Genomic DNA, 72089 nt, shown 5'->3' with positions numbered 1-72089 from the left:
GTTAAATAAAGGTGAAATATAAAATAAAATAAAAATTAAACTGTGTGTGACAAAGCACTGGGAACTGAATAGCAGCATTAAACTGTGTGTGATAAAGCACTGGGAACTGAATAGCAGCATTAAACTGTGTGTGATAAAGCATTGGGAACTGAATAGCAGCATTAAACTGTGTGTGATAAAGCATTGGGAACTGAATAGCAGCATTAAACTGTGTGTGATAAAGCATTGGGGAACTGAATAGCAGCATTAAACTGTGTGTGATAAAGCATTGGGAACTGAATAGCAGCATTAAACTGTGTGTGATAAAGCATTGGGAACTGAATAGCAGCATTAAACTGTGTGTGATAAAGCATTGGGGAACTGAATAGCAGCATTAAACTGTGTGTGATAAAGCATTGGGGAACTGAATAGCAGCATTAAACTGTGTGTGATAAAGCATTGGGAACTGAATAGCAGCATTAAACTGTGTGTGATAAAGCATTGGGAACTGAATAGCAGCATTAAACTGTGTGTGATAAAGCATTGGGAACTGAATAGCAGCATTAAACTGTGTGTGATAAAGCATTGGGAACTGAATAGCAGCATTAAACTGTGTGTGATAAAGCATTGGGAACTGAATAGCAGCATTAAACTGTGTGTGATAAAGCATTGGGAACTGAATAGCAGCATTAAACTGTGTGTGATAAAGCATTGGGAACTGAATAGCAGCATTAAACTGTGTGTGATAAAGCATTGGGAACTGAATAGCAGCATTAAACTGTGTGTGATAAAGCATTGGGAACTGAATAGCAGCATTAAACTGTGTGTGATAAAGCATTGGGAACTGAATAGCAGCATTAAACTGTGTGTGATAAAGCATTGGGAACTGAATAGCAGCATTAAACTGTGTGTGATAAAGCATTGGGAACTGAATAGCAGCATTAAACTGTGTGTGATAAAGCATTGGGAACTGAATAGCAGCATTAAACTGTGTGTGATAAAGCATTGGGAACTGAATAGCAGCATTAAACTGTGTGTGATAAAGCATTGGGAACTGAATAGCAGCATTAAACTGTGTGTGATAAAGCATTGGGAACTGAATAGCAGCATTAAACTGTGTGTGATAAAGCATTGGGAACTGAATAGCAGCATTAAACTGTGTGTGATAAAGCATTGGGGAACTGAATAGCAGCATTAAACTGTGTGTGATAAAGCATTGGGGAACTGAATAGCAGCATTAAACTGTGTGTGATAAAGCATTGGGGAACTGAATAGCAGCATTAAACTGTGTGAGCTTTCCTTTTTTTCCCTCTGACATGACTGTTGACTCACACAGATAGAGAAAGGCAACGATAATGCTGAGACAGACAGGTCAAACTGGTCGAAAGACATATCTCAATGAGTGGGTGGCTGAAGAAAGGAGAGATGAGAGCAGAGTAGTGTGACCTTACACACACTCACCGCCAGGGAGACGTTCATGGAGGAGAGCTCCTCGGCCTTCTTCTCCAGGGAGTTGACCCAGACTTTGCGTTTCTGTCGGCAGCGTGAGGCGGCTGCCCGGTTCCGCTCCAGGAAACGCTGTCGTCTATCGTCCGGGTCGTTCCCCACCGCACGCCGCCGCCGTCCACCGGTAGGCTGAGCCGGAGACACCTGGAGGGGAGAGGGAGATGGAGAGAGGGGGGTAGAGCCATAGAGTGAGGGTTTGAGTCATAGCAGCAGGCAGACATGGGTTGAGACTGAGGGGAGTGGGCTAGACAGATTGAGCTCAACACTGGAAGTCTCAGAACAAGACTGAAAAATATATATATATTTTAGTGCCTAAAATTATAATTTTACATTTTACTGATGTCAATGAACCACGAGTCATGAAGATCCAAGTCAAGAGGGTTTTGATAATTGTCTATTATGGCCACAAAAGTAAGTTTCCATGTGTACTCTTTACAATTAACATGTGTGTGTGTGTGTGTGTATACTCATTTCGCCTAAGTGGAAATCTTTTCAACCTCACCTGTCCATCTCCTTATTTGAATTCCATTATGTCACTGTCACTTGTCCACTCAAACTTAACATTGTTGTCATCTATCACCCACCAGGTGCCCTTAGAGAGTTCCTCAATGAGCTTGACCCCTTGATAAGCTAGTTTCCTGACGATGGCTCACCACTCATCATTCTGGGCAACTTCAATCTCTCGACGTCTGCCTTTGATTAATTTCTTTCCAACTCTTTCTTTCCCCTCTTTGTCTAATTTGACCTCACCAGTCCCACTCACATGGCAGGCATTACGCTCATCTTCCCTCTCCAGGTCTCTGATCACTACTTTGCTTCCTTTTCGGTCTCCCTTCCCTCCAACCCTACCCACTTAGCCCCTACACAGATGGTCACGTGTCGTTGCAATCTTCGCTCTCTCTCCCCCACTACTCTCTTCTCTTCTATCCCATCATCTCTTCCTTCTGATAAATCCTTCTCCCTGCTGTTTCCTGATTCTGCCTCTTCGACCCTACTCTCCTCCCTTTCCACATCCTATGACTCGCACTGTCCCCTTTCCTCCCGGTCGGCTCGGCCCTCCCCTCCGGCGCCGTGGCTGAGTGGCTCATTGTGAGCTTACAGAACAGGGCTAGGACCCTGTTTTCCACCTTAATCCTCCACCCGTTCCCTCCTCCCTCTCTGCGGGCGACTTTGTCAACCACTTCGAAAAGAAGGTTGACGACATCCTCTCCTCATTCACTCAGCCTATTGAGTCCCCTGATCCCACTTACACAGAACTACCCTACGCTTTGACCTCTTTCTCCAGATGAAATCCTGAGACTAGTGAGATCCGGCTGCCTGACAACCTGCCCGCTCGACTCCATCCCTTCTCCAGACCATCAACACATCCCTGACCACTGGTTGTTTCCCCTCTGACTTTAAAATGGTCAGAGTCGCTCCCCTCCTCAAGAAACCAACATTCGACCTCTCTGATGTCAAAAAGTACAGACCGGTATCCCTTCTTTCTTTTCTTTCCAAAACACTTGACCGTGCAGTCTTCACTATCTCTCTCAGAACGAACTTCTTGACCCTAACCAGTCAGACTTCAAAACGGGTCACTCAACCGAGACTGCTCTCTTCTGTGTCACGGAGGCTCTACGCACTGCCAAAGCTGACTCACTCTCCTAGATCTATACGCTGTCATCGACACCGTGAACCATCAGATTCTCCTCTACACCCTCTCAGATTGCAAAGAAACTTGGCGTGACCCTGGACAACAAATCCTGAGACAAATCGTTCTCTGCAAAAACAAATGCAGAGACTCGCTCCTGCAGGTTCATGCACTGCAACATCCGTAGAGTACAACCCTACCTCACACAGGATGTGACGCAGGTCCTAATCCAGGCACTTGTCATCTCCCGTCTGGACTACTGCAACTCACTGTTGGTTGGGCTCCCCGCTTGTGCCATGAAATCCCTGCGATTTATCCAGAACGCCGCAAGATCTCCCATGTCACCCTGCTCCTCCGCACACTCCACTGGCTTCCAGTCGAAGCGCACATCCATTACAAGACCATGGTACATGCCTACAAAGCAGCAAAAGGAACTGCCATTCTCTCTCTACCTTCAGACTATGCTCAAACCCGAAATCCCAACCGGAGTACTACCAAGTTCTGCATCTCGTCTCTTGGCCCTCCAACCCCTACGGGAGGGAATCTCCCGCTCAGTCCAGTTCTTCTCTGTCCTGGCTTCCCACAGAGTCTCTGTCCATCTTCCCAAAACATCTGAAACCACTCCCCCCCCCTCCCACCACTGACTTTGCTGATAGCTACTTAAGAAACGTGGTTGTTCCACCTGGCTATCTTAAGATGAATGCACTCTAAGTTGCTCTGGATAAGAGCGTCTGCTAAATTACTAAAATGGCTGTGCAGGGGAGGGTCCATGTCTCTATGTTGTCCTACCTGTGGCTGTGCGGGGGAGGGTGCGTCTGGGTGCTGCACCAATAGCTGGCTCTGCTCCATTCTCTGGGGGTGGATGGGGCTGCCGGCCACACCCCCCATCTGACCCCCTAAACTCTGCTGTGCTAGTGCTGCCTTCAGCCTCTACAGGAGACAGGACAACCAGGGCCATGTTAACATTAACCCCACACACAACACTATACACACAGAGAGACACAACCACACACACACCTGTCCAGTCATGTTATCACTCCTAATGTACCTGCTTAAACACATCTGATTATGTATCTGATCTTTTCCTATACTAGCACTCCAAATGTTCATCAAAACTATTATTGGACTGCAATCTGTCATGTGATGAATATAGAGAGTGGGAGGGAACAAACGCTATTGGAGAGAAGAGAGAGAGAGAAGGAAAGGTGAACCGGAAAAAGGCAGAGCGAGACAGAGAAAAGCAAGATCGAAAGCGAGAGACAGAGATGTCGAGTGAGAAAGAGCAAGAAAGCCAGAGCGACAGAAATAGAGAGAGACAGAAATAGAGAGAGAGCTCTCACCATCTTGGCCTCAGAGTGTGTGGTGTACGTGGAGTGGGAGCCGCTGCTGCCGCCTCCCAGAGGAGGACCAGGGATGCCGGGAATGTTGGGCACCATGTGCATGGGCCGGGCCAGCTGGAGACAACACACACGCACTTTAACCACCTAGCTAGGTCGGAGCTCAGGCTGACAAAGTGAGATACTACCTCAATGTCAGTCTTTTCAAAGTGCTCCATATATGCTTCTATGTGAATCAATACACATTATAGACAACTAGTGCAAGCATACAATTTCATTATTTAAAATAAAAACTGGATCAACCTAGACTTTCTGACAGAGATGTTTACTACTCCCTTAGCGAAGGTCAGCTTCCGCGTCAATCAGAATTGGCAACAACCACCGTTCACAAACCAGACAAGGACAGACAGATGGGTGAAGGCTGGGCACTTACAGAAATGACAGAGGGTATCTGCATAGGACCAGGCAGGAGCCCATTGGTAAGGTGCATCATCACGGGGTAGTGGCCAGTGGGAGAGCTACAGAAAGAAAAAAGAAAAAAAAAAAGGTATTGGGTTACTGGTGGAAGAAAAAAAATCGATTTAAAAAGCTTCATCTTGCCCTGTGATAGGGTAGGTGGAATTGACATCATATTGGACACACCTATCCAATCCTTTCAGATGTACAGAAGTGGCCTAGGGGGTAGGTATAGAGTTAGAGATCTATTCTTTGTATCTGTCTCTTAATGGCGACTATGACAGCACGGGTAGATCCATTGAAGCCATCTCCATTATGAAGTAGTCCATTTTATTTTTGTGTTTGAAAAAAGCAGAAAGCTTATAATGATGATTTACCGACACCTGCAGTGCTGGAGTCCTGAACCAAATCCTGTGTGTCATTAATATATTGTGGCCATGGCGGTGATACTGCTTAAAGCCATTTACAAACCAGGTAACCCAATTTGAAGGAGAAGCCAATACTCTGATCATTGGCTAATCCCACCCAACCCATAGGAATGCCCACAAAAGCTGACTACTTTAATATGGTGGAAGCCCCCAATGGTAATGCAAAAACAGGTCAAATCCAACTACTTCTCTCGTAACTACATTGCCTTCAGAAATGATTCACATCCCTTGACTTTTCCCACATTTTGTTGTGTTATAGCCTGAATTTAAAATGGATTAAAATGTACATTTTTTTGTCATGGGCCTACACACAATGCCACATAATGTCAAAGTGGAATTATGTTTTAAGAAATTTTTACAAATTGATTAAAAATGAAAAGATGAAATGTCCTCTTTGATATGGCAAGCCTAAATAAGATCAGGTGTAAAAATGTGCTTTACAAGTCACATAATAAGTTGCATGGACTCACTGTGTGTACAATAATACTGTTTAACATTATTTTTGAATGACTACCTCATCTCTGTACCCACACATACAGATAATTGCAAGGTCCCTCAGTCGAGCAGTGAGGTTTTCCAATGCCTCGCAAAGAAGGGCACCTATTGGTAGATGGGTAAAAATAAATAAAAAAGCAGACGTTGAACATCCCTTTTAGCATGGTGAAGTGATTAATTACACTTTGGATGGTGTACACCCAGTCACTACAAAGATACAGACGTCATTCCTAACTCAGTTTAGGGCTGTCTCCGACTCCAAAAAAAATATAAAGTCGGGGACAGAGTCGTCTGTTCTTTCGACTAATCTAAATAAACATATTTTTCCATATATAGACACATCCTATGTGTTTTAATCAAATCAACTACATGCACTGAGCTTGTCAGATGCTTTAAGCACACTGTTTGGTTAAATAATTAAGACACACAAATTACTAGAGGGAGTCCGACCGCAATTGATTTGATTGTGCCGGGCCTGGCTCAGACTTGCTGTGCTGTGTTGAGAAAAAAAGGACAGTGAGTGACTGTGTGACTAGCACCTATTGTCTCTCTCTCTCCTCCCTGCTGCAGCGATCACCACAGAACATCAATGTGCATCGCACTGTCCGTGTTGCTGAAGCTGCAACATAATTACAGCCATTTCTGACTTAAAAGTTGTTACCTAAATCCCTAATTTGTTTAGGAGAAAAACACTCCCTATTCCCTCAACACTTGCTCTCTTTACGTGACATGCATCGCATGCACTGACCTTAAATCACATCAATAAATTGGTCATAAACTCTGGACACCGTAACATGTGACAGCAAAATGGATGCAGAGGACGTGACAAACTGGAAATGGGAGAATGTTTACTGGTTGCTCAGGAGGTAAAGGGGAAGATAGTTGTGGAAAATACTGCAGATCAAGAAAAATAAAAGGAGCAAGCGCTGTGTGCATATTATGTTGCCATACAGGTGCTGTTAGATTACAATATCATTGTTCTGACCGTTTGGAACAATGTAAACGTTAAATCAATTTTAAGCGTACTAGAGAGTCTTGTGATGCTTTTTTTTTGTAAAGCCTTTATTAACAACGAACACTCACAGTCACATTCATTCGTGAATACATTTTCCGAATTGGAGCGGTTTAGTCCTATTTATTGTTTATGCTAATTATTCAACGGCCACTTTATTTTAAAACAAATGCTTGATTGCATTTCAAATCATGAATGACTCGTATGCTGTGTGATGACATGAACAAATAAATGATAGATTGATACAGTAGCCTATATAAGTATTGAAATATAGGCCTACGGTGTTAAGACTAAACAGGATGTGCTCTTAGGCCTACAGCTCGATGGTGGTTATACAAGGCTGCTTTACCCTGCCTACTAAAGATAATGACATGACTTACTTTTATAATAAATGATGATGATAATAATAGGAAGGAGATCAAGGAAAAAGGAGGGTTATTATTATTAGAAATAAAAAAAATCCTGACAATTTGGAACAGTGGAAACAATAAATAAATTATACCGGAGAGGCTGGTCTAACGAAGAAAAGTGTAAAGCCTTGATTACAGCAAAGCAAAGACTAAAAACAGTCAAACTTGTGAAATTGTTTATCCAACATGTGGTTGCGTGAGGGTTGATGCTCACGGTATCAGTAGGCTATAAAACAAACAGTTAAAAAGGTTACAGAAGCAGGAACTGTCATTTCAGTAGATATAAACAGCAAAAATAGAAAATTCCCTTTTCAGGACCCTGTCTTTCAAAGATCATTCGTAAAAATCGAAATAACTTCACAGATCTTCATTATAAAGGGTTTAAACACTGTTTCCCATAAAATGTTCAATGAACCATGAACAATTAATGAACATGCACCTGTGGAACGGTCGTGAAGACACTGACTGCTTACAGACGGTAGGCAATTAAGGTCACAGTTATGAAAACTTAGGACACTAAAGAGGCCTTTCTACTGACTCTGAAAAACACCAAAGGAAAGATGCCCAGAGTCCCTGCTCATCTGTGTGAACGTGCCTTAGGCATGCTGCAAGGAGGCATGAGGACTGCAGACGTGGCCAGGGCAATAAATTGCAATGTCCGTACTGTGAGACGCCTAAGACAGCGCTACAGGGAGACAGGACGGACAGCTGATCATCCTCGCTGTGGCAGACCACGTGTAACAACACCTGCACAGGATCGGTACATCCGAACATCACACCTGCGGGACAGGTACAGGATGGCAACAACAACTGTCCGAGTTACACCAGGAATGCACAATCCCTCCATCTGTGCTCAGACTGTCCGCGATAGGCTGAGAGAGGCTGGACTGAGGGCTTTTAGGCCTGTTGTAAGACAGGTCCTCACCAGACATCACCGGCAACAACGTCGCCTATGAGCACAAACCCACCGTCGCTGGACCAGACAGGACTGGCAAAAAGTGCTCTTCAGTGACGAGTCGCGGTTTTGTCTCACCAGGGGTGATGGTCGGAGTCACGTTTATCGTCGAAGGAATGAGCGTTACACCGAGGCCTGTACTCTCGAGCGGGATCGATTTGGAGGTGGAGAGTCCGTCATGGTCTGGGGCGGTGTGTCACAGCATCATCGGACTGAGCTTGTTGTCATTGCAGGCAATCTCAACGCTGTGCGTTACAGGGAAGACATCCTCCTGCCTCATGTGGTACCCTTCCTGCAGGCTCATCCTGACATGACTCTCCAGCATGACAATGCCACCAGCCATACTGCTCATTCTGTGCATGATTTACTGCAAGACAGGAATGTCAGTGTTCTGCCATGGCCAGCGAAGAGCCTGTATCTCAATCCCATTGAGCACGTCTGGGACCTGTTGGATCAGAGGGTGAGAGCTAGGGCCATTCCCCCCCAGAAATGTCCGGGAACTTGCAGGTGCCTTGGTGGAAGAGTAGGGTAACATCTCACAGCAAGAACTGGCAAATCTGGTGCAGTCCATGAGGAGGAGATGCACTGCAGTACTTAATGCAGCTGGTGGCCACACCAGATACTGACTGTTACATTATTCCATTTCTGTTAGTCACATGTCTGTGTAACTTGTTCAGTTTATGTCTCAATTGTTTATTTTTTTGTTTATTTTTTTGCTGAGTTTATATAGTTGATTTATAAAGCCAGGCACATTTAACAGTTAGGCTATTGATTATAGACCTAATTAAGTTGGGGTTTCCGCTCTCCTCACTTTTCTTAGACAATTAAGGTAAGGACTGTTTTCTCATCTCCTAACTCCGCTGCTGCCTCCGCCGCATTGTTCTCAACACCAATATGCTGTTTAACTTTGCTGTTATGCACATAGCAACATGGTCTAGGAAATGGCACCAATTCAAAAGCGCACTTAAGTGCTTCATAACAACGACAGCCATGCTTGCAGCTTTACAGCAAATAAAATGGCTTGTCTCTAGCCTAAGAGGTTGTAAAAAGGATTGATGTAGGATTCAGCATATAAAAGCCATCTTTAACTAGAGCTCCAGGCCCCACGGAGGACAGCCTGGGTCCAGATCTGAGCAGTCTTCAAATCTAGAACCAGGCTTGTGCAGGTTCAGTCACTCACCCCAGCAGGGTGCGGTTGGAGGGTGGGGTGGGTGTGATGACGGAGGTGGGTGAAGGCATGGTGGGCTGCAGGGCGTCAAAGCCTAAGTGGAGGGGCAGAGAGCCTGGTCTGGGACGCATAGGGAGGGCACCGTGCCTCATGATGGTGGGGGCAGAACTCAGCACTGATCTCGGGGGAGTGTCCTGAGAGAAGACAGGAGAGATTCTTAGTTCAACAACAGATGTTTAGTAGTGTTAGGTTCAACATTTTCAGAGTAAATAACGGACACTACAGAAGCTTAACCAAGTTTAATTCTTCCCAAAGGGTTATTACAGCTGTATTCAGACAAAAAGAAAATTCTCAACATCACAGGTATATAAATATATACAGTATATCCCACTTTAGACACTCTTCCTCTCCAATCCTTACATCTTATGGTTCCACAGGAAGAGGGTAAAATGATAATAAACCATTATAACTCCCTTCAGTGGATCTGACCTGACCTCCTGACCTCAACCCCTCCTTCGCCTAATCCACAGATGTCCATCTGCTTCCCCTATAGCAATCCTGTGATCTCCTCCCGTCCACACAGCACATTCCACAGCCACTCTGTCTTTCTACAGATCTCACTCCTTTATATACTCTGCTCTGATCTATCATGTCTTTAATATCTCAATGTTCAAAGTTTAGAATCCAACAGTAGAAGGTAAATATTAGGTTTAATACAGCCTCTTTCCCAATGCATTGTGGATTGTTTCTTGATAGCTCATAGACATAGTAAAGATCCTGTCAGACGCTCCCCATCAACAAACCACAGTGCCCATCCATCCTGGTCTCGCACACCTACCGTTCCTCTGGCCCTCCTCGGTCCTCTACCTTTGGGTGTGACTTTAGGGACATGACTGGCATGTCAACCCATAACTCTAATCCTAACCAGAACCAACTCTGTAATTCAACATGGGTTTGCTGGTCAGTCATGTCCCCTAAGTTTTGACCCCTACTTCTCCTCGTCTCACCATGGCATCCCTGCTGCTGTCTGACATGCTGGAGAAGGAATCAGGACTTCCTGGCGGGGAAGAGTCAACCTCCACAGGCTTTTCCTCCTTCACCCTCATGGCTTCTGCTGACGGTGTCTGCAGGCTCATGTGTAGGGCCACCTCTCTGTGGGGGGCAGGCAGCTGGAGGGGAGGGGAGGGAGACTGAGACACTATAAAGCACAGCAGAGATAGGATGGGGCTATGTGACCGACTGGATTTCGCTCCTGGTCTTCTGTGTGCAACACCACTGTGTTGTGAACAAAAGCCTAGACCTACTGCCATTCTTTAGGTCTCAGATACAGAACCTAAATCAGGCAAACAAGGTCTGTGGAACCACCTCAGTTCTACAATATGATAATATTATGCCATTTAGTAGAAGCTTTATCCAAAGCAGTCTTGTGTGCATACATTTTACATATGGGTGGTCCCGGGAATCAAACCCACTATCCTGGCGTTGGAAACGCCATGCTCTACCAACTAAGCTACAGGAGGACCAAGTGATTTCTACTCACAGGGTTCTTGGCCCGCTTGTCGTCATCCTCCTGGGCCTTCCTGAACTCCTCAGCGAAGGAGCTAGCCAGCTCGTTGAACAGCCCCACCTCCTCACAGTTCTTCAGGAAGCGAGTGGGAGTAGGGGTCTGGTCTGGAACAGGAGGAAGAGAAAGAGAGAGAAATGTCTATTTTAGAAAATATCACCTTTTCTCAAAGTCCTTTGATTAATGTTTTATTCCGACACTTTGGCATAGAGATTTAAACATCAAATTAATCAAATATTCAACTAATCTCAGCAAAAAAGAAACATCCTCTCACTGTCAATTTTCAGCAAACTTAACATGTGTAAATATTTGTATGAACATAACAAGATTCAACAACTGAGACATAAACTGAACAAGTTCAACAGACATGTGACTAACAGAAATTGAATAATGTGTCCCTGAACAAAGGGGGGGGGTCAAAACCAAAAGTAACAGTCAGTATCTGGTGTGGCCACCAGCTGCATTAAGTATGGCATTGCATCTCCTCGTCATGGACTACACCAGATTTGCCAGTTCTTGCTGTGAGATGGTATCCCACTCTTCCACCAAGGCACCTGCAAGTTCCCGGACAATTCTGGGGGGGGGAATGGCCCTAGCCCTCACCCTCCGATCCAACAGGTCCCAGACATGTTCAATGGGATTGAGATCCAGGCTCTTCGCTGGCCATGGCAGAACACTGACATTCCTGTCTTGCAGGAAATCACGCACAGAACTAGCAGTATGGCTGGTGGCATTGTCATGCTGGAGGGTCATGTCAGGATGAGCCTGCAGGAAGGGTACCACATGAGGGAGGAGGATGTCTTCCCTGTAAAGCACAGCGTTGAGATTGCCTGCAATGACAACAAGCTCAGTTCGATGATGCTGTTACACACCGCCCCAGACCGTGACGGACTCGCCACCTCCAAATCGATCCCGCTCCAGAGTACAGGCCTCGGTGTAACGCTCATTCCTTCGACGATAAAAGCGACTCCGACCATCACCCCTGGTGAGACAAAACCGCAACTCGTCAGTGAAGAGCACTTTTTGCCAGTTCTGTCTGGTCCAGCGACGGTGGGTTTGTGCCCATAGGCGACGTTGTTGACGGTGATGTCTGGTGAGGACCTTCCTTACAACAGGCCTAAAAGCCCTCAGTCAAGCCTCTCTCAGCCTATTGCGGACAGTCTGAGCACTGATGGAGGGATTGTGCGTTCATGGTGTAACTCGTACAGTTGTTGTTGCCATCCTGTACCTGTCCCGTAGGTGTGATGTTCGGATGTGCCGATCCTGTGCAGGTGTTGTTACACGTGGTCTGCCACAGCGAGGATGATTAGCTGTCCGTCCTGTCTCCCTGTAGCGCTGTCTCTGGCAACATCTGCAGTCCTCATGCCTCCTTGCAGCATGCCTAAGGCACGTTCACACAGATGAGCAGGGACCCTGGGCATCTTTCTTTTGGTGTTTTTCAGAGTCAGTAGAAAGGCCTCTTTAGTGTCCTAAGTTTTCATAACTGTGACCTTAATTACCTACCGTCTGTAAGCTGTTAGTGTCTTAACGACCGTTCCACAGGTGCATGTACATTAATTGTTTATGGTTAATTGAACAAGCATGGGAAACAGTGTTTTATCCCTTTACAATGAAGATCTGTGAAGTTATTTCGATTTTTACGAATGATCTTTGAAAGACAGGGTCCTGAAGTTTACTAATAGGTCAACCACTAAAGGTCTTCAGAGAAGTCAAACTTATTAACAGGTGTGGACATCAGTGATCCTATATCTGGCTAAAATGTTCTGGTAATCACGACTGACATGTGGGTACTCAACAACTGACAAAAGTAACAAATTAAAGAGGTGCCAGAACAGAGTAATGAAGTGAAATATTTTAGACTCACTAGGAGAACCAGTACCTTGGATAATGACAGAGTCTGTCCTGGCAGGGCCAAACTTTAGACTCATCTCATGCTTGTGTTTGTGTACAGCCAGGTGGTCCTCGTTGGTAAACCTCTGGAGAGAGGGAGAGAGGGTGGGAGGGAGATGGGGGGGAATTTCACACACACACACGTTAGGGCCAGAAAGCACCTTAACCTCAATAGCAGATATCACAGAATCCAATACATTTGACTGGCTATCGTATGGATAACACATACTGTATAATTTTGGGTTGCACAACAAAGAATATCCATGACATACAATACACTAGGATTTGTGTAATGCAGCCCTTCGTAGACTCTTTTAGCCGTAAGCGACACAGGCCAAAATGTCTAGGAAATGGCATTATCGACCGAACGCTACACACAAAGTGGCACAAAATGCTGGATGGTGACAGTGTGTGAAAACACATTGAGCCAACAGCTTGCCATGCTCATAGTCAGGAAGTGGCAGGCTAGGGAAGTGGCAAGCTAGGGTTAGGGAAGTGGCAGGCTAGGGTTAGGGAAGTGGCAGGCTAGGGTTAGGGAAGTGGCAGGCTAGGGTTAGGGAAGTGGCAGGTTAGGGTTAGGGAGGGGGCAGGCTAGGGCTAGGGAGGTGGCAGGTTAGGGTTAGGGAAGTGGCAGGTTAGGGCTAGGGAAGTGGCAGGTTAGGGCTAGGGAAGTGGCAGGTTAGGGCTAGGGAAGTGGCAGGTTAGGGAGGTGGCAGGCTAGGGTTAGGGGAGGCTAGGGTTAGGGAGGTGGCAGGCTAGGGTTAGGGAGGGGGCAGGCTAGGGTTAGGGAGGGGGCAGGCTAGGGTTAGGGAGGTGGCAGGTTAGGGAGGTGGCAGGCTAGGGTTAGGGAGGGGGCAGGCTAGGGTTAGGGAGGTGGCAGGCTAGGGTTAGGGAGGTGGCAGGCTAGGGTTAGGGAGGGGGCAGGCTAGGGTTAGGGAGGTGGCAGGCTAGGGTTAGGGAGGTGGCAGGTTAGGGCTAGGGAAGTGGCAGGTTAGGGTTAGGGAGGTGGCAGGCTAGGGAGGTGGCAGGCTAGGGTTAGGGAAGTGGCAGGTTAGGGTTAGGGAGGTGGCAGGCTAGGGTTAGGGAAGTGGCAGGCTAGGGTTAGGGAAGTGGCAGGTTAGGGTTAGGGAGGTGGCAGGTTAGGGTTAGGGAAGTGGCAGGTTAGGGTTAGGGAAGTGGCAGGCTAGGGTTAGGGAAGTGGCAGGCTAGGGTTAGGGAAGTGGCAGGCTAGGGTTAGGGAGGTGGCAGGCTAGGGTTAGGGAGGGGGCAGGCTAGGGTTAGGGAGGGGGCAGGCTAGGGTTAGGGAGGGGGCAGGCTAGGGTTAGGGAGGGGGCAGGCTAGGGCTAGGGAAGTGGCAGGCTAGGGTTAGGGAGGGGGCAGGCTAGGGTTAGGGAGGGGGCAGGCTAGGGCTAGGGAAGTGGCAGGCTAGGGTTAGGGAGGGGGCAGGCTAGGGTTAGGGAGGGGGCAGGCTAGGGTTAGGGAGGGGGCAGGCTAGGGCTAGGGAAGTGGCAGGCTAGGGTTAGGGAAGTGGCAGGCTAGGGTTAGGGAGGTGGCAGGCTAGGGTTAGGGAGGGGGCAGGCTAGGGTTAGGGAGGGGGCAGGCTAGGGTTAGGGAGGGGGCAGGCTAGGGTTAGGGAGGGGGCAGGCTAGGGTTAGGGAGGTGGCAGGTTAGGGAGGTGGCAGGCTAGGGCTAGGGAAGTGGCAGGTTAGGGAGGTGGCAGGCTAGGGTTAGGGAGGGGGTAGGCTAGGGTTAGGGAGGTGGCAGGCTAGGGTTAGGGAGGTGGCAGGCTAGGGTTAGGGAGGTGGCAGGTTAGGGCTAGGGAGGTGGCAGGTTAGGGTTAGGGAGGTGGCAGGCTAGGGCTAGGGTAGTGGCAGGCTAGGGTTAGGGAAGTGGCAGGCTAGGGTTAGGGAGGTGGCAGGCTAGGGTTAGGGAAGTGGCAGGCTAGGGAGGCCTCATCTAGGGCTATGGTTAGGGAGGTGGCAGGCTAGTGCTATGGATGTGGCAGGCTAGGGCTAGGGAGGTGGCAGGCTAGGGAGGCCTCATCTAGGGCATGGAGGTGGCAGGTCAGGGCTATCATTTGTAAGACGTATGGCCAACTGAACAAGTAGCCTAGCGCACAAGTATGTGTTTATCGAAGAGATTCGTCCTTCTCTGCTTGCAACACATCTGCAGAAGCATGTCAACCAACCACGCACACCAAGCTGTTACACAATAGTCTTCCTCTGTCAGTCTTTCAGCCAAGCATACCAAGGTGCTACAATAGTCTTCCTCTGTTTGTTCTCTTCCCTTTTGGAGTTGCTTTAATTTAGTTTTAGTTTACAGAAGTAGATTAAAAAAAAAAAAAAAACTTTCATTGTATCCTGATGAATACAACCCAAATGGTGCCCTATTCTATATTTAGTGCACTACTTTTCCTCTGGTCAAAAGTAGTGCCGTTGCACTATATAGGGTGCGATTTAGGATCCTTCATCTTCTTCTGCATGAAGTCTTGAGTGAGTGAGTGAGTGAGTGAGTGAGTGAGTGAGTGAGTGAGTGAGTGAGTGAGTGAGTGAGTGAGTGAGTGAGTGAGTGAGTGAGAGAGAGACAGCAGAGAGACAGCAGAGAGACAGCAGAGAGACAGCAGAGAGACAGCAGAGAGACAGCAGAGAGACAGCAGAGAGACAGAACCAAGTGAAAACACTGTCAGGAGCATATTTGTAGCCAGTACCAGCTAGCGGCAGTATCACCAATACACGTCTCACAGGCTGATAGTCATCTTTCCTATGACCAAGATGACTGGGTCGGGCTAGGGGAAACCATATCAAATGAATCTCCCTTATTGTACACATCTACTAGAGGTCTTCACGAATCAACCTGTACCCGACTATCCGAGTCCCGATCCGGGACCCGAGGAAGTCCGGATCCAGAATTCTAAATACTGTCACGGGTCTGGAGAATATGTTACTTTAATGGACCTGTCAGGAAGGGCCCGTACAGATCCCAACGTGACTCCTGCAGTAGAGAGAGAAATTGTATAATATATGCTGCTACTCTTCCTTTTCACCAGAGTGGAGTCTGTAGCTTGTAGTTGTTGTTGGCCAATCATAAGTTATAGTAGAGCCTCCACATGAGATATCTAATCAGTAGTAGATGGAATTAAAAGATGAAGGAGAGGGGGCATCCCGGGTGGTGCAGTGGTCTAAGGCACTGCATCGCAGTGCTACCAGAGATTCTGCGTTCGAGCCCAGGCTCTGTCGCAACCGGCCGCGACCGGGAGGCCCATGGGGCGGCGCACAATTGGCCCAGCGTCGTCCGGGTTAGGGAGGGTTTGGCCGGCAGGGATATCATTGTCTCATCACGCACTAGCGACTCCTGTGGCGGGCCGGGCGCAGTGCACGCTGACCAGGTCGCTAGGTGTACAGCGTTTCCTCCGACACATTGGTGCGGCTGGCTTCCGGGTTGGATGTGCGTTGTGTCAAGAAGCAGTGCGGCTTGGGATGTGTTTCGGAGGACGCATGGCTCTCGACCTTCGCCTCTCCCGAGTCCGTACGGGAGTTGCAGCGATGAGACAAGACAGTAACTACTACCAATTAGATACCACGAAATTGGGGAGAAAAAGTGGTAAAATAATAAATGAAAAAAAGATAAAGGAGATGGGTAGGCTACAACAACCAACAGGTAGGCTGCTACTTAATATTCTGAATGCGCTTTCTAAGGAACGGGTCTAGTTGTCCTCGGGTCTGTTCAGAACGGGTCTAGTTGTCCTCGGGTCTGTTCAGAACGGGTCTAGTTGTCCTCGGGTCTGTTCAGAACGGGACAGTGGGAAAGACTGTCCACAGTAAAACACGTGGTAAAGCCTGCCGGTACAATGCATTATGATGCTGTTATAAGCGTGTTTAAACCTTTTTAATGTTTCCTAATGAGGCTTATAAGTCATGTCATCCGTAGCCAAAAAGGGAAGAAGCAGAGATATCCCTATGAGCAAAATATATTGAAAAGGAAGTTGAAAAGACATTTAACTCGTCTTTACTGGGATTGTACTGTAATGTAAATGTACTGTAATGTAATGTAACATTGTACCAGGCTTTAAAACAGCTAATCCATCCTAACACCTTTGGACAGAGTACAGCAATAGACATTTAGTGCCAAGCTGAGTCACTATAGATCTCTAACCTCTTCGGTCTGCAGGCTGGAGAAGTGAGACAGAAACAGGTTGAAAAATATGTAATCTGTGCTGCCTGCTGCCTGTGACTCACTGGCTGGCTGGCTGGTTGGCTGGCTGGGAGACAACACCTGGCCAGCATTGTATCACAACACCGCTCGGCTAGAGGTATTTCTCAGTGATCAGTGTATTGTCCATCTGGGCTCTCATAGAGAAACAGAAACTTCAGCTAGCCATCACTATATATCAGTGTGTGTGTGTGTGTGTGTGTGTGGCCTGAATGGCAGTGTGTTGTGTGTGTGTGTGTGTGTGTGTCCTGAATGGCAGTGTGTTGTCCATGTGGGCTCTTACAAAGAAAACGACTTGCATTAGATACAGCCGCATTGTTTCACAACAGCGCTAGCTGGCACTATCAGACAGTGTGATCAGTGTTTGCTGCCTGGTTGAACGGCAGTGTGTGTAGTGTTATCGTCCATGTGTGCGCTCAATAACAGAAGTGGAACAGAGCTAGTGTGATCACAGATGTGTTTGTACTCTCTTGCCAACTCAGTGTCACAGCAAACATGATTGTTTCTGTTCTCCTGCCAACTCCTTGTGAAACTGACTGACAATAGAAACATGTTGTCCATGTGGACACTGTCAGTGGCAGCAGAGCTAAATGAATGTCTCCTCTCTACCGATGTTCCACTCCACTGCAATGGGAAATGTCCTTATTTCAGAATGAGTACAGTGTTTCTCCTAGGATTTCTTTCAGCAGCGGTGGCAAAACTAGCGCAGGGGAGGGGGGCCCTCCTCTCAGCTGCAGAGACAATTTTGCGGTTTTAAAGCTAATTTCCTGCATTTCTATCAATTTTGCCATGGGGCTGAGAGTAAAGTAACTGTCCAGTGAAAATCGGACTTTTAAAAAGTTGATATTCCGTTAACTCATTCCTATATAATGTTGACGACTTGTCCTGTGCGCTTATTTGTGGCCAAAGCATAAATTGGAAGGTGGTGGTGGTGGTGGGGGGGGGGGGGGGGAATCAAACTTGTATCTTCAAAAATACTTGCTATTTCCTCATTAAGTATGATGTCATACTCCTGAGGATGATCTGGCCAATCGACGGTCTACTTGTATTAAGATTTTAAATTACCGGTATACGCCCACACATTCTATTGTTGGGTTACGCCGACACCAGACAAGCTGAATTAAGCTTCTGAATACTTTTTTGAAAGGAAAACTATTTCACTCATATTCCAAGTAATTATAGGTCATATTTCATAGGAATCTGGAAACACTGGACAGTTACTTTAAAGCTAATTTCCTGCAATTCTACACATTTTGCCATGGCTTATGCCGTGTTCTTATGCCATCTGAGTGACTCAAACATTATAACAAAATCAATGGGGGACCCATGTCATGACATTTTGGGAATTTTAGATTCTCCCTGACTGTCTATTTTCTTTCTGGTGGTTGTTAGTTGTCAAAAAATATATACAAATCCATTATCTTTTCTACATACTTTATATCTGGTTTTCGTCGTTTAACTTTACACTGAAAATGTTTTACCATCCCAAATTATTATTCATGAATATAGGGGAAACACTGAAGTTCAGTAACACCAACACCATCTGTTTCAACTTTCCAGTCAACGGAGGACTCAGACTCAAAATAGAGAGTTATTCCAGTCAACGGAGGACTCGGACTCAAAATAGAGAGTTATTCCAGTCAACGGAGGACTCGGACTCAAAATAGAGAGTTATTCCAGTCAACGGAGGACTCGGACTCAAAATAGAGAGTTATTCCAGTCAACGGAGGACTCGGACTCAAAATAGAGAGTTATTCCAGTCAACGGAGGACTCGGACTCAAAATAGAGAGTTATTCCAGTCAACGGAGGACTCGGACTCAAAATAGAGAGTTATTCCAATCAACTGCCAGACAGCAAAATACACAAACAAGTACAGTACAACCGCAAAACACACAGACTGAAATCAACTGAAATACAAACTAAATGAGGATATTCACTAGACTATAGAAATTCCACTGATCAACTGCCACAAACAGTAAAACATACAGCACACAGGTAAAACCAAACTCAGAAACAGACACTCAACACACCTGAAACCCAAGACAAGGTAGATGGCTTACCTGTCCACAGCCGGGAGCGCTGCACACGAAAGGCCGGTCGTCCCCCATCTTTGCAAATAGCTTGCAATGTAACTGTGGGGGAGGAAAAGAAGAGAACATTGTTGTCATTTATTTTATTTCCTCAATCGGTTCTGTTGGTCATCCAGTAGGCTAGTCCAGAAAACAACAAAGCAGAGATACTGCTGTTCTGCTGGTAGGCTAGCTGTAGTCAGAGCAGCCAGGATGTTCTGCTGATAGGCTAGCTGTAGTCAGAGCAGCCAGGATGTTCTGCCGGTAGGCTAGCTGTAGTCAGAGCAGCCAGGATGTTCTGCCGGTAGGCTAGCTGTAGTCAGAGCAGCCAGGATGTTCTGCCGGTAGGCTAGCTGTAGTCGGAGCAGCCAGGATGTTCTGCCGGTAGGCTAGCTGTAGTCGGAGCAGCCAGGATGTTCTGCTGATAGGCTAGCTATAGTCAGAGCAGCCAGGATGTTCTGCTGGTAGGCTAGCTGTAGTCAGAGCAGCCAGGATGTTCTGCTGGTAGGCTAGCTGTAGTCAGAGCAGCCAGGATGTTCTGCTGGTAGGCTAGCTATAGTCGGAGCAGCCAGGATGTTCTGCTGGTAGGCTAGCTGTAGTCAGAGCAGCCAGGATGTTCTGCTGGTAGGCTAGCTATAGTCGGAGCAGCCAGGATGTTCTGCTGGTAGGCTAGCTGTAGTCAGAGCAGCCAGGATGTTCTGCTGGTAGGCTAGCTATAGTCGGAGCAGCCAGGATGTTCTGCTGGTAGGCTAGCTGTAGTCAGAGCAGCCAGGATGTTCTGCTGGTAGGCTAGCTATAGTCAGAGCAGCCAGGATGTTCTGCTGGTAGGCTAGCTGTAGTCAGAGCAGCCAGGATGTTCCGCTGGTAGGCTAGCTATAGTCAGGGCAGCCAGGATGTTCTGCTGGTAGGCTAGCTGTAGTCAGGGCAGCCAGGATGTTCTGCTGGTAGGCTAGCTGTGGTCAGGGCAGCCAGGATGTTCTGCTGGTAGGCTAGCTATAGTCAGAGCAGCCAGGATGTTCTGCTGGTAGGCTAGCTATAGTCAGAGCGGCCAGGATGTTCTGCCGGTAGGCTAGCTGTAGTCGGAGCAGCCAGGATGTTCTGCCGGTAGGCTAGCTGTAATCGGAGCAGCCAGGATGTTCTGCCGGTAGGCTAGCTGTAGTCGGAGCAGCCAGGATGTTCTGCCGGTAGGCTAGCTGTAGTCAGAGCAGCCAGGATGTTCTGCCGGTAGGCTAGCTGTAGTCGGAGCAGCCAGGATGTTCTGCCGGTAGGCTAGCTGTAGTCAGAGCAGCCAGGATGTTCTGCCGGTAGGCTAGCTGTAGTCAGAGCAGCCAGGATGTTCTGCCGGTAGGCTAGCTGTAGTCAGGGCAGCCAGGATGTTCTGCCGGTAGGCTAGCTATAGTCAGAGCAGCCAGGATGTTCTGCCGGTAGGCTAGCTGTAGTCGGAGCAGCCAGGATGTTCTGCTGGTAGGCTAGCTGTAGTATATACAGATGATGTCGGAAGTTTAGCCAAATACATTTAAACTCAGTTTTTCACATTTCCTTACATTTAGTCCTAGTAAAAATTCCCTGTCTTAGGTCAGTTAGGATGACCACTTTATTTTAAGAATGTGTAATGTCAGAGTAATAGTAGAGAGAATGATTTATTTCAGCTTGTATTTCTTTCATCACATTCCCAGTGGGTCAGCAGTTTACACACACTCAATTAGTATTTGGTAGCATTGCCCTTAAATTGTTTAACTTGGGTCAAACATTTTGGTAGCCTTCCACAAGCTTCCTACAATAAGTTGAAGATTGGCCCATTCCTCCTGACAAAGCTGGTGTAACTGAGTCAGGTTTGTAGGCCTCCTTGCTTGCACACGCTATTTCAGTTCTGCCCACTAATTTTCTATGGGATTGAGGTCAGGGCTTTGTGATGGCCAATCCAATACCTTGACTTTCTTGTCCTTAAGCCATTTTGCCACAACTTTGGAAGTATGTTTGGGGTCATTGTCCATTTGGAACACCCATTTGCGACCAAGCTTTAACTTCCTGACTGATGTCTTGAGATGTTGCTTCAATATATCAACATAATTGTCCTTCCTCACGATGCCATCTATTTTGTGAAGTGCACCAGTCCCTCCTGCAGCAAAGCACCCCCACAACATGATGCAGCCTCCCCCCTTTTTCTCGAAACATAACGATGGTCATTATGGCCAAACAGTTCTAATTTTGTTTCATCAGACCAGAGAACATTTCTCCAAAGAGTACGATCTTTGTCCCCATGTACAGTTGCAAACTGTAGTCTGGCTTTTTTATGGCGGTTTTGGAGCAGTGGCTTCTTTCTTGTTGAGTTGGCCTTTCAGGTTATGTTGATATAGGACTCTTTTTACTGTGGATATAGATACTTTTGTACCTGTTTCCTCCAGCATCTTCACAAGGTCCTTTGCTGTTGTTCTGGGATTGATTTGCACTTTTCGCACCAAAGTAGGTTCATATCTAGGAGACAGAACGTGTCTCCTTCCTGAGCAGTATGATGGCTGCGTGGTCCCATGGTGTTTATACTTGCGTACTATTGTTTGTACAGATGAACGTGGTACCTTCAGGCGTTTGGAAATTGCTCCCAAGGATGAACCACACTTCTGGAGGTCTACAATTTCTTCTGATTTTCCCATGATGTCAACAAAAAAAAAAAGAGGCACTGAGTTTGAAGTTAGGCCTTAAGTTAGGCCAGGTACACCTCCAATTGACTCAAATGATCTCCAATTGACTCAAATTATGTCAAATAGCCTATCAGAAGCTTCTAAAGCCATGACAATTTTCTGGAATTGTCCAAGCTGTTTAACCTCTTTGGGCTAGGGGGCAGTATTTTGACGTCCGGATGAAAAGCATGCCCAAAGTAAACTGCCTGTTACTCAAGCCTAGAAGCTAGGATATGCATATAATTGGTAGATTTGGATAGAAAACACACTCTAAAGTTTCTAAAACTGTTAAAATAATGTCTGTGAGTATAACAGAACTGATATGGCAGGCAAAACCCCGAGGACAAACCATCCAAAAAAAAGAAATGTTCAGCCTACCACTGTTTCCAAAGGCTATCATGTTTATTATGAGGCCAAAACCTCCAAGATTGTAATTGCTAGGGCTTCCACTAGATGTCACGTCTTTACAAAAAGAGTTTCAGGCTTGTTTTTGGAAAAATTTGCTAGAATTTGTAGTTTTTCCTAAGTGGCCTACATTTTGGCTGTAGTGTTTATGCGAGTGGATGAGAGCGCGTTCTTTGTTATTTATCTCCGGTAAAGACAATAACGATTCTCCGTCTTAAATTGTATTGTTTATTTACGTATTAGGGGACCTGCGGTTTGATTATAAACGTTGTTTGACTTGTTTGGAGAAGTTTATTGGTAACGTTTGGGATTCATTTTGTATGCATTTTGAAGGAGGGAAACCGGTGGATTATTGAATGAAGCACGCCAGCTAAACTGAGTTATGGATATAAAGAAGGAATTTATCGAACAAAGGGACCATTTGTGATGTAGCTGGGACCTTTAAGTGCCAACAGAAGAAGATGTTCAAAAGGTAAGGCATTTATTATATTGCTATTTCTGACTTGTGGCGCACCTGCCTGGTTGAAAAATGTTTTTCATGCTTTTGTATGAGGGGCGCTGTCCTCAGATAATCGCATGGTGTGCTTTCGTCGTAAAGCCTTTTTGAAATCTGACACAGCGGCTGGATTAACAAGAAATGAAGCTTTATTTTGATGTATGACACCTGTATTTTCCATGAAAGTTAAATATTTATATTTCTGTAATTTGAATTCCTCGCTCTGCAATTTCACCGGATGTTGTCAAATCTATCCCGTTAACGGGATTTGATCCATAAGAGGTTTTAACACATTGTCTCCAGTCTCTGTACCCTTATAGCACCTTAATTAAACACTATTAACACACCGTCTCCGTCCTTTTATTGCACCTTTTATTACAAGCTCTTAAAGGCACAGTCAACTTAGTGTATGTAAACTTCTGACCCACTGGAATTTGTGATACAGTGAATTATAAGTGAAATAATCTGTCTGTAAACAATTGTTGGAAAAATGACTTGTGTCATGCACAAAGTAGACGTACTAACCGACTTGCCAAAACTATAGTTTGTTAACAAGTAATTTGTGGAGTGGTTGAAAAACGAGTTTTAATGACTCTAACCTAAGTGTATGTTAACTTCCGACTTCAACTGTATATATGCCAGTATTCATCTATCTATGCCAGTATATGCTAGATAGATTCTAGTATATGCTATCTATCTATCTATCAATATCTAAATATATGCTAGCTATCTATCTATATACATGCCAGTATATGCTAGCTTTCTACCTACATCTATATATATATATGCCAGTATATGCTAGCTATCATATATATATATATATATATATATATATATATATATATATATATATATATATATATACACACAGTATATCACAAAAGTGAGTACACCCCTCACATTTTTGTAAATTTTTGAGTATATCTTTTCATGTGACAACCCTGAAGAAATGACACTCTGCTACAATGTAAAGTAGTGAGTGTACAGCTTGTATAACAGTGTAAATTTGCTGTCCCCTCAAAATAACTCAATACACAGCCATTAATGTCTAAACCGCTGGCAACAAAAGTGAGTACACCCCTAAGTGAAAATGTCCAAATTGGGCCCAAAGTGTCAATATTTTGTGTGGCCACCATCATTTTCCAGCACTGCCCTTAACCCTCTTGGGCATGGAGTTCACCAGAACTTCACAGGTTGCCACTGGAGTCCTCTTCCACTCCTCCATGACGACATCATAGAGTTGGTGGATGTTAGAGACCATGCACTCCTCCACCTTCTGTTTGAGGATGCCCCACAGATGCTCAATAGGGTTTAGGTCTGGAGACATGCTTGGCCAGTCCATCACCTTTACCCTCAGCTTCTTTAGCAAGGCAGTGGTCGTCTTGGAGGTGTGTTTGGGGCCGTTATCATGTTGGAATACTACCCTGCGGCCCAGTCTCTGAAGGGAGGGGATCATGCTCTGCTTCTGTATGTCACAGTACATGTTGGCATTCATGGTTCCCTCAAAGAACTGTAGCTCCCCAGTGCCGGCAGCACTCTTGCAGCCCCAGACCATGACACTCCCACCACCATGCTTGACTGTAGGCAAGACACACTTGTCTTTGTACTCCTCACCTGGTTGCCGCCACACACGCTTGACACCATCTGAACCAAATAAGTTTATCTTGGTCTCATCAGACCACAGGACATGGTTCCAGTAATCCATGTCCTTAGTCTGCTTGTCTTCAGCAAACTGTTTGCGGGCTTTCTTGTGCATCATCTTTAGAAGAGGCTTCCTTCTGGGACGACAGCCATGCAGATCAATTTGATGCAGTGTACGGCGTATGGTCTGAGCACTGACAGGCTGACCCCCCACCCCTTCAACCTCTGCAGCAATGCTGGCAGCACTCATACGTCTATTTCCCAAAGACAACCTCTGGATATGACGCTGAGCACGTGCACTCAACTTCTTTGGTCGACCATGGCGAGGCCTGTTCTGAGTGGAACCTGTCCAGTTAAACCACTGTATGGTCTTGGCCACCGTACTGCAGCTCAGTTTCAGGGTCTTGGCAATCTTCTTATAGCCCAGGCCATCTTTATGTAGAGCAACAAAAAACATTTTCAGATCCTCAGAGAGTTCTTTGCCATGAGGTGCCATGTTGAACTTCCAGTGACCAGTCAGTATGAGGGAGTGTGAGAGCGATAACACCAAATTTAATACACCTGCTCCCCATTCACACCTGAGACCTTGTAACACTAACGAGTCACATGACACCGGGGAGGGAAAATGGCTAATTGGGCCCAATTTGGACATTTTCACTTAGGGGTGTACTCACTTTTGTTGCCAGCGGTTTAGACATTGATGGCTGTGTGTTGAGTTATTTTGAGGGGACAGCAAATTTACACTGTTATACAAGCTGTACACTCACTACTTTACATTGTAGCAAAGTGTCATTTCTTCAGTGTTGTCACATGAAAAGATATACTCAAATATTTACAAAAATGTGAGGGGTGTACTCACTTTTGTGATATACTGTATATATATATATATATGCCAGTATATGCTAGCCAACTGTAACACATTGCTACATAGCCTAGTACTTGTCTTAAAACCTTTTATAGACCACTAGTTTTATTAGCACTTATGATCAAGTGGGACAGATAATAACCTACAATGTGTGGGCCACTTTCCAGTATTGAAGTCAGTCCATGTTTCTTCTCTCCCCCTAGTCCGATGTTCTCTCCCAACTCTGACACACCAGTTACTCGCCCAGAGCCAAGCAGCCGAAATCATTTTAGCAGCCTGCCTTGAGCTTCTCTTGCGAGTGGAAGGCAAGGCAGACTCAAGAGTATATCATGCGGTCAGGGCTGGGTTGTAATATTAACCATTATGTGTCTCTCTTCCTTTCCGTCTCTCTCTCCATCTCTGCTTAATTTACTAATGAAAAAAAAGGAATGGCTTCATGTGGACTGGCTGTAAAAAAGCAGACTGGCCCATCCCTTCTCAGTTAGATCAAAGGAGGAAACAGAACACATACAAAAATCATTCTGAACAGACCCCACAGGCTGTGATGTGTCCCAAATGGCACCCTATTCCCTATATAGTGCACTACTTTAGACCAGGGCTCAGCACCCTATTCCCTATATAGTGCACTACTTTTGCACAGCCAGCTCTGATCAAAAGTAGCACACTATGTAGGGAACAGGGTGCCATTTGTGTTGCAAAAGCCTGTCTGTGGAGCAGAGAGCAGCGAGCCAATATAACAGGCCGGTGTCAGGCCTCTCTCACTGCTCACACTAAAACACAATACTCTGGGTCTATTTGGGCAGAGATGTGTGAGTTCAGTCCATCGACAAACAACATACACCAGCAACTCGTTACAGTCAGGGTGCGGACTAACTGGCTGTGTTTGTGAGCGAATCCTCTGCGGGGAGGCAACATCTGGAAGGAGCAAGAGAAAGGAAGCTGGTTAACTTGATTTAGGCCACGTTTGCCCTGGTACAATGGAAGCAAATGGAACCGTTACAGTGACACAAACTCCCAAGCTAAATCAAGCACACCCCAAATACTTGAAAAAGTATTTGACACATTTGCCTATGTATTTGACATTATGTATTTGACATTATGGTCGGATTCAAAAACCTAACACACACATCGATCAATTTCATTCTATCCGTTTCAGACATGGGATCCATCCATGTGAGAACCTCAGTCAGTCCACAAATTTTTTTTTTACCTCCATTCATCCAAGGTGACATGGAAATATCTGCCGGGCCAGTGGGCCTTATTCCAGTCACTCTCTCTGAGCCTGCCGGGCCAGTGGGCTCTATTCTAGTCACTCTCTCTGAGCCTGCCGGGCCAGTGGGCCTTATTCCAGTCACTCTCTCTGAGCCTGCCGGGCCAGTGGGCTCTATTCTAGTCACTCTCTCTGAGCCTGCCGGGCCAGTGGGCTCTATTCTAGTCACTCTCTCTGAGCCTGCCGGTCCAGTGGGCTCTATTCTAGTCACTCTCTCTGAGCCTGCCGGGCCAGTAGGCCTTATTCTAGTCACTCTCTCTGAGCCTGCCGGGCCAGTGGGCTCTATTCTAATCACTCTCTCTGAGCCTGCCGGGCCAGTGGGCCTTATTCCAGTCACTCTCTCTGAGCCTGCCGGGCCAGTGGGCTCTATTCTAGTCACTCTCTCTGAGCCTGCCGGGCCAGTGGGCTCTATTCTAGTCACTCTCTCTGAGCCTGCCGGGCCAGTGGGCTCTATTCCAGTCACTCTCTCTGAGCCTGCCGGGCCAGTAGGCCTTATTCCAGTCACTCTCTCTGAGCCTGCCGGGCCAGTGGGCTCTATTCTAGTCACTCTTTCTGAGCCTGCCGGGCCAGTGGGCTCTATTCTAGTCACTCTCTCTGAGCCTGCCGGGCTGTAGGCCTTATTCTGGTCACTCTCTCTAAGCCTGCCAGTAGGCCTTATTCTAGTCACTCTCTCTGAGCCTGCCGGACTAGTAGGCACTATTCTAGTCACTCTCTCTGATGCTGCCAGTAGGCCTTATTCTAGTCACTCTCTCTGAGCTTGCCGGGCCAGTAGGCCTTATTCTAGTCACTCTCTCTAAGCCTGCCAGGCCAGTAGGCCTTATTCCAGTCACTCTCTGAACCTGCTGGCAATGTCCCCACCGCTGTTAACTTGGGATGCGTCCCAAATGGCACCCTATTCCCTAGGTAGTGCACTGCTTTCGACCATGGCCTGTAGGGAACTCATAGGGTTTCTGGTCAGAAGTAGTGTACTACATAAGGGAAGAGGGTGCCATTTAGGACGGAACCTTGGGTTTCTCTGACTCAGCAGGTGTAGCTTGGGGAGCGAGCAGGTCGAGCGGGTCGAGGGCTATAATCAGCCCGAGGGCCGCGGTGTTTGATGCGGCCTGCTAGGAAACTAGCTAAACAAACTGTATTAATAGCCTCTCTCTGCCTGCAGCCAGGGAGCCAGAGGTCTCAGAAATCTACCGGGCTAGGAGTTGACAGCGGCAGAGGGGAGTCCGATGGAGATAGATTGGGGGTGGTGTTGTGTGTGTGTGGTGGTCATGTATTGGTTGACTCACTGTGAGATCAAGTGTATTTGGTAGCTCAAATCAAAATGTATGTCACATGCTTCGTCGACAACATGTCTAGACTAACAGTGAAATGCTGACATACAGGCCTTTCAAAAACAATGCAGTGAGAAAAATATAGAAACAATGTATAAAGGGATAAATACACAATGAGTAAGAAAACAGCACCTTCAGAAAGTATTCATACCAGTTGACTTTTTCCACATTGTTGCGTCATAGCCTGAATTTAAAATCGATTAAATATATGTTTTTCCTCACCCATCTACACACAATACCCCATAATGACAAAGTGAAAATATGTTTAGAAATTGTGGCAAATTTATTGAACATGAAATTATTACATGTACATTAGTATTCACACCTCTTTGCTATGACACTCCAAATTGAGCTCAGGTGCATCCAATTTCCTTTGATCATCCTTGAGACGTCACTACAACTTGATTGTAGTCCACCTGAGGTCAATTCAACTGTTTGGACATGATTAAGAATGAAACATACCGGTCTATATTAGGTCCCACAGTTAACAGTGCATGTCAGAGCAGAAACAGTACCATGAAATACAAGGAACTGCCCGTAGATATCAGAGACTCTTTGGCCTGAATGCAAAGCGCTATGTCTGGAGAAAACCAGGCACAGCTCGTCACCCATCTAACACCATCCCCTACCATGGTGGTGGCAGCAACGTGCTATGGGGATGCTTTTCAGCAGCAGGGACTGGGAGACTGGTAAGGATAGAGGGAACAATGAATACAACCAAATACAGGCAAATCCTTGATGAAAACCTGCTTCAGATTGCAAACGACCTTAGACTGGGGCAAAGATTTACATTCCAAAAGGACAATGACCCCAAGCATACAGCCAAATCAACGCTGGGACAAGAATGTGAAAGTCCTTGAATGGCCCTGCCAAAGCCGACTTAAATCCCATTGACAATCTATGGACAGGCTTTAAGAATGTTGTTCACCTTCGCTCCCTATCCAATTTAACAGAGATTGAGAAAATCTGTTAGGAAGAATGAGAGAAAATCCCCAAAATCCAGGATGTCCAAAGCTGATACTGACATACCCAAGACTAGAGGTCGAACGATTCTGATTTTTCAACGCCGATACTGATTATTGGAGGACCAAAAAAAGCCGATTTATATAATATATATATATTTGTATTAATGACAATTACAACAATACTGAATGAACAATGAACACTTATTTTAACTTAATATAATACATAAATAAAATCAATTTAGTCTCAAATAAATAAATGATCAACTATAATAAGTAAATAATGAAACACATTCAATTTGGTGTAAATAATGCAAAAACACAGTGTTGGAGAAGAAAGTAAAAGTGCAATATGTGCCAAGAAGAAAGCGTTTAAGTTCCTTGCTCAGAACATGAGAACATATGAAAGCTTGTGGTTCAATATTCCCAGTTAAGAAGTTTTAGGTTGTAGTTATTATGACACGTCGACTATTTCTCTCTATACCATTTGTATTTCATATACCTTTGACTATTGGATGTTCTTATAGGCACTTCAGTATTGCCAGCCTAATCTTAGGGAGTTGATAGGCTTGAAGTTATAAACAGAGCTGTGCATCAAGCATTGATATGAGCTGCTGGCAAACGCAGTAAAGTGCTGTTTGAATGAATGCTTACGAGCCTGCTGCTGCCTACCACCGCTCAGTCAGACTGCTCTATCAAATATCAAATCATATACTGAATTAGAATATAATAAAAGACACAGAAATATGAGCCTTAGGTCATTAATATGATCAAATCCAGAAACTATCACTTCGAAAACAAAACGTTTATTCTTTCAGTGAAATACAGAACCGTTCCGTATTTTATCGAATGGGTGGCAACCCAAAGTCTAAATATTGCTATTACATTGCACAACCTTCAATGTTATGTCAAAATTATGTAAAATTCTGGCTAATTAATGACATCTTTGTTAGGAAGAAATGGTCTTCACACAGTTCGCAACGAGCCAGGCGGCCCAAACTGCTGCATATACCCTAACTCTGCTTGCATTCTTGCGTTCAGCAAGAGAAGTGACACAATTTCCCTAGTTAATATTGCCTGAACTTCTTTTAACTACATATGCAGGTTTTTCTTTTTATATACTTGTGTATTGATTTTAAGAAAGGCATTGATGTTTATGGTTAGGAACATTTTTGCAACGATTGTGCTTTTTTCGCGAAAGCGCTTTTGTTAAATCATCACCTGTTTGGCGAAGTTGAAGTAGGCTGTGATTCGATGATAAATTAACAGGCACTGCATTGATTATATGCAACGCAGGACAAGCTAGTTAACTTCTCTGGGATATGTGGGATGGTAGCGTCCCACCTAACCTACAGCCAGTGAAATTGCAGGGCGCCAAATTCAAAACAACAGAAATCTCATAATTAAAATTCCTCAAACATACAAGTATTAAACACCATTTTAAAGAAAAACTTCTCGTTAATCCAGCCAAAGTGTCTGATTTCAAAAAGGATTTACGGCGAATGCACACCTTGCGATTATGTTAGCTCAGTACATAGCCACAGAAAAACACAGCTATTGTTCCAGCCAAAGAGAGGAGTAACAAAAAGCAGAAATAGAGTTAAAATGAATCACTAACCTTTGATGATCTTCATCAGATGACACTCATAGGACTTCATGTTACACAATACAAGTATTTTGTTCGGTAAAGTTCATATTTATATCCAAAAATCTGAGTTTAGGCGGGACACTACTGTCTCACTTGGCCAAAAGCCAGAGACAATTCAGCGCGCCAAATTCAAATAAAATACTATAAAAATCAAACTTTCATTAAATCACACATGAAAGATACCAAATTAAAGCTACACTGGCTGTGAATCCAGCCAACATGTGAGAATTCAAATAGGCTTTTCGGCGAAAGCAAACGATGCTATTATCTGAGTTAGCACCATTGTAAACAAAGAGAGATAAGCATATTTCAACCCTGCAGGCGCGACACAAAACGCAGAAATAAAAATATAATTCATGCCTTACCTTTGACGAGCTTCTGTGGTTGGCCCTCCAATATGTCCCATAAACATCACAAATGGTCCTTTTGTTCGATACATTCCGTCAATATATATCCAAAATGTCCATTTATTTGGCGCGTTTGATCCAGAAAAACACCGGTTCCAACTCGTGAGACATGACTACAAAATATCTCAAAAGTTACCTGTAAACTTTGCCAAAACATTTCAAACTACTTTTGTAATACAACTTTAGGTCTTTTTTAACGTAAATAATCAATAAAATTTAAGACGGGATGATCTGTGTTCAATACAGGATTAAAACAATCTGTAGCATGCTTTCTGGTCACGCGCCTCTATCTAACAGGACACTTCAAGTGACCCTGATTCAAAATGGCCGTACTTCTTCATTACACAAAGGAAAAACCCTCAACTAATTTCTAAAGACTGTTGACATCCAGTGGAAGCGGTAGTAACTCCAAGAAGGTCAATTAGAAATCTGTATTCCAAATGAAAATCCATTGAAAAGAGGGTGACCTCAACAACAACAAAAAACGGAATGGTTTGTCCTCAGGGTTTCGCCTGCTAACTCAGTTCTGTTATACTCACAGACATGATTCAAACAGCTTTAGAAACTTCAGAGTGTTTTCTATCCATGTCGACTAACAATATGCGTATCTTATCTTCTGGGGATGAGTAGCTGGCAGTTGAATTTGGGTATGCTTTTCATCCAAACGTGAAAATGCTGCCCCCTATCCTAGAGAAGTTATCCTAGTAATATCATCAACCATGTGTAGTTAAATAGTGATTGTGAAGATTGATTGTTTTTTTATATGATAAATGTAATGCTAGCCAGCAGCTTACCTTGGCTCATTGTAGCCACAAGGTCCTTTTGATGCTGCACCCGCGTAACAGGTGGTCAGCCTGCCACGCAGTCTCCTCGTGGATTGCAATGTAATCAGCCATAATCGGCATCCAAAAAGGCAAATTATCGATTTTTATGAAAACTTGAAATCGGCCCTAATTAAATCGGACATTCCGATTAAATCGGTCGACCTCTAGTACGTATGGTCACTGTGTGGACGGTGTCGTCAATGCACTTATTAATGAAGCCGGTGACTGATGTGATTAACTCCTCAAAGCTATCGGATGATTCCCGGAACATTTCCAGTCTGTGCTAGCGAAGCAATCCTGTAAATTAGCATCCGCTTCATCTCACCACTTCCGTATTGAATGCGTCAAGGGTACATCCTGTTTGAGTTTTTGCTTGTAAGCAGGGATGAGGAGGATAGAGTTATGGTCAGATTTGCCAAAGGGAGGGCGAGGGAGAGCCCTGTGTGTGTTTCTGTGTGTGGAGTAAAGATGACCTAGAGTTGTGTTGCCTCTAGTTTCACAGGTGACATGCTTGTAAAAATGAGTTTAAACAGATTTCAGTTTTCCTGCATTAAAATCACCAGTTTGTTCTCTACCGATTGTACGTTCGCCAACAAAACAGAGGGCAAAGGCGGTCTAGATGCTCACAGACTTAGTAGTATGAAGTAGAAATCTTCATCCAAATCAAGGTTAGTGATCTCTGATTCTGATGTCCAGAAGCAGTTTGCGGTCATAGGAAATTATGGCGGAAACATAATGTAAAAAAAATAAAAAAACGTCAAGATCAGGGTAAAAAAAACACAAAATAGCAGAATTGGTCAGGCAGCTATCCACTACAGTGCCATCTTTAGGCCATCTTTAGCTCACAGGACAGGCGAGGTGCTGCCTGAGGTGCAACCCTGTGAGGGTTAAACTTACAAGCTTCAATGACATGCCAATATGCATGTCTGTAACCCAAGTGAAACTGAGTATTGGTCAATGGAAAATGGATAAAATGAAACCCTATATGTGCATCTGCATAACTGCCCAGGTCTTTAAGCTAAATCCATGGCAGAGCAGATAGACAATACAGGGACCCAGTGCTGTTTTTCTGCAATTAAATTGGAAACACGATGTCTATTTATAAGATGGATCATCGGCTTTTACAAGGATGGCAATGTGTTGGCTGGCCCAAGTTGTTTTGATGCTATAACTACAACGTTTAAACAATACAGACTAGGCCAATAACCAAGACATTTGATATCAGTGTTATGAACAACTGGTAGGCTGCATTTGGCCTATGAACTTTTAGATTGATTTAACACCCTGTATCTAGTATAGAGTAGACTGGATGGAAAGAACATTAAATCTTAGCGTGGGATCCAAATGGAGCAATTGAAAACAAGGGTGAATCAGAGCAATGGTGAAACAAAGCATTAAAAGTGGTGTACAAACCCTAGAGCATGAAACCCACCTGCCATTTACTGCTGTCTCTTATTCCTCTTCACATTTTCATGGATCAATACACAAGTATAAATCCAATACAGAAAAGTATATCATGTATAACATTTTACATAGTAGTTGAATTCCTAAAAGCTAACACAATTAGGGATGGGCATGAGTTATTCAAACGAAAGTCCAAGCTCAATCTTTAACCAGAGATCCCATATTTGGTGGAATGTGCTTTGTGGCTGCCCGAACGGGCAGAATTGATCTTAAAATCAGAACCGAATGACCTAAATTCCCATGTAAAGATGAGATTTCCCCCCAGCCAAACATAATGTTGGTGATGAAAGCTCGGCTTGGAGATGGATAGAAGGACATTCACCAGCTCACATTACAACACTACAGATACCTGCTTTTATTGACAGCTTATTTTTCCCCTTCAGTTTATTTTTTGTAAATACTTTAACACTTTTCACTGTAAGTTCTGCTACACCTGTTGTATTTGGCGCATGTGACAAATAAGATTTGATATCTTTACTAACTTAGTAGACGACCAAACAGATACTTGTGAATGTAGGCATCACAGAACCACACAAGGTAATGACAGCAAATTATAGTAGTCAACTGTGAAATAGCTTCGATGATGGCAGAAAAATAGATAGATATTACTAATTGTCGACATGTATTAATATACAAATATTCTCATTATCTTAGAGGATGAGATGTCAAAGTAATAGTTGTACATTATAACCATATTTATAGGTGTCATCAATGCTATTTACTAGCGTAGCACCACGTATTAACGGCATATTCAACAGCGTTAAAGAAATATATTACCTTCAACAGTTGTATCTTGTGATCAAGCCATCAACGTTACTTACTACATTTAAGAACCGTATTATAAATATATGGCTGACGTTAAAGTCCCAACTGGCAATAGAATGTAGGAGGGTATGTTGAGGAATTTGAATCACCTCGAAAATATATATATTTTTTATAATCAGGTAGCTATTGTGTTGCACTGGTGTACTGTGACTTGATGCAAGTTATTATTTCAGCTAGAAACACATGGTGTATGGATTTCTTATGATTGTGATTAAGAAAACGTCTAGTTAGTTAAAAAGGTATGAACTTGTATTTTTAAGAAGCAGAATCCCGATTACTTTTGCTAAAAGTTGAAACCTTCAGACACAGGTTAAATTAGCTGTCTAGCCAAGTTAGCGTTTTAGCACGGTAGCTGAGACCGGAGTACCCTTTTTGCTCACAAGCCGTGCCTTTTCCCGCACGAGACCGCCTTTTCTTTTCAATTATTGGGTACAGACATGTTAATCAGCACCCTCTCGTTACCCTATCGCTCAGTGAACTGTCAATCACTTATGACAGAAGAATGTGATTGGTTCATGACGATTCCACTCAAAATATGGGAGATATCATAAGCTACATCTTTCCCCAGTGCCAACTTTGAACAGGCCGCTACCACCGTAAGGGAAAAGCAATGTGCAGTACTAAAACCTCAATAACAACGAACTTCATGCATGACAACAGGAGCATGTCATACAACCGTGCAGTGCTGATAAATCATTAGTTGGCATTTTATTTTGCTAACTGCTAACCAACTTGTTAACTTAGAGCAAGCTGAAGTAGGTAGGCTGGCACTCGAGTGCGGGGCGAGAAGACAGACCACAACAGTTTTGTCAACTTATTGGCCACTCAAATTTCATGGCCGACAACATTAGAAACGAACACAGTAACTCTAACGACTTTCAATACTTGTCACATTTTCAGCGGAATTACATATGGATTGTACATTTTAACAATAATATACTGTTTACAAACTCACCTTTGCGCTCCTCTCCCTCTCTTCTCTTTTGGAATTTGACACTCCCCTCCTCCCGGAATCATCGCGAGGTTCTACCTACGTCAGAGTCTTCATACGCTCATGTCGAAGACAGTACAGTGTGAAGAGAGGCAGAAACTGCTTCTCCAATAGAAATCCCCGATAACGCACGGTGGCGTTGGCTAGCTAAGCTCATGCGCAAAATCTCTCTCGCCAAACTGCGCATGTGCAACCCGTCAACTCAAAAGGTACTCCTTCAATATAAAGTTGTTTTTTGACGAAAATAAAACGTGCAGTTTGACACTTTTACGAGGTTGGAGTAATACCATGTTCAACTACTTAAGACATTCACTTGAATCTAGGTTGTGCCTTTAGAGTTCGAGAAAATGAACAACTAAGGAATCATTTTTCACTTCTCAAAACCCTAAACCACGACCTGGTCTTCTTGGTCTGTTTCGCAAGCGTTCCCGGAAGTTTTGCGATATCGCGCCTCTGGGTTTAGAAACCATCTCATTAAAAAAGGCGCTGGAATTTACATTAGAAATACAGTAAGCATAGTATTATTATTTTTACATACGCCGACCTTCATTATTTTGAGATGTAGTAGGTGGTGCATACAAATGGTATAAACATTTTTCTTAAGGGCCACATTTTATTTACCAGTCAAAGTCTGGACATAATTCCATATGTGTTATTTCATAGATTTTATGTCTTCACTATTATTCCACAATGTAGAACATAGTAAAATAAATAAAAGCCTTTGAATGACTAGGTGTGTCCAAAATGTTGACTCGTACTGTACTTTGAGTGTCATACTGTAAGTCTACTATATATTTCTGACAGTGAAGACAATACTGATTTCATACATTGCTCATACTCATAACCTCTGACAGCTTTCAAATAAACAAAAAGGCACCTATGCATTTGCGGCTGTTTTGGTTACCTTACTAACCAGTCTCTGGGATATGGTGATGAAATACATGAGTTTCTCCTTTCTCCTTCTAAAATTAACTATACATGGGGCTCCCAAGTGGCGCAGCGGTGTAAGCCACTGCAACTCAGTGCTAGAGGCGTCACTACAGACACACTGGTTCAATTCAGGCTGTATCACAACCGGCCGTGATTGGGAGTCCCAAACGACGGCACACAATTGGCCCAGCGTCGTCCGGGTTTGGCCGGTGTAGGCCACCATTGTAAATAAGAATTTGTTCTTAACTGACATGCCTAGTTAAATAAATAAATAAAATATACTGTCTGTTTCTGGAGAAGAGAATGTAAAGTGTAAAACGTTGTTTGTAATAAATCTAAAGTTAAAGCTAGAAAATAATAGAATATGGTTAAAGTCTATATAATGTATTAGTAGGTAATGGTTTGATGTGTTTTGTTTTCTACCTTGGGCACTTTAAAAATATAATATTGTTATTATTATTTATTATTATTAATAGAAGCTGGTTGCGGTAAAAAATGGCCGGGGTTTAAATTCTTAATTCAGAACCTTTCACATGAACCCTTCCCTCTTTTTTAGAAACCACCAGCAGTGTGTGTTGCTCATCATTATTGCCCAGGTCTAATTCTCTACCCATTTGCTTTGTTAGGCAACTGTTGTTCCCATATTCTGCATCCTGACTAGCTAGGAGCCTGTGAACAAATAAAATTATGGGCCATGGTCACAAAAAGTACACAAAAGTGCACTTTAAAGGGAAAATGGTGCCATTTGGAAAACGGACTCTTTAATTATGTATTCAGCCCTTTAAGTTGTTGTCTTGCATAACCACCGCTGGCCTGACCTGCCTCCAACCCTGGGCATGTGGAGCCACAGAACTAGAATGATTCTAGAACTAAAATGAATCCAGAACTAGAATGTTTATTCTATTTCTGTGTATGGATGAGCACTGTTGTGAGGTTTGATGAGGGTGGTTAACTTATCACAGTCTTCTGTCATAGTTATAAATGTCACATTTAAAACTCGTTACAACATTATAGACCATCTCTGATGAGGGCAGTTACAACAAATATCTCATAAAAAAATTCATATAATTTTCTCCTAACATTTCTCATTACATTGTTTTTATCCATTTAACATTTTCAAGCCTGATACGAGTAAAAATCCTTATATATTGAAGGATTGAAAAATGTACACTAGAGTAGGCTACAGTAATTGTAACAGCAGCCTTCCTTCTCTTCAAGAGAAGAGGAGGTGTAGCAGGGATCGGACCAAGACGCAGCGTAGTTGGTGCTCAACATATTTAATAAATGATAAACAGTGAACACTTAACAATAAAAGATGTGGCAAACCGATACAGTCCTAGCTGGTGCAGAGAAAACACAGAGACAGGAAACAACCACCCACAAAATCCCAACACAAAACAAGCCACCTATATATGATTCCCAATCAGAGACAACACAAAACATCTGCCTCTGATTGAGAACCATATTAGGCCAAACATAGAAACGGACAAACAAGACACACAACATAGAATGCCCACCCAGCTCACGTCCTGACCAACACTAAAACAAGCAAAACACGGTCAGAACGTGACAGTAATAGTAATGTACAGTAGGATTGAAAATGTACAATATAACTAATTTTAAGTCAAGAAAGACATTGAACAGACGGAGTGTATAAACTACTGTATGATCCAGTTAAGGAAGTAGTGTGAGAGAGAGCTGACAGGGGGCCTTTTTTCTGTGTTGCTTTACTTTCCTTCCTGAAATTCTCCCCCTTGTTTTCTCTCGCTGGGAAACTAACGTCCTGTCTGTGTCGAGACATGGGGCTAAAATAAAGCATTGGAATTGTCTAAAAACAATACCTACTTGTAACTCAACAAAGGATTATTATCGAGTGGTACGTTTGAACCTGCTGACATGTAATCAAAGGGGAAGCAGCCAATTAAGACAAAGGGGATTTTAAAATTGTCCAAATAGCTGTGTTTTCACACTGTGACAATAAAGTTAATTAGAGTGGCAGCCACTGTAAACACTAAGATAAACAGTTCAATATATGAACCGTCAGCCTTCAGTAGTGCTACACCACAATGGCATACAAGACCTATCTGTACATTATTCACAGCCAGATGCATACTACCCTGCATCCCACTGCTGAAGCTAAGGTCAGTACTGGTCAGTCCATGAATGGGACACCAGATGCTGCTGGAAGTGATGTTGGAGATCCAGTAGGGGGCCCTCTGGTCTAAGGAGATCCAATGTCCCGTGCCAGTGAAGGGGACATTGCATTGCCTTGTGTCGTTGCTGTATGAGAGAATATGTTATCGGTCATCTTACCAGGTAAATTAAGGGTCAATAAATAAACAAGAGTACACTGTATTCTTCTGTAAATAGGGTGGTATTTGGACAGAAAATGTATAAACTTATTTTGTGAGTACATTATGTACTTCTTAAGACTTTGTTAAACCTTTCTTTCTTGTCTTGATATTTTTTCAATAACAAAACATTACTGAGGATTATTAACCTATTTTTCACCTCTTGATTGACTATACATAGATCTATCCGGAACAGTCTCTCCTGCTATTGAAGCAAAGACTGATTTGTGTGTTGAAAGCTAGAGACCCCTTCTGGACAATTACAAAATTGCATGAGATGAAACTACATGGTGGCTCAAGGTGCACACATACTAGCTTCAGTTTGCTCCTAGGAGAACTCAGCAAGGCGAAGCAAATGTTTTTGCCTCGCATACTCCCTTAAAAGAACTTCACTTAAAAACCGGCAATATTATTGTTTGTCACACGAGACGCCGTAGCAATAACATAGCAATGCACTTTCTCAAAATAGTCTGAATTAATCTAAAATAAATCCAGAAATCTGTCATTTAAAGCTGCTATATGTAACTTTTTGGGCTAGCTGAAATGTGAGTTATAGATCTGTCATTCTCATTGAAAGCAAGTCTAAGAAGCTTCTATGCTTCCTGTTTTTAAGTTAGGTTTTTTCGTCTTTTACTTTCAGTTTTGTACACAAGCTTCAAAACAGCTGAAAATACAATATTTTTGGTTATTGAAAAAAAATCACAGCACTTTAGATGGTATAATGATTCCCTACACTATACATTGCTTGTTTTGTCAAATAACCTGAAATATTAGAATTTCAGCACCCAAGAAATGGCGGAGCGTTTTCCGCATATTGCACCTTTAATTTTGAGAGGCCTTAGTCATGCAATTTGCATCTAACTAAGATGTTTGGTGCAGTATTTCTCAACTGAAAACAAGTCGTCTCTCGTTGAAGGACAAACACTTAATTCAAGTATCCCATCCTTAGTTCCAACACCTACTAGGACTAGTACTGTTGACAAATGACCGACGAAGGAGCGTGGACTGCCGCTACCGAACAACAAAAAAAGAAGAAAACAAATCCAGTGTATAATATAAGAAAAGGCGTTTTCTTTTTTAAATTATTTAGACTGAAAAATGCACTTTGCATTTACACTTTTTTTCACCAATTGGTCTTTTGACCAAGACCAATCAGATTGTCTCTTTGCCAATAATTGGGAAAAAATATCAGTTGGGCAGCCTGTATGAACACAGCCTTGTTAAGAGACAAACAAATTAACTATCACTGTTATATATACTACCGTTCAAAAGTTAGGGGTCTCTTAGAAATGTCTGTGTTTTTGAAAGAAAAGCATATTTTTGGTCCATTAAAATAACAACCATCACTCCTGTGTTCCAATGGCACGTTGTGTTAGCTAATCCAAGTTTATCATTTTAAAAGGCTAATTGATCATTAGAAAACCCTTTTGCAATTATGTTAGAACAGCTGAAAACTGTTGTTCTGATTAAAGCAAAATAACTGGCCTTCTTTAGGACTAGTTGAGTATCTGGAGCATCAGCATTTATGGGTTTGATTACAGGCTCAAAATGTCCAGAAACAAAGAACTTTCTTCTGAAACTCGTCAGTCTATTCTTGTTCTGAGAAATGAAGGCTATTCCATGCGAGAAATTGCCAAGAAACTGAAGATCTCGTACAACTCTGTGTACTACTCCCTTCACAGAACAGCGCAAATTGTCTCTAATCAGAAGAGAAAGAAGAATGGGAGGCCTCTGTCCACAACTGTGCAAGAGGACAAGTACATTCGTGTCTAGTTTGAGAAACAGATGCCTTACACGTCCTCAACTGGCAGCTTCAACAAATAGTACCCGCAAAACACCAGCCTCAACGTCAACAGTGAAGAGGCGACTCTGGGATGCTGTCCTTCTAGGCAGAGTTGAAAAGAAAAAGCCATATCTCTGTCCAGTGTCTGTGTTCTTTTGCCCATCTTAATCTTTTATTGGCCGGTCTGAGATATGGCTTTTTCTTTGCAAATTTTTCTTTGCAAATAAGCACAATTGAAAATACTGATGTAAACATTTTTTAAATGAAAGTTGACCTAGTCTTTATGGAAACCAAAATATCTATTTATTCTTAATTAGCTGGCTGTAGATCAGCATACTTCAACTAAAATAAGAACATAAACTGTACCATTTGCATTCAATAACATGTATAGCTCACACAAACACCAAATCAACATTTTCACACTTATGAAACTTGACGGGAAGTGGTATATACAGATGATTTTGTATAACAGACACATACCATGTCTTCCGAAAGTATTCACACTTCTTGACTTTTTCCACATTTTGTTGTGTTACAGCCTACAAACAATACCCCATAATGTCAAAGTGGAATTATGTTTTATGACCGATCAAGCCTAAATAAGTTCAGGAATAAAAAAATCCCATAATCACATAAATTGAATGGACTCTGTGTGACAATACTAGTGTTTAATGACTAACTAATCTCTGTACCCCACACATCTGTAAGGTCCCTCAGTCGAGCAATGAATTTCAAACACAGAATCAACCACAAAGGCCAGGGAGGTTTTCCAATGCCTCTCAAAGAAAGGATACTTTCTAAAAATGTTAAAAGCAGACAATGAATATCCCTTTGAGCATGGTGAAGTTATTAATTACACTTTGGATGGTGTATCAATACACCCAGTCACTACAAAGATACAGGAATCGTTCCTAACTCAGTTGCCGGAGAGGAAGGAAACTGCTCAGGGATTTCACATTGAGGCCAATGGTGACTTTAAAAAAGTTACAGAGTTGAATGGCTGTGATAGGAGAAATCTGAGGATGGATCAACAACATTGTAGTTACTCCACAATACTAACCTAATTGACATAGTAAAAAGGAGGAAGCCTGTATAGAATAAAACATATTCCAAAACATGCATCCTGTAAAGGCTGTCGTTCTCCTCATCCTCGGACGAGGAGAGGAGAGAAGGATCAGTGGACCAATACGCAGCATTTGGGAAATAAGCCATCTCTTTATTTGCAACGATGGCAACACGAAAACAAACACTTACAAATTTACAAAACAAGAAAACGACGTAGACGAAAAAACCTGAACATGAACTTACTTAACTAAAACGTAAAACTCACGGACAGGAACAGACTACATCGAAACGAAACGAACAACCGAACAGTCCCGTATGGTGCAAGACATAACACAGATACGGAAGACAATCACCCACAAACAAACAGTGAGAAAACACCTACCTAAATATGACTCTTAATTAGAGGAACGCCAAACACCTGCCTCTAATTAAGAGCCATACCAGGCAACCCAAAACCAACATAGAAACAGAAAACATAGACTGCCCACCCAAAACACACGCCCTGACCATAAACACATACAAAAACAACATAAAACAGGTCAGGACCGTTACACATCCTGTATGCAGTAAGGCACTAAAATAATACAGCAATAAATGTGGCCAAGCAATTCACTTTTTGTCCTGAATACAAAGTGTTATGTTTGGGGCAAATACAACACAACACAATAGTGAGTATCACTGTCCATATTTTCAAGCATAGTGGTGGCTGCATCATGTTATGGGTATGCTTGTAATCGTTAAGGACATGGGAGTTTTTCAGGATAAAAAATAAACGGAATAGAGCTAAGCACAGGCAAAATTCTAGAGGAAAACCTGCTTCAGTCTGCTCTCCACCAGACACTGGGAGATGAATTCACCTTTCAGCAGGACAATAACCTAAAACAAAAGACCAAGTCGACACTGGAGTTGCTTACCAAGAAGACAGTGAATGTTTCTTAGTGGCTGAGTTACAGTTTTGATTTAAATCTACTTCAAAATCTATGGCAAGACCTGAAAATGGTTTTCTAGCAATGATCAACAACTAACTTTAAAGAGCTTGAAGAATTTTCAAGTGTGGAATGCTCTTAGAGGCCTACCCAGAAAGACTCACAGCTGTAATCACTTCTACAAAGTATTGACTCAGGGGTGTGAATATTTATGTAAATTTGATATTTCAGCCTGGATTCGAACCAGGGTGTCTGTAGTGACGCCTCAAGCACTGAGATGCAGTGCCTTAGACCGCTGTGCCACTAGGGAGCCCATTATGGGGTAGTGTGTAGATCGGTGATAAGAAAAAAAACAAGTCAGGCTGCAACACAACAAAATGTGGAGTGGTATAACAAAAAGTGAGCTGGGGATCCTTACTGAGCTCCCTGGGTAAGGTACCGTCGGCCTGGCGGATCTCAAACCTCCCTGCCGCCCTGCACAGCAGCTCCAGACACTCCTCCTCTTGCTCCGCCCCCAGGCCCCGGGCCAGTAGGGCCACCAGGCGAGAGATGGGCGTCTGGCCCTTTAGAAAAACACACACCTCTGCTCCTTTCTCCAACAACAGCTCGACACAGTCCGCATCAGCCACCATGCCACCATACAAGCACAGTGTAAGAGCTTTAGAGTGCCATGCATACGGTTCACATCAGCTCCCTGATAGTAGAGGCATTGATGTAATTGTCGACAGATAACAGACACCATAAACAACAAGTCATATTCAATAACATCAGACAATCAGAATTGCGGCAGAGTTGAAAGATAGCTTTAGAACTACGAAGTGTTGACAAAATTACCAACACGCAGAGATAATGTGTGGGGTTGAAGGAGTTATCTTTTCTACAATAAGGTAAGCTCTAGGGCACCACCAATGAAATAAGTACAGTGGTGTGAGTGTTAACCTTTCATCTCTACAGTTCAAAGATAAGCCGACCTACACTTCGAATGAGATGCTCCACATTGTCGTGTGGGAAAGAGCGAATTGCAGCGAGGGTGCGGATGAGCCTCTCATACAGGGAATATTTACTCTGAATAGATTGCATGACGTACCACATAGTAGAACTCATGTGGAGCTGAGGACCACAGGCAGGGGTGCACTGACACCACAGTCTACAACACCTGGCTGGCCAAGTTGGAGTTTCAGATCTGAAAAATAAAAAAACTGTGTTGGTATTGATAATGGTAAAGAATTACAGGTGTTCACTTGGAAGATTGGTTTGAGCTAGGACTAGTCTCTCTAGTCTAGACAGACGGGTTGCCTTCCAGAATGTACCAACGTTCCAGCCGGAGGAGGCTGGTGGGATGATATATCGGAGGACTGGCTCATTGTAATAGCTGGAATGGAATACATTGAAAGGAATTAAACAAATCAAACAGATGGAAACCACGTTTGACTCCATTCTATGTATTCCATTCCAGCCATTACAATGAGCCCATCCCAATTATCGGTCTGGGATTTCTGAGACTTAACTAGAAAGACATTATATTCTAGCAAAATAATTTGTAGGCTTTTATGCATCAAAGGGGAGTGCAATCCCCCCTCTGGTCAATATGTAAATGTGATGTTCACTGACATTGACAAATTGCGCATCAAAACAATAACAACCCTTGTAACCTTTCTGTTTTGATACCCCGTCCACACCAACTGAATGGCTACTACTGTACAAGACAGCTAGCATAATTTCCTAACCTGTCAAACGTTTTTCAAGCTTTACCTGTGCATCATTAGGAAAAAAGTAGAAACTAAACTAAATACCTACCTTGTTAGGTTAACCTTGCAAGAAAACAACTTGCTAGCCCGTTTATCATCTGTTGGAACTCGTCGACTAGTAGTAGAAGTTAACATTAATGCTGACTAATACTTAGTGTCAAACTAGTTAGCTAACTATTTGCATTAGCTAAGCCAGCGATAAATAAATGACATAGCTAAGCTATAGCTATCTAGCTAAATTCTTAAACATATTTTCAGTAGTTAACCCAAAAACAAGCTTGGAAAACTAAATGTCGCGGCCTCGGCAGCAGCTAGCTAACATAATCGGTTAGCTGTTTTCCACTCTAGTTGACCGCTATAGCAGATAAGATAACAATTATCATACATTTGAATGATTGTGATAAACGTATAAAATATTCCCATAGCTCGACATAAAATTCAAGTTGCCTTGTTATGTCGATATTTTGGGGTCCACAGTTTAAAGAAATGCAGTAACACTGTGCAATGCAAGCTTGAAAAACACAGAGGTGGTAAAGTTATTTTATTTGCTGCTAAAACATGCGACTGGACTACGCCCACAACATCTACACAGGAATCTACTCTGACATTGAATTTTGTGTTTTTGTCAGTGGTGGAAAAAGTACCACATTTTCATACGTGAGTAAAAATAAAGATGCCTTAAAAGAAAATTACTCAAAAGTGAAAGTCACCCAGTAAAATACTACTTGAGTAAAATTCTAAAAGTATTTAGTTTTAAATGTACTTAAGTATCAAAAGTAAAAGTATAAATAATTTTAAATTCCTTAAATTAAGCAAACCAGATGGCACCATTTTTTGGGGGGGGGGGAGCTACGGGCAAACTCCAACATTCGGACATCATTTACAAACAAAGCATGTGCGTTTCGTGAATCCTCCAGATCAGAGGCAGTAAGGATGGCCAGGGATGTTTTTTTTACATTTATTTTAGTAAACCTTTTTTAACTAGGCAAGTCAGTTAAGAACAAATTCTCATTTAAAATGATGGCCTACCGAAAGGCAAAAGGCCTCCTGCGGGGACGCGGGCATGGGATTAATTTATTTGTATTTTTAAATACAATATAAATATAGGACAAAATACACATCACAACAAGAGAGACCTAAGACAACAACATAACAAGGCAGCAACACAGCATGGGGGCAACTCAACATGACAACGACATGGTAGCAGCACAAAACATGGTACAAACATTATTGGGCAAAGTCAACAGCACAAAGGTCAAGAAGGTAGAGACAACGATACATCATACAAAGCAGCCACAACTGTCAGTAAGAGTGTCCATGATTGAGTCTTTGAATGAAGGGATTGAGAAAACAGAACAGGGATTGCAGACGGTGTAGCTCAAAGCGACAGGTTATATGACTTTACCATTGTGTGTAGGCTATTATGCCCCTTGTGTGCAGTGAATTTGCATGTTGGTGCAATTGCATGTGTTGAAAATACAAAAAACAACTTTAGTAGAACTGTAAAGTATTTTTACTTAAGTACTTTACACCGATCAATCAATCAAATGTATTTATAAAGCCCATTCTACATCAGCTGATGTCACAAAGTGCTGTACAGAAACCCAGCCTAAAACCCCAAACAGCAAGTAATGCAGATGGCTCAGTGTCTTTCACCTCTAAATGCATTTTATGCTCGATTCGAAGCAAGCAACACTGAAGCATGGACGAGAGCACCAGCTGTTCTGGATGGCTGTGTGATAACGCTCTCGGTAGCCGATGTGAACAAAACCTTTAAACAGGTCAACATTCACAAAGCCGCTGGGCCAGACGGATTACCAGGACATGTACTCAAAGCATGTGCAGACCAACTGGCAAGTGTCTTCACTGACATTTTCAACGTCTCCCTGACCGAGTCTGTAATACCTACATGTTTCAAGCAGACCACCATAGTCCCTGTGCCCAAGGAAGCGAAGGTAACCTGCCTAAATGATTACTGCCCCGTGACACTCATGTCGGTAGCCATGAAGTGCTGGCTCACATCAACAGCATCCTCCCAGACACCCTAGACCCACTCCAATTTGCATGCCGCCCCAACAGATCCACAGATGACGCAATCTCAATCGCACTCCACACTGCCCTTTCTCACCTGGACAAAAGGAACACCTATGTGAGAATGCTGTTCATTGACTACAGATCAGCGTTCAACACCATAGTGCCCACGAAGCTCATCACTAAGCTAAGGACTCTGGGACTAAACACCTCCCTCTGCAACTCGATCCTGGACTTACTGACGGGCCACCCCCAGGTGGTAAGAGTAGGCAACAACACGTCTGCCACGCTGATCCTTAACACTGGGGCCCCTCAGGGGTGTGTACTTAGTCCCCTCCTGTATTCCTTGTTCACCCACGACTGCGTGGCCAAACACGACTCCAACACCATCATTAAGTTTGCTGACGACACAACAAAGTACACACCCCTGAGGGGCCCCAGTGTTAAGGATCAGCGTGGCAGACGTGTTGTTGCCTACTCTTACCACCTGGGGGGCAGCCCGTCAGATCACCGCTGATCACCGACAACGATGATATGGCCTATAGGGAGGAGGTCAGAGAACTGGCAGTGTGGTGCAAGGACAACAACCTCTCCCTCAATGTGAGCAAGACAAAAGAGCTGATTGTGGACTACAGGAAAAGGCGGGCCGAACAGGCCCCCATTAACATCGACGGGGCTGTAGTGGAGCGGGTCGAGAGCTTCAAGTTCCTTGGCGTCCACATCACCAACGAACTATCATGGTCGAAACATACCAAGACAGTTGTGAAGAACAAAACCTTTTCCCCCTCAGGAGAATGAAAAGATTTATCATGGGTCCCTAGATCCTCAAAAGGTTCTACAGCTGCACCATCGATTGCACCCTGACCGGTTGCATCACCGCCTGGTATGGCAACTGCTCGGCATCTGACCGTAAGGCGCTACAGAGGGTAGTCCGAATGGCCCAGTACATCACTGGGGCCAAGCTTCCTACCATCCAGGACCTATATAATAGGCGGTGTCAGAGGAAAGCCCATAAAATTGTCAGAGACTCCAGTCACCCAAGTTATAGACTGTTTTCTCTGCTACCGCACGGCAAGCGGTACCGGAGCGTCAAGTCCAGGACCAAAAGGCTCCTCAACAGCTTCTACCCCAAAGCCATAAGACTGCTGAACAGTTCATAAAATCGCCACCTGGACAATTTACATTGACCCCCTCCCTTTTGTACACTGCTGCTACTCGCTGTTTGTTTGTTACCTATGCATAGTCATTTCGCCCCCACCTACATATTACCTCAATTAGCCTGTACCCCATCACACTGACTCGGTACTGGTGCCCCCTGTATATAGACTCATTGTTGTTATTCTTATTGAGTTATTTTGTATTATTACTTTTTATTTGATTCTACTTGGTAAATATTTTCTTCTTTTTGAACTGCACTGTTGGTTAAGGGCTTGTAAGTAAGCATTTCACAGTAAAGTCTACATTTATTGTATTCGGCGCATGTGACAAATAAAGTTTGATTTGATTTAACCAAACTGCTCAACACTGATAAGTACTTAAACTTTGCACTATACAGATTTGTTTATCTACATAGTTTGATAACTGCTGAACACTAAAATTCTATATTTTAAAACACGAATGAATCAACTGACATCAATTTACACTGGAAGGTAAAACCAAATCATGTATGGATGTGGCTGTAAATACTACATCATCGTCCATCAGCCAGTGTGCTTCAAAAGGACAAAGTAGAAAGACTGCCATGTGCTACCATTATAGTGTAGTGTACAATGCACTGCTCAAATACAGGTTGTATATAAGAATTTATAAACTGGGTTGTAGAGCACTGAATGCTGATTGGCTGACATACTGTGGTATATCAGACCCGTATTCCACTTACGTTGGTAACCAGTTTATAATAACAATAAGGCACCTCCGGGGTTTGTGGTGTATGGCCAATATACCACGGCTAAGGGCTGTATCCAGGCACTCCTCGTCGAGCATAAGAACATCCCTTAGCTGTGGTATATTGGCAATATACCACAACCCCTTGTGCCTTATTAATTAATATTCCTCTCATCTGAATTTAATTTATACACAGTAAGCCGATGAATTTTGGCAATCAGAGAGACGTGATACTGTATCAGTTGACAAGTCACATAGAAAATGTGATAATTTACAATGTTGCATGGGGCAGAAATGGAATACACACATTGTGCTAGCTAGACCAATATGTTTGTACAGTATACTGTCTTTAAAATACTCCCATTTCTGATTATTTGTTATGAATTTAAGACGGGGGCCTTATAAGTGCTATCCGTTTTGAGTTTTGTACTAAGAGCTTTGAAAATACATCACTTGCATGTGAATAATGTGCCAGTAATCTACTTTTCTGATAAACTCTTCACATTTCTTCTTGCACAACAAGGAAATGTACCAAGGTTATACAATGGGGAAGTTTATAGCTTTGAATGAAAATGAATGGAGAAGGCATGTAATGAATAACCAGCCAGCAAATACTACAGAGATACACTACATGGCCAAAGGTATGTGGACACCTGTTTGTCAAACATCTCATTCCAAAATCATGGGCATTAATATGGAGTTGTTCCACCCTTTGCTGTAATAACAGCTTACACTCTTCTGGGAAGGCTTTACACTAGATGTTGGAACAATGTTGATCGGGAGAAAGGGTTGAGTGTGGTGGGGTACCTGTACCAGACAGGCGGAGACAGGCCAGGGCAGACGGTGAACAGATCGCCAACCCTTTCTCCTGATCGTTCGCTCGCCTCCAGCACACACGCACTGTTGGGGCGAGTGACTCTGAACTTATAATGGCTAGCCCCAAGTCATTATATATTTCGTTTTTTCTTGTGCATTTGACTATTTTGCTATTTGCCTCATGACTCTTGCATACTTTGTAGACTACAAACTTTCTTTACCCAACCGTAGGACAGACTATGTTTGTTCCCACACTCGGGACTCTGACTCTCTATTGGTTACACAGACTTTTGGCCTCCCATCCTATTCTAACCACCTCTCGCTGTCTTTGTATTCATGTTACCTGATGACATTGCTGTATAATATGATCTTGTTGCCACCTGATGCACATTCAGATGTCATAAATCAGCACTGCAGAGCTCTGCCTGTCCAATGCCGTGCCTTGATTGTATTACTGCTCTAAAAAGCTGCATCCTGTAGAAAGGAGCTATGATGTTGGCGACCGGGAGCTCCTGGTGGTGAAGTTAGCATTAGATGAGTGGGGACACTGGCTGGAGGGCTCCACGGACCCGTTTCTCTTTGAAACCGACCATGGGAACCTGGAGTACATACGGACAGTGAGGCGACTGAACCCGCGCCAAGCAAGGTTTAGCTCTTTTCTTTACCAGATTCAACTTCACCCTGTCATACAAAATGGGACCGCCGAGTGCTGAAGCGTGTAAAAATTGTCCACAGTTGCAACACTCAATACCGAGTTCCAAACTGCCTCTGGAAGCAACGTCAGCGCAATAACAGTTCGTCAGGAGCTTTATGAAATAGGTTTCCATGGCCGAGCAACAACACACAAGCCTAAGATCACCATGCTCAATGCGTCGGTGCGGCGTAAAGCTTTTCGCCGTTGGACTGACGATTCTGTGCTTCCAACTTTGTGACAACAGTTTGGGGAAGACTCTTTCCTGTTTCAGCATGACAATGCCCCCATGCACAAAGCGAGGTCCATACAGAAATGGTTTGTTAAGATCGGTGTAGAAGTACTTGACTGGCCTGCACAGAGCCCTGACCTCATTCCCATCGAACACCTTTGGGATGATTTGGAACGTTGACTGTGAGCCAAGCCTAATCGCCCAACATCAGTGCCCGACCTCACTAATGCCCTTGTGGCTGAATGGAAGCAAGTCCCCGCAACAATGTTCCAACATCTAGTGTAAAGCCTTCCCAGAAGAGTGGAGGATCTTATAGCAGCAAAGGGTGGAACAACTCCATATTAATGCCCATGATTTTGGAATGAGATGTTTGACAAACAGGTGTCCACATACTTTTGGTCATGTAGTGCATCTCTGTAGTATTTGCTGGCTGGTTATTCATTACATGCCTTCTCTATTCATTTTCATTCAAAGCTATAAACTTCCCCATTGTATAACCTTGGTACATTTCCTTGTTCTGCAAGAAGAAATGTGAAGAGTTTATCAGAAAAGTAGATTACTGGCACATTATTCACATGCAAGTGGTGTATTTTCAAAGCTCTTAGTACAAAACTCAAAACGGATAGCACTTATAAGGCCCCCGTCTTAAATTCATAACAAATAATCAGAAATGGGAGTATTTTAAAGACAGTATACTGTACAAACATATTGGTCTAGCTAGCACAATGTGTGTATTCCATTTCTGCCCCATGCAACATTGTAAATTATCACATTTTCTATGTGACTTGTCAACTGATACAGTACCACGTCTCTCTGATTGCCAAAATTCATCGGCTTACTGTGTATAAATTAAATTCAGATGAGAGGAATATTAATCAATAAGGCACAAGGGGTTGTTGTATATTGCCAATATACCACAGCTAAGGGATGTTCTTATGCTCGACGCGGAGTGCCTGGATACAGCCCTTAGCTGTGGTATATTGGCCATACACCACAAACCCCCGAGGTGCCTTATTGCTATTATAAACTGGTTACCAACGTAAGTGGAATACGGGTCTGATATACCACAGTATGTCAGCCAATGAGCATTCAGTGATCGAACCACCCAGTTTATAAATTCTTATATACAACCTGTATTTGAGCAGTGCATTGTACACTACACTATAATGGTAGCACATGGCAGTCTTTCTACTTTGTCCTTTTGAAGCACATTGGCTGATGGACGATGATGTAGTATTTACAGCCACATCCATACATGATTTGGTTTTACCTTCCAGTGTAAATTGATGTCAGTTGATTCATTCGTGTTTTAAAATATAGAATTTTAGTGTTCAGCAGTTATCAAACTATGTAGATAAACAAATCTGTATAGTGCAAAGTTTAAGTACTTATCAGTGTTGAGCAGTTTGGTTAAATCAAATCAAACTTTATTTGTCACATGCGCCGAATACAATAAATGTAGACTTTACTGTGAAATGCTTACTTACAAGCCCTTAACCAACAGTGCAGTTCAAAAAGAAGAAAATATTTACCAAGTAGAATCAAATAAAAAGTAATAATACAAAATAACTCAATAAGAATAACAACAATGAGTCTATATACAGGGGGCACCAGTACCGAGTCAGTGTGATGGGGTACAGGCTAATTGAGGTAATATGTAGGTGGGGGCGAAATGACTATGCATAGGTAACAAACAAACAGCGAGTAGCAGCAGTGTACAAAAGGGAGGGGGGGTCAATGTAAATTGTCCAGGTGGCGATTTTATGAACTGTTCAGCAGTCTTATGGCTTTGGGGTAGAAGCTGTTGAGGAGCCTTTTGGTCCTGGACTTGACGCTCCGGTACCGCTTGCCGTGCGGTAGCAGAGAAAACAGTCTATAACTTGGGTGACTGGAGTCTCTGACAATTTTATGGGCTTTCCTCTGACACCGCCTATTATATAGGTCCTGGATGGTAGGAAGCTTGGCCCCAGTGATGTACTGGGCCGTTTGGACTACCCTCTGTAGCGCCTTACGGTCAGATGCCGAGCAGTTGCCATACCAGGCGGTGATGCAACCGGTCAGGGTGCAATCGATGGTGCAGCTGTAGAACCTTTTGAGGATCTGGGGACCCATGATAAATCTTTTCATTCTCCTGAGGGGGAAAAGGTTTTGTTCTTCACAACTGTCTTGGTATGTTTGGACCATGATAGTTTGTTGGTGATGTGGACACCAAGGAACTTGAAGCTCTCGACCCGCTCCACTACAGCCCCGTCGATGTTAATGGGGGCCTGTTCGGCCCGCCTTTTCCTGTAGTCCACAATCAGCTCTTTTGTCTTGCTCACATTGAGGGAGAGGTTGTTGTCCTTGCACCACACTGCCAGTTCTCTGACCTCCTCCCTATAGGCCATATCATCGTTGTCGGTGATCAACGGTGATCTGACGGGCCACCTCCCAGGTGGTAAGAGTAGGCAACAACACGTCTGCCACGCTGATCCTTAACACTGGGGCCCCTCAGGGGTGTGTACTTTGTTGTGTCGTCAGCAAACTTAATGATGGTGTTGGAGTCGTGTTTGGCCACGCAGTCGTGGGTGAACAAGGAATACAGGAGGGGACTAAGTACACACCCCTGAGGGGCCCCAGTGTTAAGGATCAGCGTGGCAGACGTGTTGTTGCCTACTCTTACCACCTGGGGGCGGCCCGTCAGTAAGTCCAGGATCGAGTTGCAGATGGAGGTGTTCAGTCCCAGAGTCCTTAGCTTAGTGATGAGCTTCGTGGACACTATGGTGTTGAATGCTGATCTGTAGTCAATTAACAGCATTCTCACATAGGTGTTCCTTTTGTCCAGGAGAGAAAGGGCAGTGTGGAGTGCGATTGAGATTGCGTCATCTGTGGATCTGTTGGGGCGGCATGCAAATTGGAGTGGGTCTAGGGTGTCTGGGAGGATGCTGTTGATGTGAGCCAGCACTTCATGGCTACCGACATGAGTGTTGTTACGCACGCCTCTGAGAAGAGGGAACGCAACTCCCTGCTACAACTCAACTCTCTGAAGTGCAAGAGGTATGGACTGTAGGTGCGAGTAAGGATGACACAAAAGCAGAATTTACCGTTTACTCAAATTTATTTTCTTACACGGTAATATGGGGAAAAGGGGCTGGACGGAACCAAAGCAAAGAAAGTAAATATCAAAGTTCCCCCTCTCCTATCTAACCTGCCTACCTACTTAACTTACCTAACTTAACACCGCCTGGTGCCCTAACCAAAATACAGGGGGTGGTCCGCCCAGGTCTTACCTAGTGTGCCTAGACAGTAAATATACTACGGGTATATGTATGCCCGCGGGCCTCTTGCCTAAGCACTCCCAAAGTGCCTTCTCCTTCCCCCCTGGGAACAAATGAAACAGAGTAATTATTAATGATTTCACAAACACTCAAACACAGGACATAGAAAAACTGCTACCAACAACAACAGTACATACCACACTTTCTGATACACAACCCACACTATATCACAATCTAATTTTTCTCTCTCTCAATCTCCAAATCTCTACTCCTTATCTCATCTCTCTCCCCTCTCTACTCTACTCTCTTGGGCAGAACACTGGCTTTTATCTTCAGGTGGCAATGGTGATTAGAGTCAGCTGCTTCTTGACGAGGGGGCGGGGTCAGCTCCAATCACCAATTAGCCTGGGGTTGACCAATCAGCTGGTTGGGGAGTACTTCAGGAAGCCATCTCCTGAAACACACACTCAAATACAAAACAGAACACAGAAACTGGGGAACGTAACAAGTGTCACGGGGCAGTAATCATTTAGGCAGGTTACCTTCGCTTCCTTGGGCACAGGGACTATGGTGGTCTGCTTGAAACATGTAGGTACTACAGACTCGGTCAGGGAGACGTTGAAAATGTCAGTGAAGACACTTGCCAGTTGATCTGCACATGCTTTGAGTACACGTCCTGGTAATCCGTCTGGCCCAGCGGCTTTGTGAATGTTGACCTGTTTAAAGGTTTTGTTCACATCGGCTACCGAGAGCGTTATCACACAGCCATCCAGAACAGCTGGTGCTCTCGTCCATGCTTCAGTATTGCTTGCTTCGAATCGAGCAAAAAATGCATTTAGCTCGTCTGGTAGGCTCGCGTCACTGGGCAGCTCGCGTCTGGGCTTCCCTTTGTAGTCCGTAATAGTTTTCAAGCCCTGCAACATCCGACGAGTGTCAGAGCTGGTGTAGTAGGATTCAATCTTAATCCTGTATTGACGCTTTGCTTGTTTGATGGTTCGTCTGAGGGCATAGCAGGATTTCTTATAAGCGTTATAAGCGCTCCTTGAAAGTGGCAGCTCTAGCCTTTAGCTCGATGTGGATGTTGACTGTAATCCATGGCTTCTGGATGGGATATGTACGTACAGTCACTGTGGGGACGACGTCGTCGATGCACTTATTGATGAAGCCGATGACTGAGGTGGTGTATTCCTCAATGCCATTGGATGAATCCCGGAACATATTCCAGTCTGTGCCAGCAAAACAGTCCTGTAGTGTAGCATCCGCGTCATTTGACCACTTCCATATTGAGCGAGTCACTGGTACTTCCTGCTTTAGTTTTTGCTGGTAAGCAGGAGTCAGGAGGATAGAATTATGGTCAGATTTGCAAAATGGAGGGCGGGGGAGAGCTTTGTATGCATCTCTGTGTGTGGAGTACTGGTAGTCTAGGATTTCTTTTCTCCTGGTTGCACATGTGACATGCTGGTAAAAATGTTGCAAAACTGATTTAAGTTTGCCTGCATTAAAGTCTCCGGCCACTAGGAGCACCGCTTCTGGGTGAGCATTTTCTTCTTTGCTTATGGCCTTATAGAGTTGGTTGAGAGCGGTCTTTCTGCCAGCTTCTTTTTGTGGTGGTAAATAGACGGCTACAAATAATACAGATGTGTCACGAATCCCGCCGAAGATGGTGCCTCTTCCCGTTCGGGCGGCGCTCGGCGGTCGTCGTCTCCGGCCTACTAGCTGCCACCGATCCCCTTTTCTGTTTCATTTAGTTTTGTCTGATTTGTTGCACCTGTTTTGTGTTTAGGTTTATTGTGGGCTATTTAAACCCAGTTGGCCCGCTGACTTTTGTCCAGGCTTGTTTTTCTGTTTGTGGTGTTTCGTTATTTATTGTGGTGTCTGTTCCGATTAGATTTAGTCCTGTTTGTTTTGGACTGTGACTTGACGCGCCCTTGTGTGTGTGGCGTAGCCGTCTCGCTGTTATCTTTGGAATATTAAATCCACTTGCTTCTGAACTCCCTGCTCTCTGCGCCTGACTCCTTCAATCACCACTTTTGGAACTGTGACAGAAGCCCGCACCAAAACATGGAGTCAGCAGGAGCAGCGACCACCCCTCTTCCATCGATGGAGGAGCGTGTCCTCCATCACACAGCCGTCCTCCATCGGATCGGTTCGGCGATGGACCTGATGATGGAGAGGATGGAGCGATGGGAGAGGAGTGGTCTCCCGACATCTACCCCAGCTCCTCCACAGACGACGCAACCCACTCCTCCCACGTCATCATCTGGTTCCGGCGCGTTGCGTCTCGCGCCCCCGAGGGAGTACGATAGAGGAGAGGAGAGTGTTAGCCTCCTCATCTCCTGTTTGACGGGTAGAGCCCTGGAATGGGCCAACGCTGTATGGAACGGCCCAGACTCGGCTCGGGACCACTACCCAGAGTTCACCCGCCGCTTTCGGGACGTATTTGACCACCCTCAGGAGGGCCGAGCAGTGGGTGAGCGACTGTTCCACCTCAGACAGGAGACGAGGAGCGCGCAGGACTTCGCTTTGGAGTTCCGGACCTTGGCTGCTGGTGCGGGGTGGAATGACAGGGCCCTGATGGACCACTACCGATGCAACCTTCGGGAGGACGTCCGCCGGGAGCTAGCTTGTCGGGACACTACACTCTCCCTCGACAAGCTTATAGACATGTCGATACGACTGGACAACCTGCTAGCTGCCCGCGGGCGTTCAGAGGGGGTCCTGTCAGTTCCACCTCCCAGCCCTCCCGCTCCAACTCCGATGGAGTTGGGAGGAGCTGCATCTAGGGGGACTGGAGGAGGAGGCTCCTCCTGCACCTACTGCGGCCGGAGAGGACACACTTCGGACCGGTGCTGGAGGAGTGAGTCAGGGAGTCGAGATGGCAGGCGGAACACTTCTCGGCCACCCCAGGTGAGTAGGCACCAAACTCACCCAGAGCTCCCTGTTGGTCACATGTTTTTGTTTATTTTCTTCCCTGCGTTTTTTCCCTCTCTCCAGCATAAGGCGCTAGTCGATTCAGGCGCAGCTGGGAGTTTTATGGATCGCGGACTCGCCCGTAAGTTGGGTGTTCCGTTAGTGCAGATAGACCCACCTTTCCCCGTGCACTCCTTAGATAGCCGACCGTTAGGGTCAGGGCTGGTCAGGGAGGCCACGATACCGCTGGACATGGTAACGCAGGGGAATCATGGGGAGCGGATCAGTTTCTACCTTATTGATTCACCTGCGTTTCCAGTGGTGTTGGGGATTCCCTGGTTGGCTAGTCACAATCCCCTCATTTCCTGGAGACAGGGGGCTCTTTAGGGGTGGTCAGAGGAGTGTTCAGGTAGGTGTATAGGAGTTTCCATCTGTGCCACGTCGGTGGAGAGTCCAGACCAGGCTTCCACTGTGCGCATCCCCCAAGAATATGCCGATTTGGTGATCGCTTTTTGTTAAAAAAAAAGGAGATGAGAAAGATGAGAACTCCCTTTGTAGATAGTGTAAGCTACAACTTATCATAAGGTATTCTACCTCAGGCAAGCAATACCTAGAGACTTCTTTATAATTAGACGTGATAGTTAAATGTACTTTTAACAAATGACAAGAAATGTGAATATTGCATTTTGAAAGGCAGATATTGACTATGTGTGCACATTGTCAAATCAAGTTAATTTGTTATATCCACAGGATACACATGGTGTACTGTAGATGGTACAATGAAATGCTGACTTGAAGGTTCCCTCCATTATGGACTGATAATAATAATAATAAACCATCCAAATAAAGCTCGATGGAATAGAATAAAAATGTAGAATTACAAATGTACAGTTCAATATTGTGTGTGTATGTTATGGTGCGGAGTCTGTACAGATGATCAGTCCAGTTTAAGTGTTCAGCAGTCTGATGGCTTGTGGCTGGCTGGGCAGCGCAGATAGAAACTGTCTATGAGCCAGGTTGTCTTAGACCCGATGCTCCGATACATCTGCCCAACGGTAAGGGAGTGAACAATCCATGGCTGCGCTGTGTGGGGACCTCGATGATGTTCCAGGTCTTCCTCAAGCACCGCTTTGAGGACATGTCCTGTATGGGTGGGAGCATGGCTGGGCTGTCTTCACCACCCGCTGCAGGCTGCCCACTGAAGGGCCTTGTGGTCGTGAACAGAGCAGTTTCTCTACCAGGCCATGATGTGGCCAGATCTGCTGTTATTGGAGGCTATTTGGGGACCTGGCCCATGCTACCGCACATCTTTGCCTGTTTAAATAAAATATTGAAATATTGATCATTTATTTGACCGAGACGCGCGCCGACAAAAAGACGCATCAATCTCAGATAAAGCATCTAAGCAAGCGAAACAGTGCCCCTCTGTCTCAGTAGGTGTAGACCATGTATCTGATGCTTTCTGGACTGTGAAACAGCGACCCCTCTGTCTCAGTAGGTGTAGACCATGTTTCTGATGCTTTCTGGACTGTGAAACAGCGCCCCCTCTGTCTCAGTAGGTGTAGACCATGTTTCTGATGCTTTCTGGACTGTGAAACAGCGCCCCCTCTGTCTCAGTAGGTGTAAACCATGTATCTGATGCTGTCTGGACAGTGAAACAGCGCCCCCTCTGTCTCAGTAGGTGTAGACCATGTTTCTGATGCTTTCTGGACAGTGAAACAGCGCCACCTCTGTCTCAGTAGGTGTAAACCATGTATCTGATGCTGTCTGGACAGTGAAACAGCGCCCCCTCTGTCTCAGTAGGTGTAGACCATGTATCTGATGCTGTCTGGACAGTGAAACAGCGCCCCCTCTGTCTCAATAGGTGTAGACCATGTATCTGATGCTGTCTGGAACAAAAGACTACGTAATGTCATACTATTTCTGTCCAGACAGCATCAGAAACAGGGGTTACATACAGAGGGGCACTGTTTCGATGACATAGTTTCAGCAGAGAGGAAGTGGCGAAGCGAGAGGGCTATAATCACTCCTATCTAAATAAAATAATAAAAAAATGAAAGAGAAGCAGCCAAGAAATATGATTGTCATCTCACTAATGACCCACTTCTTGGGCCATATACTACCTTTAGTATAGGGTTCAAGGTATACACAGTTGAAGTCGGAAGTTTACATACACCTTAGCTAAATACATTTAAACTCAGTTTTTCACAATTCCTGACATTTATTCCTAGTAAAAATGCCTTGTTTTAAGATCAGTTAGGATCACCACTTTATTTTAAGAATGTGAAATGTCAGAATAATAGTAGAGAATTATTTCTTTCAGCTTTTATTTCTTTCATCACATTGCCAGTGGGTCAGAAGTTTACACACACTCAATTAGTATTTGGTAGCATTGCCTTTAAATTGTTTAACTGGGTCAAACATTTTGGGTAACCTTCCACAAGCTTCCCACAATAAGTTGGGTGAATTTTTGCCAATTCCTCCTGACAGAGCTGGTGTAACTGAGTCAGGTTTGTAGGCCTCCTTTGCTCGCACAAGCTTTTTCAGTTCTGCCCACACATTTCCTATGGGATTGAGGTCAGGGCTTTGTGATGGCCACTCCAATAACTTGACTTTGTTGTCCTTAAGCCGTTTTGCCACAACTTTGGAAGTATGCATTGTCTATTTGGAAGACCCATTTGCGATCAAACTTTCACTTCCTGACTGATGTCTTGAGATGTTGCTTCAATATATCCACGTAATTGTCCTGCTTCATGATGCCATCTATTCTGTGAAGTGCACCAGTACCTCCTGCAGCAAAGCACCCCCACAACATAACGATGGTCATTATGGCCAAACAGTTCCATTTTGTTTCATTAGACCAGAGGACATTTCTCCAAAAAGTACGATCTTTGTCCCCATGTGCAGTTGCAAACCATAGTCTGGCTTTTTATGACGGTTTTGGAGCAGTGGCTTCTTCCTTGATGAGCGGCCTTTCAGGTTATGTTGATATAGGACTCGTTTTTACTGTGGGTATAGATACTTTTGTACCTGTTTACTCCAGCATCCTAACAAGGTCCTTTACTATTGTTCTGGGATTGATTTTCACTTTTCGCACCAAAGAGGCACTGAGTTTGAAGGTAGGCCTTGAAATATATCCACAGGTACACCTCCAGTTGAATCAAATGATGTCAATTAGCCTATCAGAAGCTTCTAAAGCCATGACATAATTTTCTGGAATTTTCCAAGCTGTTAAAAGGCACAGTCAACTTAGTGTATGTAAACTTCTGACCGACTGGAATTGTGATACAGTGAATTATAAGTTAAATAATCTGTCTGTAAACAATAGTTGGAAAAATGACTTGTGTTATGCACAAAGTAGATGTCCTAAACGACTTGCCAAAACTATAGTTTGTTAACAAGAAATTTGTGGAGTGGTTGAAAAACGAGTTTTAATGACTCCAACCTTAAGTGTATGCAAACTTCCGACTTCAACTGTACATTGATTCTTGATATCACTATGTGTTGACTGGCATAGGTACAAGAAACCAAATATGTTTTGTCCCCCATATGGCAGGATAGGCCATGGAGGCAATACTGCCTAAGGTGTAGAGGCTAAAATTGGCTATTTTGATGATCTGTTTTGATGTTTGAAGCATTGAGTTCTGAAAATGCACCAAAGTGACTGAATAAAAATAACTGTAGTAATCAGCCAGGTAAAACAAAACCATATCTTGTGTTCTGAAACATATTGTAGTATCATTGTTTGAGATGAGTGAATGGTCATCCTCTTACCAGGCACAAACCCCGATAATCAGATGGGTAATCAAGGAAACACACTATCATCACAGGTAAATTATTCCCTGGGGATTTCCTTTAACCATTACACAAAGAACAAAAATGCCGCTGTGCATACAAGGAAATGATCGGGCACCATTACTCAAAGGAACATAGTCAAGTGTCATTCCCTGCAACAAGGAAAAATGATGATGAATATATATTATATTTCAAAAGACCTTAGTCATTTTTGGAGATAAGGACCTTAATTATTTACTCAGAAACTTCCCTGTGGAGGTAATTTCAACAGACTATAGCTAGCTCTGGGGGTCTACCCATGGACCAATTTGACTTGACAAAAGTAAAGTTTGTGACTAGAAATCAGTGCTTTACGATACAATCCTAAAGCACATATTTAAATTACAATGCACAAGTCTGTTGCATGATGTCAATTTCCCTAATTCAAATATCGTGAAGCTTCAATCTTATAAAAAAGGGTTCCAAAAGGGTTACTTGGCTGTCCCCACAGAAGAACCCTTTGAAAAACTATTTTGGGATCCATGTAGAACCCTCTGTGGAAAGGGTTTTACATGGAACCTTAAAAGGGTTCTTTAAAGGGTTCTCCCATGGGGAAAGGCAAGGAACCCTTTAATTAAGGTTCTAGATATTGAAAAAAATATTCCAAGAGTGTGTTTGTGAACACATTACACAGAAGAAATGCAAAGCAAAAAAGAGCAGTGAACTTGTATACATTGTACTGGTTGTAAGTGCGCCATTACCGAAAAGCTCTGCGTACACAGCAGCTCAAAATAAAGTCATTCATTCATTCTTGTAAGCCCAGACCATAGACCATGCAGGCATAATCATCACAATCATTTAACTCATGATACTGCAATTGGGTTCTAGCAGGAAAAAGCTGGCTAGAATATAGAGTAAGCATTTACTATTTTCTTTGACTGACTCAAAAGTAGCACACTAAATAATATTATCAGTTAATGATCGATTTGGTCAAGGCAAGAAGGAAGAAAGAAGTTGCATGATGTCGTCATTGGTAGGCCGTCATTGTAAATAACAACTTGTCTAGTTAAACAAAAATAAAATGGGAGATAATAGGGGTGGGGCTTTGCAACATTGACTATACATAGAACTGTTAGAGAGGGCTCTACAGACAAGTTTACTTCTCAACAAGACTTCACAACAAGACTTGTTAAAACAGAGGTAAGATTGAATAAAATACATTTGCTGTATGTTTCTCTTGTCTGATCGTCAGGTTATATTTGAGTTTTTCTGTTAACCATGGTAATTCTGATCCATGCAGGAATGTGTTATTAATAGGGATGTCAAATGATTCAAACATTGAATTGATTTAATCGCTGCAATTGCTGTGATTAATCGCAATTAATTGCAAATTCAGAATTTGCTCAAACTGAGCTGTATTTTTTCATACAAAAAAATATTACAAGAATATTGACATCTTGATTTTGTAAGTAACGGTAAGCAAAATTAGGTACATTTAGAAAGCACACTTTCGTTAACCTCAATGTCAAATAATTTTTACATTGTATTGTTGTTTTTAGCTGTATAGATGATGTATTGCGGATGTTTTCAGTGCATTTTCAACGCTTTCAGACAATGCGGTTAATCACAATAAAAAAACAGTGCAATAAAATTATATAAAGTTAACTCGAGTTAGCTGATTTACCCTGACAGCGCTAGTTTTTAATATGATTATTGTGTGCAAAATGATTTCATAAATTTTTTGAGAAGTCTCTTTATTTGTCTCTCACAATTTGAAAAACAGCTAGAAGCAAAAGATTTGCTCATTACATTGAAGAGAGCAGCATGTTTTTGTAAGGATGGTAAACTGATAAACCTCCCTTTCTGCTTTCTAGAGATGAAGCCGTTTCCCTCCCTCCTGGCATTGGGCCTGTGCCTGATGTTCATCCAGCCAGCACTGTCTACACAGGAAAGTTTGGGTGGCCCTTTCATTCACAGTTCAATAGAGGAGGCAAAGAGACTTGTAGATGAAGCCTACAAGTACTCCAGAGAAAAGTGAGTAAACCTGACAGTTGACCTCGTCAGATGTAGTCGATCATCTCTGTCTTTGTAAATTGGGTAAAATGAAATGACCAGCACTAGTGTCTTACTCCGTATGCAACTAGCTCAATTGTCTCACTCAGTCGAAGAAACAGATTTGCACTGGCTTAGTCTTTCTAATTTTTCAATTTGCTTTAATTGTACCTTTTGTATTTCCTTTAGAAAATAATAGGTTCACTCTTTCTATTTCTCGTAAGTTCTTATTATTAGTACAATAAATCTGCCTCTGTACAAAGATGTTAATTCAACTGTTCAAAACTGTCATATGCTTGTCCAGTGGTGGAAAAACTACCCAATTGTCATACTTGAGTAAAAAATAAAGATACCTTAACAGAATATTATGTCACCAAGTAAAATACTACTTGAATAAAAGTCAAAAGGTATTTGGTTTTAAATATTCTTAAGTATCAAAAGTAAATGTAAATGCTAAAATATAGTTAAGTATTAAAAGTATAAATCATTTTACATTCCTTACATTAAGCAAATCAGACAGCACCATTTTCTTTTCTTTTTTATTTACAGATAGCCAGGGGCACACGCCAACACTCAGACATCATTTAGAAACCAAGCGTTTGTGTTTAGTGAGTCCGCCAGATCAGAGGCAGTAGGGATGACCAGGGATGTTCTCTTGATAACTGTGAATTGGACCATTTTCCTGTCCTGCTAAAGCATTCAAAATGTAACAAGTACTTTTGGGTGTCAGGGAAAATGTATGGAGTAAAAAGTACATATTTTCTTTAGGAATGAATTGAAGTAAAAGTAAAAGTTGTCAAAAATATAAATAGTAAAGTAAGGTACAGATACACCAAAAAACGACTTATGTAGTACATTAAAGTATTTTTACTTAAGTACTTTACACCACTGTGCTTGTCCATATCTTAGGAGTCTGGAGAGAGTGCGTGGACAGTCCATCAGGCCCTCCGATGTCCTGCGTCTCCTGAAGCAGCCTGCCAGGGACACACGCTCTGCTGTCCGGTCTGCAGACTACCTGGAGAACACCTTGAGACTGATCCATGAGAAAGTCCACCACACCCACAGGCTGCACAAACGCTCGCTCAACGCAACAGGTCAGTTGCACACAAATATACATACGCACATACGCGCCAAGACACATACACTCAGACACACACACATCCACACACAAACACATATTTCACATTATTCCTTTCCTCTTGTTTCTCAGACCTCCTCACACCACAGGAGCTAGACACCATTGCCCGGGTAACCGGCTGTGCAGCTCGTGTCAGCAAACCCTCCTGCCGCACCACACCCAACGTTAACAAGTACCGCACAGCCACCAGCGTCTGCAACAACCTGTAAGAGCACCAGGGCATGGCGGGTTTAATACTTTGACACAACAATTTGAAAGCCTTGTGCACAGTAGTTGTATAGGGTGGAATATAAAGGGAAGCGCAATCAGTGTAGGTCGGAGGTCTGTCTATGCAGTTATAGGCTGCAGGAGATGTGGCTTTATACAGGTAACTGCCAAAATAAAGGAAACCCCAACATAAAGTGTCTCTTATTAGGAATTTGGTCCACCACGATCCGCCAGAACAGCTTCAGAGCACCTTGGCATATATTCTACAAATGTCTGGAACTCTATTGGAGGGATGCGACACCATTCTTCCATGGGAAATCCCATAATTTGGTGTTTTGTTGATGGTGGTGGAAAACGCTGTCTCAGGCGCCACTTCAGAATCTACCATAAGTGTTCAATTGGGTTGAGATCTGGTGACTGACAGCCATGGCATATGGTTTACATTGTTTTCATGCTTATCATGTCACGATCGTTATAATGAGTGGACCAAGATGCAGCGTGGTATGGTTCCATCCTCTTTATTTTGAAGTGAAACTCAAAGAAAACAATAAAGCGCAAAACGAAACGTGAAGCTGATGTAGTGCTCGCAGGCAACTATACCTAGACAAGATCCCACAAAGCATAAAGGGGAAATGGCTGCCTAAATATGATCCCCAATCAGAGACAACGACAAACAACTGCCTCTGATTGGGACCATACCAGGCCAACATAGAAACATAATCACCTAGATGACCCACCCTAGTCACACCCCGACCTAACCAGCATAGAGAATAAAAAGCTCTCTATGTTCAGGGCGTGACATATCAAACCATTCAGTGCTCTATGGATGGGGGCATTGTCATCCTATATTGGCATAGCCATGGTTGCCAAAATAATTGCCAAAAGAATGGCATGCCCAGCATTTTTATACATGACCCTAAGCACGATGGGATTTTAATTGCTTAATTAACTCAGGAACCACACCTGTGTGGAAGCACCGGCCTTTAATATACTTTGTATCCCTCATTTACTCAAGTGTTTCCGTTATTTCGGCAGTTACCTGTACCTTGAGTTTCTTTAAGCGAGGTTTCTCTGTTCTGATTTGTATTTTCTTCCTTCTTATTAGGAAGTATCCTCGTCTGGGAGCCTCAAACACGGCCTACACTCGTTGGCTGCCTGCTCAGTATGACGATGGGGTCTCTAGACCCAAAAGCTGGGACCCAAACAGGAGCTTCAACAACTTTGTGCTCCCTCTTGTATGATGACAATACATAGACATAGTTGCAATAACTGCTACTATTCACCACAAGTTAGATATAAAGTAACATAATTGTATTTCATTGTTCTCCTTCTGCCCTGCTTCCCTCCCTGTGTGCAGGTAAGGGAGGTCTCTAACCGTATCCTGGCAACCAATGACGCCAGTGTAGAGAGCGATCGCGAGTTCACACACATGGTCACTATTTTTGGCCAGTGGAACGACCATGACCTGACATTCACGCCCTCCTCCCCCAGCATCCGTGCCTTCAGCAACGGCCTGGACTGTGATGAGAGCTGTGAACGCTCCGAACCCTGTTTCCCCATCCAGGTCAGTCACAGCTCCCACATCACATCTCCCACAGCCTAACACTTACAACAGGCACCCCTGGATATCTGGCCCTTTTCGATCCATGGTACATGGATTATTAGTTCTTCAACCTCTGTCTTGTCTTTTCCTCCATGACCAGATTCCTCTCAATGACCCACGCTTGCCCACTGGCCCAGACAGCTGCATCCCGGTCTTCCGATCAGCGCCTGTGTGCGGCACAGGAAAGTCGGCTTTCAATTTCGGTGACATGGCCAACAGGAGGGAGCAGATCAATGCCCTGAATGCCTTCCTGGACTTGGGGCAGGTGTACGGCTCTGAGGAGGGGTTGGCGCGTGACCTACGTAACCTCACCAACGACGGAGGCCTGCTGCGTATCAACAAAGAGTTCAAAGACAACGGACGTGAGTTTCTTCCCTTCACTGATGTGAAGGGGAACATGTGTGCCACCCGCAGGAGAATCACCAACGACACCAATGCCAAGGAGGTGCCCTGCTTCACTGCAGGTTAGCCTTTCAACTCTGTTTGTCCGAATAGTAGAACAATGTATATTTAAGTTAAAGTCTAAGACACAGAATGATGACAAAAAGCGATAGAACTTTGACTAGAGGAATTCTTTGACTTTCCATGTACAATAGTTGTCCGGATACAGAAAGACAATGTATATGATTCTCAATCACTATTTGGCCTCACCTGTATGTCTCTGGCCTCACCTGTATGTCTCTGGCCTCACCTGTATGTCTCTTGCCTCACCTGTAAGTCTTTGGCCTCACCTGTAAGTCTCTGTCTGCCAGGTGATGTTCGTGTGGATGAGAACATAGCTTTGACATCCATTCACACAATGTTCTTGCGTGAGCACAATCGTCTGGCCGGTGCCCTGCTTCGTCTCAACCCACATTGGGACGGTGAGACACTCTATCAGGAGGCTCGCAAGATCATGGGCGCCTACACCCAGGTACCAGTAACAGACTCATATCACCACCCAGGTACCAGTAACAGACTCATTTCACCACCCAGGTACCAGTAACAGACTCATATATCACCACCCAGGTAGTAACAGACTCATATCACCACCCAGGTACCAGTAACAGACTCATATCACCACCCAGGTACCAGTAACAGACTGATGTCACCACCCAGGTACCAGTAACAGACTGATGTCACCACCCAGGTACCAGTAACAGACTCCCTCCCTCCCAGGTGTTTGTGTTCAGGGACTACCTGCCACACATCGTGGGTCGAGACACCATGGCCCGGCAACTCGGCCCTTACCCTGGCTACAACGAGACGATTGATCCCAGCATTGCCAACGTGTTTGCGACAGCAGCGTACCGCTTTGCCCACCTGGCCATCCAGCCCACGCTGTCCCGCCTGGACATCAACAACATGGAGAATCCCATGTTCCCCAGCGTGCCCCTTTTCAAGGCCTTCTTCACCCCCTGGAGGCTGGTGTTTGAGGGTGAGTGGTGGTGGGTCACATAGGAATGCTTTGCAGACCCCTTTGTCAGTTGTAAACTAATTCACTCTCTGGATTATTAATTAAGCAATAAGGCCCGAGGGGGTGTGGTATATGGCTAATATACCAAATCAAATCAAATCAAATTTTATTTGTCACATACACATGGTTAGCAGATGTTAATGCAAGTGTAGCGAAATGCTTGTGCTTCTAGTTCCGACAATGCAGTATTAACCAACAAGTAATCTAACCTAACAATTCCACAACTACTACCTTATACACACAAGTGTAAAGGGATAAAGAATATGTACATAAAGATATATGAATGAGTGATGGTACAGAACGGCATAGGCAAGATGCAGTAGATGGTATAGTGTACAGTCTATACATATGAGGTGAGTAATGTAGGGTATGTAAACATAAAGTGGCATAGTTTAAAGTGGCTAGTGATACATGTATTACATAAAGATGGCAAGATGCAGTAGATGATATAGAGTACAGTATATACATATACATATGAGATGAGTAATGTAGGGTATGTAAACATTATATTAAGTGGCATTGTTTAAAGTGGCTAGTGATACATTTTTACATAATTTCCATCAATTCCCATTATTAAAGTGGCTGGAGTTGAGTCAGTATGTTGGCAGCGGCCACTAAATGTTAGTGGTGGCTGTTTAACAGTCTGATGGCCTTGAGATAGAAGCTGTTTTTCTGTCTCTTGGTCCCTGCTTTGATGCACGGCTAAGGGATGTTCTTATGCACGATGCAAAGCAAAGTGCCTGGATTCAACACTTAGCCGTGGTATATTGGCCATATACCACAAACCCCAGAGGTGCCTTATTGCTATTATAAACTGGTTACCAACGTCATTAGAGCAGTAAAAAATAAATGTTTTGACATTTCAGTGGTATACGGTCTGATATACCATGGCTGTCAGCCAACCAGCATTCAGGGCTTGAACCACCCAGTTTATAACAGTCTATGATGGGGGAAAAGGTTAAAAAAAACATCCTATTCTCTGTCTGTCCTCCTTCAGGTGGTATCGACCCTCTTATCCGTGGTCTAGTGGGTCGCCCTGCTAAGCTGAACACTCAGGACCACATGATGGTGGATGCTCTGAGGGAGAAACTCTTCCAGTTCATAAACCATCTGGCTCTGGACCTGGGCTCTCTCAACATGCAGCGTGGACGTGACCATGGCCTGCCTGGTACACACCTTCCATTTTCCCTCTATACTGTTATACTGATACCACAGATAACATCTATACTGTTATACTGATACCACAGATAAACACATCTATTCAGTTACACTGATACCACAGATAAACACATCTATTCAGTTACACTGATACCACAGATAAACACATCTATTCAGTTACACTGATACCACAGATAAACACATCTATTCAGTTACACTGATACCAGAGATAACACCTATACTGATACCACAGATAAACACATCTATTCAGTTACACTGATACCACAGATAACACCTATACTGATACCACAGATAACACCTATACTGATACCACAGATAAACACATCTATTCAGTTACACTGATACCACAGATAACACCTATACTGATACCACAGATAAACACATCTATTCAGTTACACTGATACCACAGATAACATCTATACTGATACCACAGATAAACACATCTATTCAGTTACACTGATACCACAGATAACATCTATACTGATACCACAGATAACATCTATACTGTTAGACTGATAGCACAGATAAACACATCTATTCAGTTACACTGATACCACAGATAACATCTATACTGATACCACAGATAACATCTATACTGTTAGACTGATACCACAGATAAACACATCTATACAGTTCAGTTCCAAAATCCTTCCTCTCGTCTTCCATGTACTGCATCTCTATTGGTCAGTTCCATTCACTTATTATTTCCTTTCTCTTCCCTAACCTAGACTACAACGCTTGGCGTAAATTCTGTGGGCTCTCAACACCTAGTAACCTGGGCGAGCTGGCCGTGGTTCTGAACAACACAGACCTGGCCTTTAGACTGCTGCAGCTCTACGGCACCCCAGATAACATTGACGTGTGGATGGGGGGCGTGGCTGAACCCTTCGTACACAGGGGCCGCGTCGGGCCTCTCTTCGCCTGCCTCATCGCCACCCAGTTTCAGAGGATCCGCCAGGGAGACAGGTGTGTGTGTGAGAGAGATGTTGACTGACCTGCATCATGTAAGGCATTTGACATAGCACTGCCAGAGTGCAGTTTTTACTTTTTTTAAAGGTCCAGCATGTGTTTGTCTGTAATAGTATGTGTCTCATATCACTTGTTGATCCCTAGGCTATGGTATGAAAACCCAGGCGTCTTCACCTCGGCACAGAGGAAGGCCCTGAAAAATGTCTCTCTGGCTCAGATCATCTGTGACAACACTGGCATTACAGCCGTATCACGTGACCCCTTCCGCATCCCTGAGGGAGGGAACACACCCATCAAGTGCAACAACATCCAGCAATTAAACCTTAGTGCCTGGAAGGAGAGCGCTTCTACGGCCGATCAGGAGCAGCATGAGAATCCGGACCAGGACAACGAGGTAGTAGATTGAACTACAATATCAGTTAAGGTGTCTTTTAATCCATCCACCCCTCTCTCTCTACCACTCCACCCTCTCTCACCTCTTTCCTTCTGCCCCTCTCTCCATCCAACCCTCTCTCCAGACATCATCCTATTTTTCTCTATTCCTCTGTAGATCTGATGTGAGCCCCACCCTCGTACCCACCTGGACACCCCAGGGCCCAGCAGCAACATATGCCATCAGCAGCTCTCCGCCTTCGCTGTCCAGCTGACCGACAACTTCCTCACACACAACAAAGCCATCGTTTTTAGCCAGGTTGTCTACAACAGACCGAACCATTACAATACAAAGTCAGGGGTGTTCCTAACCACCAGCACCACATCTGGTGATACCAGTTTTCCTTTAGTTTCTCAGTGTGGACCTGTGGCTTAACAATGAGGTGAATTGTGTCAATGGCCTTACTTCAGACAGCTTCTGCACTTCTTGCAGTTGGTCAAGGTCAATTAACCAGTAAGGGTGTTTGCCATTTTAAACAGGATTTTAAAAATATTTTCTTTGGAATCTTCTATTTTGTTATGCCTTTGTTATTGTGACTTCTTATGTGTTGCTATGACAATCAATCAAGGAGTACTTCATAAATTTGTATGTATTGATATATGCGAAGAAATGTAAAAGACTTGCCTTTATAAAAGCGTTTGGAAATCAGAAAGTATTTTTTCCCCAAAGAATTCCTATACACACACCACCTTCCCTCAATCACATACGATGGCACTAAACGTGGTACTAATGTCAATCAGCTAGAAGTTCTAGTAGCACATTTTGGATAATTGTGTAATTAGTTTATTATCAACAATCTTAGATTATATTTGTAGCCTATGTTCATGTCAGTTATCATAAGACTTTGCTAATTGTAGATTTTGCGCACCTTCTGAATTTTGTACTGATTTAAATGTTTACTGTTTGTTAATGGTGCATTTCCCTAATATTTTATTGAAATACTGTATTCGTGTGTTTTATTGCGTAAATAAGCACTGCATCAGAAAATGAAAATAAAAAGACTTAAGACAGAAAAAATATTTGTATGGTTGCAAATGATTTGCATGGTGACAGGTAGCCTAGTGGTTAAGAGCGTTGGGCCAGTAACAGTAAAGGTTGCTGGTTCGAATCCTCGAGCCGACTAGGTGAAATATCTGTTGATGTGCCCTTGAGCAAGGCACTTAACCCTTATTGCTCTGGATCAGAGCGGCTGCTAAAAGTAAATGGTGTGTTAACCTCTATGTTGAGTGCTTGTATGAAAAAAACAGGTGGCATACTACTACCCTAACCCAGGGGACTCCATTTTGATATCTTAACATTCTCACGACCCCAACCATGTGAAAAACAATGATGTAATTAACAGCCAATGTTAACTTTTTATTATGGGCTATGGCAGTCAGTTGAAAAACATTAACACTATTTCTGAATGTATTCTCAACTCACCATCACATTCTTAACAGTCAATTACAAATTAGTCTGACATAATGTATCTTATCTCACCACAACTAATGAGATGGGTGCGTCTTGCAGTGATGACAATTTAGCAATTTTGTTGCTAGATTTAGCAACTTTTCAGACTACCCTGGCAACTTATTTTTCAAACAAATGTAGCTACTTTAAAAAAATGTATTTGGAACTTTTAGCAACTTTTGAAATGTGACTCAAACGCTAAAATGCACGCATTTTCCCTCTAAAGGACACAAACACTTTTTTTTCTGTCACACACTCAGTCACAACAGAAGTGCCTGGCTGCAAAAGTGCATTGTGAGTGACGTCAGCAGCAGGCGCTCAGCCAGCAGCAACTTCAGTAAATTTCAAATCATTGTTGGCTGACTGCAGCTGCAGTAGTAGCGGTTCGACGAGCCAAACCCAATGAATATAGCTGGTCACGAATGTTTGATCTTGAACAGAACTTACAAAATCAATCAACATGTCTCAATCAAAATTGTACAGACAGAAGTACAGAAAATAGTGAGAGTCTGTACCTGAACAAATGTTAAATCCTATTTTGTGCCGAGATGGCCAGTCAATTTGAGTAACGTTATTGCGTTTTCTACGTAATGACGCAGTTTTACGTTATCACTCTACGACATCACAACGTCATTTAGCAACTTTTAACAACAAATCAACCTGCCTATAGCAATTTACCCTGAAAATTAGTTGGCAACACTGGGATGTATGTCTCAAAGTCAGGGGGCGTGATCGACAGTGTGCAATGCAGACGAGAGCACTGAATTAGAGTACCATGCGTTGTAAAGCTTGAAGGGAGACGGCCGTGAATGCGTTGTCTGCAGCATTCGATTTCACATACCTGCATGGGTTTCGCTGATTCGGTCACTAATCTGTATACTTTTGGGGTTTTGTATTTCCCTTGCATCCTTGCGTTCAGTTTCACAAATATGCCAGTTACATAGGAAAGGATACACGTTTTATTTACATTGCACAGAAAGTCAATAAACTCAGTTTGTTTTTACATCAATTGCGAATGACAACTGTTCCTCTCTCAATTCGAAAAAATATTCCATCGATAACCACCTAGCCTCGGTGTCAAATAAAACATTGTCACGCTATGATCTCATATATCCACATAGTTTTGCGAACAGGCGTGCGCGATGTAATTTACAAATCTACCTGCTGCGTATCTCCGAGTTCTGCGCTCAGCTCTTTTGCCGCCAGTTGCTCTCGGTGTATTCATTATAGATCAGCCGGTGTATCATATAAGGCGTCCGACATTCATAACTAGAGTGCAGAGGCCTGCCCACCGCCCCGTGCTAGATGGAGCTCCATCTGTGCAAAATACCACCATTCGATCATATGGAATCTGTTTTTCGTCAATCTAGCCACACAGAACACTGAACATCACAGAGACAGAACAATTTGTCCTCGTGAATAGCATTTTGTCCTCGTCCTAACATCCCCGGGCCGACATATAGTGAACAAAAGTCAATGCATGGGCATGTCGGCCCTCACAGCTAACTTCCATTTGGAGAGTATATGGTGGGGAGTTTTTGAGTTGTTCAGTCCGTTTCCTCTTGACAGCTAGCTATAGCATCAGTTATTTGTTTCACAGTGTTATCTGACAAAGTTATTGTTGTGAGTTTCTGTGTCTCTGCCTCCCGCACACATTGTTTTCACCATATCAAATGCGACCGGTAATATCAACATCTCTGCAATAGCGTTGCAGGCTTAGCCCATTCACCATGGGAATGATTCCAGTGCAACTGTCAAGTGCGGCATTTCCCCCACGATCTAAGGATGCTTTTTGGGTGAATTATTATTATTGTTTTATTTAACCTTTACTTAAACTTTTAGATTTGAATTATTTTCATTTAGATTTTTAAAGTTACAATAATTTTGAGAGACAAAGACGATATTATAATATTTTATTTTTTATCAGGATTTTGGAAATTCTCTTGCGACGCCATTTGGTGACCTCTGCCCTAACCCTATCCCTTTACACAATGAAGAATACTTAGCAGTCTTGGTACCCTCCTTAAAATAACATCAATAAGTATCACTGCCTGAAATCAGCATAAAAAAGGAACATTTCTAAACCAGGTCCAAAGCATTGATGTGGCTGTTTTATTTCAAATGACCTTAGTCATGTTGCACTGGACCTTTAAGGCCTTTAACAAGGTTTGCCATTACTCATTTACTCCTGGCCTTTCTGGAAGGTTTGTAGAAAACATGGAATGAAAGATAAGTTGAAGAGGAGTTTTAAGGAAAATATAGGAAAGACTGGGTATGAAAATGTTTACCTATTTA

At 43.7% G+C, this 72089-nt stretch overlaps 2 protein-coding genes across 3 annotated transcripts in view; one reads left to right on the top strand and one right to left on the bottom strand.

The window, feature by feature from the left end:
* Positions 1 to 34960, bottom strand: part of LOC129829617 (cyclic AMP-dependent transcription factor ATF-7-like) — a 41678-nt gene extending 6718 nt beyond the window's left edge. Inside the window, exons 1-10 of one of the 2 annotated variants that reach the window (XM_055891415.1) lie at positions 34875 to 34960; positions 19101 to 19172; positions 12805 to 12916; positions 10917 to 11047; positions 10384 to 10545; positions 9389 to 9570; positions 4886 to 4970; positions 4456 to 4569; positions 3905 to 4045; positions 1441 to 1629 (exon numbers count right to left, since the gene is read on the bottom strand). In XM_055891415.1, coding sequence (XP_055747390.1) covers positions 1441 to 1629; positions 3905 to 4045; positions 4456 to 4569; positions 4886 to 4970; positions 9389 to 9570; positions 10384 to 10545; positions 10917 to 11047; positions 12805 to 12916; positions 19101 to 19148 — 1164 coding nt within the window. In that variant the 5' untranslated portion in view covers positions 19149 to 19172; positions 34875 to 34960. Of the gene's footprint in view, positions 1 to 1440; positions 1630 to 3904; positions 4046 to 4455; positions 4570 to 4885; positions 4971 to 9388; positions 9571 to 10383; positions 10546 to 10916; positions 11048 to 12804; positions 12917 to 19100; positions 23366 to 34874 lie in introns of those variants that run through there. The other variant, XM_055891414.1, reaches the window with a different exon arrangement.
* Positions 34961 to 60452: 25492 nt separating this feature from the next.
* Positions 60453 to 69356, top strand: LOC129829616 (eosinophil peroxidase-like). The gene is made up of 13 exons (XM_055891413.1): positions 60453 to 60508; positions 61183 to 61342; positions 62270 to 62454; positions 62571 to 62703; positions 63811 to 63940; positions 64063 to 64269; positions 64409 to 64772; positions 65061 to 65221; positions 65467 to 65725; positions 66762 to 66932; positions 67672 to 67909; positions 68057 to 68306; positions 68463 to 69356. The coding sequence occupies exons 2-13, from the start codon at positions 61185 to 61187 to the stop codon at positions 68466 to 68468; spliced, it is 2262 nt and encodes a 753-aa protein (XP_055747388.1). The 5' UTR covers positions 60453 to 60508; positions 61183 to 61184; the 3' UTR covers positions 68469 to 69356.
* The last annotated feature ends 2733 nt before the right edge of the window (positions 69357 to 72089 follow it).

The sequence above is a fragment of the Salvelinus fontinalis genome, chromosome 31 (assembly GCF_029448725.1).
Source record: "Salvelinus fontinalis isolate EN_2023a chromosome 31, ASM2944872v1, whole genome shotgun sequence".
Lineage (NCBI taxonomy): Eukaryota > Metazoa > Chordata > Actinopteri > Salmoniformes > Salmonidae > Salvelinus > Salvelinus fontinalis.
This window is presented reverse-complemented; position numbering and strand designations above follow the sequence as displayed.

Coding starts and splice junctions, on each gene's coding strand:
- LOC129829616 (XM_055891413.1), top strand. CDS start 61,185: ATGAAGCCGTTTCCCTCCCTCCTGGCATTGGGCCTGTGCCTGATGTTC. Junction 63,941..64,062: donor ACAACTTTGTGCTCCCTCTT/GTATGATGACAA, acceptor CCCTGTGTGCAG/GTAAGGGAGGTCTCTAACCG. Junction 65,726..66,761: donor CTGGAGGCTGGTGTTTGAGG/GTGAGTGGTGGT, acceptor GTCCTCCTTCAG/GTGGTATCGACCCTCTTATC.